At 43.7% G+C, this 72,089-nt stretch overlaps 4 protein-coding genes and 1 pseudogene across 5 annotated transcripts; 3 read left to right on the plus strand and 2 right to left on the minus strand.

Annotated features, from left to right (window-relative positions):
* Window positions 1-19,517: 19,517 nt before the first annotated feature.
* Window positions 19,518-20,768, minus strand: trim13 (tripartite motif containing 13; the record flags this gene model as incomplete). Its single annotated transcript, XM_080536879.1, has 1 exon — window positions 19,518-20,768. The coding sequence occupies exon 1, from the start codon at window positions 20,760-20,762 to the stop codon at window positions 19,518-19,520; it is 1,245 nt and encodes a 414-aa protein (XP_080393005.1). The 5' UTR covers window positions 20,763-20,768.
* Window positions 20,769-22,487: 1,719 nt separating this feature from the next.
* spryd7b (SPRY domain containing 7b) lies at window positions 22,488-24,706 on the plus strand. The gene is made up of 5 exons (XM_080536097.1): window positions 22,488-22,596; window positions 22,889-23,005; window positions 23,370-23,536; window positions 24,030-24,132; window positions 24,545-24,706. Exons 1-5 carry the CDS (start codon window positions 22,491-22,493, stop codon window positions 24,640-24,642), a joined length of 591 nt encoding a protein of 196 aa, XP_080392223.1. The 5' UTR covers window positions 22,488-22,490; the 3' UTR covers window positions 24,643-24,706.
* A 1,930-nt stretch (window positions 24,707-26,636) lies between these two features.
* Window positions 26,637-41,859, plus strand: LOC308161773 (importin subunit alpha-4-like; annotated as a pseudogene). Its single transcript, XR_013938039.1, has 16 exons — window positions 26,637-26,738; window positions 29,285-29,329; window positions 32,685-32,774; window positions 33,581-33,610; window positions 34,043-34,095; window positions 34,218-34,313; window positions 35,010-35,095; window positions 35,327-35,413; window positions 37,414-37,583; window positions 37,755-37,799; window positions 38,031-38,162; window positions 38,605-38,827; window positions 39,613-39,684; window positions 39,881-40,043; window positions 40,353-40,447; window positions 40,606-41,859. The product of XR_013938039.1 is annotated as an importin subunit alpha-4-like (transcript).
* A 2,671-nt stretch (window positions 41,860-44,530) lies between these two features.
* LOC308162738 (ADP-ribosylation factor-like protein 11) lies at window positions 44,531-45,055 on the minus strand (the record flags this gene model as incomplete). The annotated part of the gene is made up of 1 exon (XM_080536880.1): window positions 44,531-45,055. The coding sequence occupies one exon, from the start codon at window positions 45,053-45,055 to the stop codon at window positions 44,531-44,533; it is 525 nt and encodes a 174-aa protein (XP_080393006.1).
* Window positions 45,056-57,918: 12,863 nt separating this feature from the next.
* LOC308161776 (TRPM8 channel-associated factor homolog) lies at window positions 57,919-65,445 on the plus strand (the record flags this gene model as incomplete). The annotated part of the gene is made up of 7 exons (XM_080535847.1): window positions 57,919-58,523; window positions 58,987-59,981; window positions 61,008-61,102; window positions 61,507-61,720; window positions 62,246-62,482; window positions 64,457-64,794; window positions 65,203-65,445. The coding sequence occupies 7 exons, from the start codon at window positions 57,919-57,921 to the stop codon at window positions 65,443-65,445; spliced, it is 2,727 nt and encodes a 908-aa protein (XP_080391973.1).
* Between the last annotated feature and the right edge of the window lie 6,644 nt (window positions 65,446-72,089).

Below are 72,089 nucleotides of genomic sequence, written 5' to 3' on the forward strand. Positions count from 1 at the left end.
TGACACAATGCAGAACTAGTATTCACTAGTATTCAGAGGCTTGAGTTGAGCTCTGCTCGCTGTGCACATTTTTTCATAGAGTAACCCGTAACACCTTTTTTTATCTTGTAGATTTGTGTCTTGAAAATGGTGTCTTGCACTTCGTCAAAGGGAGTGAACAGCATTTTCTGGTTGAACTAGTTGCGTATGACCTTTGGCTAACAGTGGTTAGTGTGTGTATCTCTTTTTTTTCTTTTTCTTTCTTTTCTCTTGCTTTGTGAGGAATCCATCATTTAGCCCAAGTGTGATGATCCTGTAGATGTCTGATAAGTGTGTGTTTGTCTGCGTGTAAACCATGCATCAGGGTTTTCCCTTAAGGCTATGGTGGTGTTTTTGCTGGCTCATCCCTGGCTCTCCACACGCCTATTTAACAACAGTGAGCTCCTCCTAACAGGCTTCCTGTCCAAACCAGTTTATCTGTAAACAAGTGTGTTTTTTTCCCCTCAGCCCCATTGTCCACACTGTACCAGCAGGCATGTACACAATGCACGTCCTCTCTCATAGTCTGCCTCTGTGCTACGTGAGCCTTGACTGAAAACTCGCACTTGTTTGATTATACAGTTGGCCTGAACTACACAACACTATGGGCCGGTTTCACAGACAAGGCTTAAGCCTAATCCTAGACTAAAAAACATCTTCAATGGAGATTTTACATTGAAAGTGTGATTTAGTCCAGGACTAGGCTTAAGCCTTGTCTCTGAAACCGGCCCTATTATAAGTAAGAGTACAATCAAGTGTGCATTCAGAATTGCCAAGAAATCATGGAAAAATAAAGTGTTTTAAGAAATTGTTAAACAACGTCTTGACAGTGGTCATAAGATATTGTTACAAAAACAGTGTTTCGTACGGTACCGGTAGCTTTTTAACACTCCTATGCTCCTCTCTATGTATATTAGCACATGTTTCTCTCATTCAAATATCTGGCTGTATAGCAAAGGCCAAATGCCCCGGTGTAGCCTATTATTTGTGATATAACAGGTGTGTATTTTGTGATATAATATGTGTGGATTGGCACAAAATGACTGTCTATGTTTATCTTAACCCAGGCGCTCTACCAGAGGTGATAACAGGGAGCTCAGCACTATGCCCAGTTGTGTGCAGAAGTAGACTTATTCGACAGCAGGGTCTGTAATGCATGGAATGGAATGAGGAATGGTATCAAACATGTATGTCCTCCGATTTCTACCTCCCCTGACTTCTATAGTATATTGGGCCCTTTTCTAATATATAACTATGCACATAGTGGCACAGATTAAATAAAGAATTCCACTAGCCTACAGTACATTGATCAAGTTATGTCAGAACATAGATGTCTTCAAGAGAGAGGGGAGGGATGATGCATGTTTAAAGTATCCTGGGCTGTATCTGAATAGCTTAAAGTGGCCATCTCTCCATTCCCTCATCTGCACTAATGTTGAAACTGACAGATGAAAGCAAATAGGCTTCCACCATTGCTGATGAAGGAGATTGGATGAGGGAGCCTTTTTTTTTTACACAAATGAATTGTACCCATGCAGTCTAAGTATTGGTCTTTTCTAAAAAAAAAAAAAATAGGCATTTAGCAGACGCCTTTATCCAAAGCGACTTACAACAAGTGAAGTGAATCATCTATCCATCAGTCATCATAAGAAAAAGTTATCTATGCCAAAACTAGGGGCCATTGGCAGTTACAATGCTGGACGAAGGAATATGTCCCACACATACATCTTACAATACCTTTGATGTCCAATTAACTGTCAATTTATGTTTTTGCAAACCTCTTGACATGTATTTTACCATAATCCTATGTGGCCCACTGATAGGATCATGGCATTGTGTGGTATATATAAATATAAAACAACTGTTATCTCCATGGTTTGTAACCCATTAGTCCTCTTCCATTGTTGAAAGCCTCACACTACTTGCAGCACCAACATCTATAGTTTTTAACTGTATAGGTCAACTTGTGTGTGTGTGTGTGTGTGTGTGTGTGTGTGTGTGTGTGTGTGTGTGTGTGTGTGTGTGTGTGTGTGTGTGTGTGTGTGTGCGCGCGCGCGCGCACGAGGGAGAGAAGTACCCCATAACCCTCTATATTTAAGTCTCTAGCCAGAAAGCAAGCACTTGATATGATATATGCCTTCTCTTAATAAAGTTGCTATGGATGAGACTGCGGACAGAGAGAATAGTCTACCGCGCCATTCCTCTTTCAAATTGGACCCTGTCCCTCGCGCATCATTACCAGTGGGCGGACGAGCGAGCGCTCAGCGCTGCTGCTGCAACCATTGTTGGTCGTGCAGTGCAGTTTGTTCCTTGCGTGTACTTCACTGGGTCAGAAAGCTTTGACTTTCACTGCTGCGGATACTGTAAACCTGGCAATATAAGCGTATAAGCACCCGCCACGATGCTCTGTCGAAACATCACCAGTTACAGCATTAACTTTGGTCTGATATGTAATGCAGAACGCTATTTAAAATGTCACGTTAGAGACGGACTGATGCTTACTTGTTAGACACTTATTTTGTTTTGCTATGCTGCCATACATATATAAATCCTTCATGAAAAGCAGAAGAAGCGATTGAGGTTTGCTCTTGAATCCACACCCCCCGTGCTTGTGAAAATCGGGTTATCGCCCGTTTGACTTGTCAGGATACATTCATTTGGCTACCGTGATCTTTTGCTGTTGATGTTCAACCTGAAAAATCAAATGTATGGTTTTTATCAGAATAAATACTCATCTGTCGCCTAATGTTTTCACCGCATATATTTTATACAGCACATTATGTTTTTTGCTAAAAGTGAAAAATGTCTCGATATTATAGATTCTTCGTTTTCAAATGGACTCTTCCTTTTCGGGAGTTGAAGTGTTAATGTTCTCCCTCCGTTAGAAGCGAACGCTGCGTGGGCTGCAAGATCATTTGAGAGTGCATTTTTCTCCTCCAATCCGCGACACGGAGCACACTGCCGATGTGGCCAATGGGGAGAGGGGGAGGCTCTAACCCATTTGAATGAAGACTGCATGTTTCGGCGCCATTTTCGAGTGAGCAGCGATTGCTTCAACAGCTGCGAAGTGCGCCTGCTGCGAATAGGGAAGTCTAGTGCTGTAGATGTGAATAATGAGACGAATTAATTACAGGAGACTCTCCAAATATACCGAAGAAAATACACCAAACGAGGCATCCATAAGAACAGCGATGGACAGCGGACCTCGGAGCAGAGGAAAAGCAGCGCAGCAGAGATGACAGCAGACCCGGAGCGGGGGAGACGTTGGTTAGCCAGGGATGCTAACGTCGCTAGCGAGAAGAAAGGCTGTCTTGACTTGGCTTCGGTGTGGAATGCAACATTTAGAAATAAATTTACGACAAATAAGGGGACTCCTCTAAAAATAATCTAAAATATCTGAAAATTATTTCAGGATGGAGTGAGTAGGGAATGGCCGGTTGAATTGTGCGTTTTGACCATTTTGACCATTTTTTGCAACGTTCAGTTTGAGCGGGAGGTGCAGAAAGCGGGAGGCACCAGAGACACTCGGCTGTCAACATCTAATGTACAGCGAGCTGCTTGTAAACTGTAACCTTATAGAAAAACGTGGCAATAATGATGGACTGGACCGTTTTTCTTTTTTCCCCCTTTTAAACCAAACACTATTTTGCAGATGTTTGATGCCATTTTTTTGTATGGACTTTTTTTTAGCAAAACAATAGTTTCAGTAACGTTACGTTCTAAGCAAATGATATCGTTTGACCGACAACTTTTCACCTCGTGTAGCTATTGGTAAGTGTATTTACTGTGTGATTGCTGTACAGTAAGCTGCTAACAGTAGAGCCGTAGTTTAGTTTGCTCAATTGACCAGCTGTTTACCAGCTCGTGATACGATGCTGCCCAGGCTTTTAGTATGCATTATTTCTATAATTTGACATGAATAACCACGTCACAACGCAGTTTAATTTTGGCTGAACTGTACTTGGCATGAAATGTTATCTTTCGTATGTTTTGCCTTCGTCCTCAGCTACAGTATGTGTGGCGCTCGAGATGAAGCGATTGCAACATTCGGATCCAACTTTTGCCAAACTAGGTATGTAGGTACGAGCTGCCGTACAGTCACTAGGGCATCAGGATGACAGTCTGTCACTGCACGGACCGGGATGCAGAAGCTCGTGACACTGTGATGATAATGGTAACAACATGTACCAATGTTTGAGGTCTGACGTGTACGTAGTTTGCACGTGAATGTCAGGTCGAAATCATTAGAAATGAGACGGTCCTTCTTCCCAGCAGTTTAATTCACCAGAGCATGTATTCATGTATTCGGTAAATGAGACCGCAGTTTGTTGGTAATAGACTGGCGTAGTAGCTACCTCGTCTCTCACGAGTCAGAGCTTTCCTTCTGTCATCCGGAATATACTGAGTTCATGTCGCTGTGTAGAGCTTTTTTTTTTTCTCCCATCAAGACATGAACATGTCAAATGTTTGTTTAAAAAAGAGAGAGAAAAAAAGGTGTCGCGTTGGTACTCCACCAAGTTTTTTTTTACCCTTATTTCAATTGTCTTTAGCTACTCTTATGATGTAGAATTTTTCCATGTCCATCGTTTTCGCGTGTTTTTTCCGTATACTATCATTTTTTAAAAATTATACTCATGTATAAAAAAAATTAAAAAGCTCGGAACCTATCCCTCATATTCAACTCTAAAGAAGGCAAGTGATCGGGTGCTGCCCGCGAGGTCAAATGTCCCTGACTAGTCAATTACCTTAATTGATGTAAAGGTTTCTACTCATGTGATGTTAAAATGGGGTTAACTACAATGAAACTGTGGGCAATTTTCCACGTCTCTGTCCCAGGCGCTTTGAAAGGGGGGGGGGGTCTTGCTCTGCTGCTCAGATAGCCTAGGTATTTTTGTGTGTGGAGGTATTAGTCATAAGTACTAGGCCTAGTAGTTTGATAATAAATAGATTTATGGGCATTTATTTGTGTCAGACATAGTAGATTGATTCAATTGGTTTGAGATCTTTAGAATATTTTTTGATGGCAGCAATGAGAAGGTAGGTAGGCAATAGGATAACTTGACATGAAAGGTATATCATTGACTTAAGTGTAACCCATAGGGTATATCATTACCCAGGCATTTACCTGTATGCATCACAAGTCATTTCTTAACCTAAGATATGGTTAATATAGGCTATTGTATAGCATAACTAAAGCCAATGATACAGTATATATAGTGTCATGTATGGCATCTAATACTAATTAGACCACCCCATTGTAGAACATATGATTGATTTAAATCATAGGCTTAGGTAACAGTAATTCTGATATTTTGTTCCCGTGATCTGACAAACCTCGCGGAGGGAAAATCCCTCTGAAACCCACATTGAGGAGGTGGTGATGCATGATGTGTTGTTTTTTCTTTTCTTTGTGTGTGTGTGTGTGGGGGGGGGGGTACAAGCCAAGTCTTCATCATGAAATACTTAGCATTGTAATTTTATAAGAAAATGCACCAACATTTGAATTGAGCATTTTTTTTAAAGGTTTGCTAGATGTGTGTGTGTTATGGGGAGTGGGTTGTTTCAGAACGGTTTATAGCCTGCTCTGTTCACCATGTGAAACAACTGCTGTTGAAGTAATATTATGTGTTTTCCCTCCTAAAATAAAATTAGTAGCCTAATACTTTGGATTGATACTTCATGTATTAGATTTGTGGGCTAGTGGTGGACTGGTGTAGGCCTATTCATTTCCTTAGTGTAACTCTGCTTTCAAAAGAGGAAGGATCAGGAAATCATCCTATGCAACCTCGACTTTGTCTCTATCACATTATTATTATTATTTATTTTCATTTTTTTACATAGTAACATTTATTTGACTTTGTTGCTTTTGGTAATTACAGCTTTGCTGAATTAAGAGAGAGAGAGTGTGTGTGTGTGTGTGTGTGTGTGTGTGTGTGTGTGTGTGTGTGTCTGTGTGTGTGTGTGTGAGTGTGACAAGAAATGTAGGTGCATCAAACAGATGAAGAAAAGACCAGTATTACAGTATGTGAAATATGTTCTTTGTCATGGTAGTTGTGGTGACAAGTCATGTGAACTACTTGGCAAATGATTGTTTCCCACAAAGTTGATTGGTTGTAAGATCTCTGGTTTTTCAAGTTTGGTATACAGGGCTAAGCCAGTATAGTGGTATGCATTATGCAATAATACTCAACATCTATTTCAAGAAATTATTGCACTGTTGGCATGGCAGAATTTTCAGGAAGTAGTTTAAAAAGAGAAAAAAACCTATATTTTTTGACACATTGGTATCAGCTGAACGAGGTTATATCTGCCCTACTATACATGACTGTTCAACCTAGTGAAGCACAGTGTTCTAGAACGTTAGTATGACATTCTGTGACTCATCATTCTGTGTTCTCAAACCCCTCTGGCAAAATGGGCTCCCACCCCCATTTCCTGGTGGAGTTGTGCCTCTCCTCTCCTACGTGCTCACACGTGTGGTAGCCAGGCTATGGAGATCCCAACCCCCTCCTCCCTCTGTACCACCCAGCTTAATCTCTAGTATTCAAATTCATCGTGATTTGTGCAGGTTTTTACAGGTTTTGTTGGTTATTTTCCATGGCTTGGTTGTGGAGTGTGGTTCTGTGTCTCAGCAGTATCAAAGGGAGGCCATAAAAAGGCAATCAGGGTTCTCCCTCATAAAAAGGGATACTTCACAAATCCTGATAGTTTTTTCCCCCTCCATTATACTGGAGATACTACATGTTCTAGAAAAAAAACTGCATGGGAATGTGACATTGATTATCATGTTAAATGAAGTATTGTGTGGAAGTTGTGGAGAAATTTATTGCTGCGATGTCACAAAACATGTATCAGGATATCATGAGTATAAAGTTCTGTGTCTGTCATCCATAGATTCTTTTCTCAAGCTGAAATGTTGCATTGGCGTCTGTATTTGCATAGCTCAGTGTGTCCTGCTGTCACATTTGCACATGAAACTTTACACCTGTGCCTTTTAAGAGCTTCCTATAAAAACAATTTGATCAGCGAAATATTGAGTAGGCCTATTTGCGTTCCAGCAAAATGTCAATCATGTTTGTAAGGCTTGCAAGTTGTTGCACCAGTTTGTGCAATTACAAATATATATAATCTTGATTTTTTAACATAAAAAATAAAAACGTTGAGAATGTTGCATAATCCTAGCTGTAGCTACGTTTTGTATTCTGTATGGACAGCATAATGTGTTTTGGACACTTGCTGTAGCCATGTGCTATGGATTTTGTACTTCCACTGTATGGCGGTTGCATATGCATGGTAGACTGCTGGCAGCACGTCTAAATAAGGTGTTTTAAGGTATGAGGGTTGCCTGTGTGAAGGCTATGGTCACTCATTACATGATTAATCATACTTCCTGCTACACTGCTTCAAGTTGATCCATGACAGGAAAATGTATCATTTGTCCCATTTATTTTTAGGTAATTATGTCATCTTAAATTGGAAACTACATTTTTTGTTTCACTTACTATCTTCAGCTGAGCAATCTATTCAGTTCTTTCTCACTGTCTCTCTTTTTTTCTCTCACTGGGATCATAGCTTTGTTTCCAGTACTTCAGAGAGGTGTGTGTGATCTCAGCTAACTTTATCACTGATCCAGAACCTTCTTTCTAACCCTAACCCTTATACTCAGTTTGCATTTTGCATGGGCAAAATATACTGAAATTAGCAATGGATTTTTTTTCTTCTTCTGTGCTCCGAGGCTAATTTAGGAAAATAAAAGTGAACGATGTCATCGGTTTGTACTTGACCTGTGACCAAGCAGGACCAGTTGTATTCATTGGTAATGCAGAAAGAGCAATAGAAGAAGTGGACTGTGAGTTAGGCTAATTTAGGCTATAGTTTGTTTGTGTGTAGGGTGTCCTGAAAAGCTGACTTGCATAACAATAGAAACATTGAATCTGAATCACAAAAAAGCAATGGATGAAAGCTGTAATCCTGCTTCATATTCTTGTTCTTATTTGATATAGCCTACAACCTACCACAGAGTAAAGACAAGAGTGCCAGGTGATGAGAGGGTCATTACCATGGTGTGGCCCTGGGTTTGGGATGCCATGTCCACCACGGCCCTGGGTTTGGGATGCCATGTCACAGCTCCACGGGCCCCAAGCCTCTTTACATGTCACAAACAGGAACTCGGGGGGGTGCTGGGTCAAAATGATCAGATAGCATTTTTGCTTTGTCTCTGATGTCTGTTTGTTAACAGACCGCTGAGAGGGTTAAAGGTAGTGGTGATGGGAGTCTAATATTGTGGCTATATTTAGAGGCCCGAGTGCAAAACCCAGCTTGTGGGATGGGAATGGGTGGGGAGGGAGGGAGGGATGAAGAGGCATGGCAGAGCAGCCCAACTCTAGTTTGGGCTGGTGTATGTAAGTTTAGGTTTAGTGTGAGAGAGGGAAAGTTTAGGTGAGTACCAGTTTTTGCATGTGTGTGTATTGAGGTTAGACTTTGTGTGTGTGTGTGTGTGTGTGTGTGTGTTTTGGATACACTCTTATATAGAGGTGTGTCCTTTGTAAATACACACACACACACACACGTCTCTTCCTCTTTCACTCCCTCATGCACACAGAAACACTAGCTTGGATCCTAATCTTTCCTTCACTGCTGGTGCTGTTGGCTCTGTATGGTGACTGATTTTGATTACTACTGCGACAGGCCTTGGTGGTAGGTATCATCATTACGACGATGGTATATTATTCTGCAGTCTTTAATGTTACTGTGTCATTTGTTACCCTGGGTCCGGTGCTCAGACGTCAGGCCTCAGTATTGAAATGGCATCACAGTGCTTCTGCGTTGTCTGCTTCCTGTTTATGCCTTCGTGACTGCAGAAGGGAGATTGAGATTACAACTCCATTGAAGTGGTAAGTTAGTTGTGAAGGGGGAAAACACACCTACCTATTGCACATATCCTGGCATAGTGACCAGGATTCCCTCTCACTGCAGCGATGTCAGGTTTGATGTTTTGTAATCAACCAACTGCTCGGGGTTCATTGTGGGTTGGCCCTAAAGTGTGTGTGTGTGTGTGTGTGTGTGTGTGTTTTGTCCATATGCAGAAATGCTATGACTATAGGGACTAGGGATGGACGGTTTTTCGGTTAAACCGAAAACCGCGGTTTATAAAAATAGAAACGGTTTTTTATCAAAACCGTCTGAAACCGTTTTTTTTTTTTTTTTTTTTTTTTTTTTTTTTTAGAAGAACAAAATAGAATAAGAATAAAACTGGAACATGTCACATGTTTATCGTGTGTGAAAATAACAATGATACAGTCTGAATCTGCCGCGCAATGAGTGAGAGGTTTGGTCAGTTGTGAAGAATAACTGAGGATTAATATCTAATTGGGATTATATTTAAGGGTAACGAATCACTCTATGGGAAAGATAGTTGCCTTCAGTTATTGGTAGATAGGAAAGGTTTTTTACAATTACTCGCTTACATTTAATAAGATCATTTTCGCTGCTCTCTGTAAAGCGCATTGGGTCACTTTTGTGAGAAATGCGCTATAAAATGTGATTTGATTTGATATCAATCAATCAATCAAACTTTATTTATGTTCTATAGCACAAATCATGCATTGAATGTAACTCCAAGTGCAGTATTTACTAAACCACAATATAATAAAACAAGAGCTATACGGATCAAGAGTGTTTGTGCACAGCGCCACTGTGTGTGAAGGCGCTACTGAAAGTGATGACAGAACGCATGTCTCAGAAGATACGCGGTCACTTAGTGACGCAAAGGTAGTTCTGTATTTATCTCTATCTGTATTAGTACATTTATTTTGAAAGCTCTATTTTGACAGCTCTACCATGGGCACTTTTATTTTGATGGGGCATTCTTTGTTGATTGACTTACGACAGTTCAGGACGAGTCAGTCTCGCGGCATGTGGTTTTTATGAAAAGCTTTAAGTATGTTCACTGCATAATTCTAAGTCTAATATTTCAGTGATTATTGAGCAGTATTCAAATATTTAAATACATTGAGCAGCAGCTGAAACTTTGTCTAAGAACCAAGATATTGAGAAAGCAGTTCATTCAATGAAGACGCTGTTCCAAGAGATGATCTTCCGTGCAGGCGTGCACCCTGGATCAGCGGAGCTGGTGTGTTAAGTGTTCATGTGTTTTCATGTATGGTGTAGCTTACAAAAGTCTGCCTTTCCACTTATATTTGTGAAACTAAGTAGCCTAAAGGTGTTGCGACTGTGCTTACGGTGTTTTAATGGTGTTCGACATGAGTGTATTGTAGCAGTAGGGCTCAATTATTTGAAATTGGCGCTCTTTTTAAATGTTTTTTTTTTTTTTTTTTACTGTATTTTTCGGTTAACCGGAAAACCGCGGTTTTACTCTCTGACGGTTTTTCGGTTTCAATAATTGGAAACCGTCCATCCCTAATAGGGACTCTTTGCTCCTACATTCCTCTTAACCTAAGATGTTATTAAGTATATTCCTATTTGCAATTTCCTCAGATTCTCTTCCATTGGTGCTGGCCATAGGTATCGGTGTTGGTTGTTGTGTCCGCCGTATATGTTGTAGAAGTGTGAAGTTCCCTGCTGATACTCGCACCTTACAGTAGGCTAAACGGAGAGATTGCGCACTAAACTATAAGTGTGTGGTGTAAACCTGTCCAAAGTAGGATGACTCAGAGGTGACTCGCATGACTGCATCAGTGTACTGTAATGGCATGAAGTGTGGATACTGTCCTTGTTGGGAGTCCTGGTCTCTGTTTTGTTAGATTTAAGTGTGTGTGTGTGTGTGTGTGGGGGGGTAATATTTAGCTGGCGGGGGGGGGGGGGGCATTTTTGATAGTGTGTGTGACTATATTTGTCATTGGATCTCCTCTGACGTGGCTGTAGTGCAGTGTAAAAGGGAATCCCACTCTCTGCCTGTGCTATGCTAGACGTGTTGTGTTGAGGTTTTTTTTGCAGGATTAACACCCACCACTGCACCACTGGTGTTTCTATGACAGAGAATGGCTCCTATTTATAGATGACTGGCCTGGTGTAAATTACAATAAATGTAATGAACCTCAACATCCATTCTGCTTCTATGTACCCCTGTCCAAACCGTTACATCTAGCAAGTTACCCACCGCATTACATTAATCCGTTTTTTGGGTGGGTGGGGTGTGTGTACTCAATGTCTAGAAGTCATCATGGATAGGACCTAAAAGTGTTTATGACGGTTAGGCCTCAAAGAGAAACAGCAAAGCCCCTGACAACGCTAGATGACGATGCTAGATGCAACGTTTGTTTTGGTGACTAGTTTTTTTTAACCCTAACCCTATGTCTCTCATACATTTAGGCCTACTGATTACAAGCTGTGTGATTGTTCCCTTTACCCCTTTCTCCCAAGTGTTTATTGTTAAACATTTTCTAAAGCATTACTCTCACTTCACTCATTACACCGTGCCCCGCTGGTAAGCTGATGCACCAACCTCACACAGGATATGTTACAATTGTATATTCTACCTTAGCCATGAACATATTTGCACATAAGTCTTGTATTGCCAGTCACAAAAAATATAATTTGGGTGGTCTCTAAGGTGGTTGTCTCTGTGGTTTTGAATTTCATTGGAGGCTAATTCAAAAATGTTATAATAATTTCTTAAACTAGTAGTTTTCCTTTATATCCATGATCTAAGAGTGAACGAGTACACACTTCAGTTGACAAGGAGGGCAGATTGCTGGGGTGGAGGGAGTGTTGCTGGGGTGGGGTCATGCCCCAATGGGAGGGGTCATTTGACCTTCACCCTTAGGGTCAGGTGACTCTTTGAGCTGATTGTTCAGGGTGCAAGTGCCGTAGGAATGGGTTAAAAGATTGAAGTAGTTGGCGACATGTCTGGGCATGCCCCTGTCAGAGAGAGAGCAGGGAGGGGTTAACTGATGAAGTGGTGAAGCACACCTGAACTGCTGTAGAAACTCCAGTCTCTCCACCTGCACAGTGTAAGGCCTTATCTAGTCACCTGGATATAATGGGAGTTTAATTTTTTATGATTGCCATAACAGTGGAAAGGGATTCCCACAGAGGAATCGTAGGGAGTGGTAGTGCAGTCACGTGAGTTGTGTAAAATGTATTTTCTCTGTTGTGATTTTGACTGAGGGTCAATTCAGTGTAAGTTGATCTTTTAATTAGAATTGCAAAAAGATAATGTTCAGTTGTCTAAATACATCTGTGACTTGTAAATGAATAATTACAAATAACTTTCAGTGTTATATGACGTATGTTTGTGTGCTGTGAAAGGTTTGGGTGAGGGTGGCACATACTAAACTTGTCGTTTTAGGTCTTATCAGTGTGTGTGTGTGTGTGTGTGTGTGTGTGTGTGTGTGTGTGTGTGTGTGTGAGAGAGAGAGAGAAGGGGAGACCCGCAATCTGTAAATGTCTAGCTATTCATCCATATTAAGTTGCATCTCTGTACACTAAAGTTGAGTGGTTTTGGCAGAATACTCAAAGATTCTTTTTACAAGAACAACTTGATGTTCATATTATGGACTGAGATCTTTATGTATATATGGGGATTGTTTTTCCTTTGCATGCATCATGAAATATCAATCTCCTGCCATTTAGACCTCTGAAACCTCATGAATAATAGGGGACATATTTAAGCAACCATCTCATATCTGAAGTCATTTGTGGTTGGCTCTACTGCACGTTTAGTTGTCAGTGACTATTTGACTCATTCACGTTCAGTTTTTAGAGCAGTGACATTGCTTCTATTGCGTTGGAGTTGTTGTGGATATTTTTTCAGTCAAGGGAAGTAGTAGTTGCGTGCTTGCTGGTTAATAGTGCGTTTTTCCCCTTTTTCTTGGATTATATTGACCTTTTTTGGTCAGTGCCAGGGGTAGAATAAAGAATGTGTTGAATGAAGAAATCAGTTATTTTGTCACTGTAAACCTGCCTGTAGTGTCACAGTATCTCCCAATACTTTTGTGGTAACATTTAACATTTAGGTCTGTTTTACAGCGGTTTATAATTGATGAACAGTTAAATATTGTGCTAGTTTATTCAAATCATTTAGTTTAAATCAACAATTTGAACCCATTTATTTAAACATGTTTGACCATGATTTACCTTCGGTATGGGGGTACCAAAAGATGGCTGATTAATCCTTGGTTGGACTAAATCTATTTGAGTGTACACGACATGATTAGAACAAACCACCTTTTGGTACTCCCTGTCCTGAAGTAACATATGCATACTTTTAATAACTTGTTCAAAGACTAATAACTAACTGTCTAACTAATTATAAATACTTAACCAACCCCACTGTGTGTGTGTGTGTGTGTGTGTGTGTGTGTGTGTGTGTGTGTGTCACACACACACACACACACACACACACACACACACACATTCTCACACTCTGTCCTGGTTAAGTACACGGGGAGCCTCTCTGTTCTGTGAACACTTAGCTGAATACAATGGAGGAGGTATTATCTGTGTAACTCAAGAGTATTCAGCCACTGAATAGGATACAGCTCTCCCTATGATGAACACCATCTCTATAACACAGCAATACTCTGCACATACTTGTCCGTGAGTCCTGTACCAGACCCAAGAGTCATCTCTAAAGCCAAGATAAGAAATAGTAGAAAATAAGTCCATCACATTCTGGTCTTTAAAAGAAAATAATGGTGTGTGTGTGTCTAAATAAATATAAACTAGCCCTAAATATAATCAGTCAGTGCTGTTTTTACCTTAAATGTTTTTATTTAATTTTCAGGCATAGTAAGTATGCCTACTTTTGGGACCTTTGTATCCAAGCTTAATATCACATATTATTGTTATGAATGTAGCTTAGGTCATCAGCTGTCAGGCAGTAACTTATGGACATTACATTATAAGTATGATATGAGTAAATCAGATAAACTGTTTCATAACCAGGATTGTGTTTGTTCAGAAGTTGCTGGCTTTCATTATCAAGATGCCGTGAATGTTTAGCTAAATGCGTGGTTTTTTATTGTTTCTAAAATGCTAAATGTGTGTTAAGTGCAGTTCTCTGGTCACACCCTTGGGGCCATCTCTGTTCATAGCACTGTTCTTCCTCTGGGCTGTTTCCGCATATGCCGACTACCAGTGATGTCCAAGATGGCAGATGGTGTCATCGTTTGCTAATCAGTATAAACACCTGCTTGCGTAATACCAAAATCTGATTCTCTGCTATGCACTTTTCAATATTCTTTTTTATATTTCCAGTGTTATGTCTTTGGCCACTTCTTAATTTTCATATGGCCTTTTTTCATATCTTTAATTTTTTTGGCTGCCTCTTGAATTGTACAGATGTATGGCAATATTTTTCAGAATATGTGACCACCCTGATAAGTTAAACCAATAATGAATTATTAAGATGGCATTGGTGTCTGGCCAAAACTGTGGAAATGTTGCAAATGGTTTATGTAATACTGACCAGTATACCAGTTCACTCCTCACCATTCAATTTATTGCTATTCATACGTATTAATTAATACGTTGATTGCTGGCTGATGTAATCAATGGCATGTCACCACAGTGTTGGGACTAATTCAATTTCAGTTATAGAAATACCCCATCCGTGTGTTATGGTGCAGGCTGACTTGTATTTGGAGATCACGTATCCTTACATTAACTTGTTGGTGTAATTACAAACTAGCACCAGACTCCAGACATGATGCACTATTTGAGTCACTATTGTTGAGTCAATAAGATGATCTTGGTTTTTGAAAATGTGTAAATTATCTCAAGTCTTGGTGGACATATTTTAAAATGTCTGCTCCTTGGTGGAATCATCTAGTATTTGTCTGGCTACATCAATTGTTACATAACAAACATGTCGATCCCCAGACCTGCTTTTTTATTGAGCTGATTACACCAACACAACCACACAGGCACTTAAATGTGGGACTATCACAAAGCTGATGTAGCATGTTATACCTGTGTGTTTACACCATGCTCTGTTCTGTGTTTCAGATCGTTGGACAGTCCCGGAGTCCCCTTCAGCCGCAGTGTGTGGTGTGTGTGTGTGTGTGTGTGTGTGTGTGTGTGTGTGTGTGTGTGAGTGTGTGTGTGTGTGAGTGAGAGAGAGAGAGAGAGAGAGAGAGAGAGAGAGAGAGAGAGAATGGAAGTGTGTGGTGTGTGTGTGTGTGTGTGTGTGTGTGTGTGAGAGTGAGAGAGAGAGAGAGAGAGAATGGAAGTGTGTGTGTGTGTGTGTGTGAGAGAGAGAGAGAGAGTCAGGGGAAGACAGGATTTAAGAGAGTGGGAGAGATGAAGCTGGTTCTGGTGGTGCTGTAGCAGCACAGAATGGTTTGTGGGTTATACTGAGATGCAGGCCATACTGTGCTGCCGCAGTAATGCCTGGATGGACAGACAGACCCGCATGAGGCAGAGGGGGGAAGCAGGAAAAAGCACTGTCTTCGAGAGTGGAGTTGTGTGTGTGTGTGTGTGTGTGTATGAGAGAGAGAGAGATATCATCCACCTGCCTCCTTCACTGGCAGCTTTGCTGTAGCAGCACGTAAATATTGGAGTTAAAACTATTGCTGAAGCCTCCAATATTGATCGTGCTGCTGAAGCAAAGCTGACCATACCAACCACTGTGCAATACCGCCACCACACAAGAGAACAGGAGGATGGTGCACCTGAGTGGGTAAGCACCACGGTTTTGGAGGGAAACTGTCTTCGCCTTTATAACAGGTATAGTGTCTACAGACAGACTCAGGTCAGAGTGCATTTTACTATATTAAGTTATATTTGTTGTATTTCTTATTTCCATGTGTGTTCATAATGTATGTTCATTGTGTGTGTTCTTTAGATCATTTGTCATTTTGCATTTAGTTGACTCGTTTTAAGTTTGATTTATGTAAAGTATGCCTACCTGTCTCTTTATAATAAACGTTTTCAACTGCACATTTCCGGTTGTCACTGCATTATTTAATAGGCTTTGTCGTTGTCACTGAGCGCCATGTTGGCTAAATTGGCAACTGCATTTATTATGTTAATTGTGACTGAAATTCGAATTCTGTTTCCGTACCTACTATAATGGCGCAGTCTCCATGCTGAAATGGACTGTAGACAGAGCAAAGTCATTGAATGGAATTATATCAACGTTCCAACGACAGGTTTTTGTTGCTGAATGCACATGGCTGAATACTGGCCTAGCCTACATGATAGGCCACCGAAGGGTAACCATTATGTGACCAAATTGGACCGACTGGCACGAGCATTAATCATCAAAACCCACGTTTGTGTGAGACATCAGCACATTTTCAAACAGCATTTGCCATTTTGATGCCGAGAGATTGTGTAGGCCGACTTTACACTGGGGGGGTTGGAATAAATACATGCATATCCATACTTTTTGAGTAGCATGTATGAAAACGAATGATGCACATTACGCCGTCGTGTTTTTGCGTAATCTAAATCCGGGGGCAAACTATAACTGACCTATTATTCATTGCAAACACAGATTAACACAAATTGTGATGGAATCTACCAGAACCCCTGCGTTATCGACACCTTTTCCATTACCCAGCAGAAGTTACCGTACGGTAGCCTATTTCGTCTCTATCGGTAAGGTCAAGGTTGACTGTTGGTTTGATGAATTACAATGGATAGCCTATAATTTACCTCCTAATAACGAATTGCGCTTCATCACAAAACAGTTCACGTTCCTTTGGGCCGAGATTGTTTTAGCCTTTTCTATAAGATTAAAAAGCACATTACCAAAACGAGCATCTTTACTACAACAATGCAAGCATAGGCCTAAATGGAATCATAGGATTATATATTTTCAGGTTCAACTCGCAATTTTAGTTGTAAGTATTTCCATTCGCCGGAAAGCATGACGACGGGGGTCCAATCGCCACATTACATGACATGGTGGGACATCCGATGAGGGTTTCAAATGAATCAAGACTGAGTTTCTCGTGGTTTACGTTTATTTTGATGAAAGCGTAACCACGTAAATCTGAACTCGGCGCCTTACCCAGCATTGATTTGTTAAATGAAGAGGAGACTGCTTCTCAGTTGTCCAGATGACATATGCGTGAATTAGAAGGGTACATAGCTTTTATTCTAGCATTTCTGTTGAGGTAAGGGCAGCGGACATATGCAGCTCATATCTAGGCCTAAAGACCTATAGACGAATACACATTCTGAAATGATGTGCAGTCTATGAGCCTTTTAACATTGATATGCTTAAATTAGCCCTACTTGCTACAAGTTATTTTCTGTAGGCTATTAGTCGAGTTTACCTATAGGCCTAAAGTGGACAATTGTAAACAATTAGCCTGCAATATAGGCTATTTATTACTTCCGCAATTTTCCCCCTCATTTAATATGCATTTTAAAATCCTAATATTGAACATTTCCCCATGAAGTGTAATGTTATAATTGTACAATTAGTTTACTTTTAGGCACAAACAAGTTATTTTAGTATCTATATTCTATAATTATTGAAGTGCCACATTAGACTATCGGTTGTGTTTTATCGCCCATCGTGTAGTGGCAGAAACATAGTAAATATGAAGAGAAGGTGCCTTTTAAATAAAATACACATAGACAAATGTATTAATACTATTTGGCTATAACATTCATTACTACATCAAATAATTTCCTTATTTGATCAAATCAAGACACGAGCCGGAAAATAAGTTATATAATTTGTTTTCTGGTCGTTTTATAAGTATGTGTCATTGACACACCAGTTCTATAGGGTACTGAACATTCGTGTGTTGACATTTATTTCATGATCATATTGTCATATAAGTAACAGCCCCTCATGTTTATCATGATAGAAATATCCTACAGATCAGATGAGTTGTATGGCATACGTACATATTTGGGAAGTATGCAGGCTTTGGTTTGCGCAATAGACCACACCGGCAGTTGGTTCCTCATTATCACCCAATATTCAAAATGAATTTCAGCTGTTTAAATGTAGTTGTATTATGGATAATATGCATTCATATGGTATAAGAAGGAGCATAAGGCTATGCAAAACTGGTATGCATACTGGCACCTTTCCATGCATCACCCAATCCTTTCTTATTGCCTTTGACAAATTCATTAATGAATAATTTACATAAAATGTAAATGTTTGTGGTCATATAGGTAATGTATAATTGATTTAATTATTAATGGAAAATGGCAACTTCTTATTCTCATCCTTTATTTGCCCAGCAACAGTCGGCTATATATATATATATGGGCTGCGTGCCGTGACGTGGGTCTTGAATTGTGGTCAGTGCTGACATCATATGTTCAGATTGTGGCCTGATCCTGGGATTTCACACACGATTCGTTTCCAGGATAAAGTATACAGGACATGGATGGACGACCAATGCTTGAGTCATATTTCACATGGGCACAGGTAGCCGAAATGAGGAGTGAATTGCCGCATTTTTCGAACTTTATAATATGATGTGACCTCTTATCACGACAGGATTGTTCGTAGATTCACATATGACAGCACTTGAATTAGGCCTGCGTAATTCTATTTTAAGTGATAGGCTAATAAGGCCTATTTCGTCCTTGGTGGTTACACTGCACCACTATGACTTTGGCTTGTGACACATTTTACAATTGAAACTGTGAGGGCCTATAGTCAGGAACGGAATCTATACTATGATAACATTCTTTCCATTTTTAAGTCCGAAAAAGTCTACAACAGAAATCGAAAGTCCACTATAGAAATGTGCATTATGGAGCTTACATTTAGAAGTACTTTATTCTACCTGAATGCCATATTACAGCTATGCTAATAATCGGCCCCTTTTGTATTAGCCTATGCAAGATTTAACATTTGCCCCCCTGGAGGTTGAATTATAGTGATGAGAGATCCACAGTGAAGATGAGACTAAATATGAATTTCGAATGTTGTACACTGATGCTGGTGTTATGGGCACCAAGGCTGCTATACATCTTGCTGCTGATGTGCCGAAGTGTATGACGATCGGTCGGAACAAGTCTCGTTAAAATCCCTCACTCAAAAAAAAGCATGACGAAGAGAGACAAAAGAGAAGTTTTATTAGGCAGTAAATGAGGCTCGGGGTGACACGACAAGAGGTGTTACCCTAAGCCGTTATGGCAACTGAACAGACTGTCAATCAACTGGGGGAAATAAATCAGACCGAGACGTAGAACCAGGTGTCGAAGGACTATCCTCTTATAATAGGAATACAAAATCCTGCAGTGTTAAAACGATGACCTGCGTTTGTGTCTTAAGAGTGTGATATGGCTTTCAGTCTCAGATGGATGGATGTGACAGCTTAACATTCACCGAACAAACTTAACTGAAATCTGACTTTACACTTAAGGCATAGGCTTAGCAATATACTGTAGTGGTTTTGATTATCTATGAATTATTATTCATTCATTCATTCATTTTGTTGTTTAAATAGGACGAGTGGGGCCTATATAGAGAATATGTCTTTCGAACCTATAATAGATCGAACTGTTTGCTTCATGTAACATAGATAATGGCTGTGTTATTCTAAAGCAATTTACAGCTGGGCAATAAAATGGACAGTGGTGTTAATCAGGTTGAGGATAAAGGTCTGACACGCGTCCACCAGGCAAGCGCAGGCATCCCACACCTCTTTCCACACCTCTTTCAAGCACAGCACAGTTCCAGCACCGTTTACCAGCTCCAGAGGACCGGTGGGCAGGTAGGCATGACTGAGCGAGGAGACCTGGGCTGAGACCGCGGTCAGGTTGTCAGGCTGAAGGAAAACAAGGGCGAATAGTACAAGGAAAGTAAAAAGGATAACGCAATCGAGTCTCCCCAGCACTCTTCCTCCAAGACGCGGGGTCGTTGCGCGCCGGTAAACACCATTCTCGTGTGGCACCGAGAGCTTATCCACGTCTTTGAGTTTCACGGAGTCCCAGTTTTTGACGTCGAAGTTCCGGACCAGAGGACCGACCACGTCCATGTCTGTCCGCCGGGGCAGCGGCGTGTCCCGGACCAGGCGCAGCGTCTCCCTGAACTCCTGCATCTGCGTGAGGAAGCACAGGGGGTCGGACACGTGTCTTAAGGACTCGGCCATGCTGACCGCCCTCCGCTGCTCCTCCAGCACTGCGCTCAGCTTATTGATCTCTGGGTCGCACGCTTGCATCACCGCCAATTTCAGCGTCTCGAAATCAGACAGAATCTCATTCTTTTTGTGGTCCAGAGCGCTGGCCAGTTTGTCGAAATAGTCCGTGACTTTTACCGCGTCCATCGAGACCAGTTGGAGTGCCTTTTTTTTACTGGCTTCCAGTGTCTCCAGGCAGGACAGTATATCCACGCTGCGCCAGCTCTCTACCCCCTGGAACAGCTCCTCAAAGGCCACTTTCTCCTGCTCGTACGCCTCCTCCAAGCAGCAGAACGTATGCCCTTTATGGTCGCCAGTCGTGGCGCAAAAACCACAAATAAGTTTTAAGTCCGTGGCGCAAAATATATTAAGCGGCTGACCACTGTGGTGTCTGCAAAGCGACACCTTATTTTGCAAAGCGACCCTTATTTTGTTGTATTTCTCCACGATTCCACGTAACGAGTAGTTACTCTGGATGCTGTTGATGCCGTTGTGAGGGGTCTCCTTGCGGCAGGTGGGGCATTTGAACGGTGGTCTCCACGCTGGACTTCTATTCCCCTCCAAAATCCCCTCCAAGCACTTCTTGCAGAAACTGTGCGAGCACGGCAGAACTCGGGGGTCCTCGAAGAGACAGCAACAAATTGGGCATGTGAGGTCCTCTTCAAGAAGTTCCATGGTGTTCTGAAAAACATATTACATACAGGCTTGAGTGGGGGAAGTAATTGATAACACATTATCAGACACACCCCATGCATTATACATACCCAGTTGTTATAGCCAATAGCCTACTCTTGAGTTACAAACACGGAGGCAACAACGGTGGAAATGCATCTCTTTGCACACGATAGCACTTTTAAACCTGTGATTCAGCCATCCTCAAAAGGAAAGGGCGAAGCGTCCAAAAGATGAAAACGCAATAGATCATCATGCCTGTACGCATAAGAACTTCCGCCTGTAGCCAAACGCATCTTATTAATATGGTCAACGCACGACCTCCTTTTTAATGTTCACACTATGGTTAGTTTCTGACGCCACATCACGCAATAGTTGGAGACGCAGGACCAAACGGCGGTCTACTACGAGGCTATATTTAGCTTTCGATGATAATAGTTTTGATTTGATGTAGACTTCTGCAGTTCAGCCTGCGAGCGCATACTTGTGGCTAGCTACATTACATAGCTTACATAGAAATGTACGCCTACACTTAGTCTACAACGGATGATGTATCGAATTTAAAATGCGCAAGAGAGTTGGACCTATTGGCAAGGTTTAGAAAACGGTTGTGGCAGATTTGGAGGGCGTAAAGCAACATGCAACTGGACCCAAAAAATCACTCACCAGCTGCTGATATGCACAGTGCAACGCAATCATGGCGCTTGTTGCCGTGCAGACTTCACCCTTTCCGGCGAGAAAAAGGTTAACCGTGTCACTGCCGTCTGGGTGCACTGTTGGGGAAACCTCAATCTCCAAAATAACGCGCACGATAGAACGCAATCTGAAATGGCGTTTAGTAACAAAAACGATCTGAATTGTATTTTACAGCCATATCGTCTTTACATTTTACCTTTTTGAGCTGTTCAAAAATATTTTTGCGTTTTCATTCTGATAGAGACAAATGCAGAAGATCCCTACATGTTGGATCAGGAGTGGGGGGTGGGCTGTTGCCATGCAAAACATTACAGCGTGAAAGACTGTCAACCACTCGGTTCCCGTCGCCCGGCTTTTGATCACTGCCTCTATCGCCCCACTTTTTTTTTTATCGTATCATCACTTATGAATGCTAATCAATTCAAATGTGCAAAGTTTGAACATTGGCACACGCACACCGTGCGAGTAACTTGCTCGTTGCAACACACAACCCGTCTGATGGTCAGTAGAAATAAACCCTATCCTAGTATTACAATGCTCATATGACGAACTCGCGGTTTCATTCGACTGAATTGTATTTGAAGGATTAACTTTGATGTCACATACATTTGGATAAAGTCAGCAACAACATCGGTGATGATCATTAAGTCTGTTTAGCTCGTCTTTATTTATTTCAAGAATGTAGTAGTGCAACGCTAATTGGCCCACTAATGACCGTAGCCTACCATGTGTCCCAGGCTTGACACATTGATAACCAATAGCTACTAAGTCACGTGTAAAAAAATATTTTGACCTTGATTTTCTTCCCTTGTTTCCATGCCATCAGGAGCTGCGCTGCGTCTCTTAAGCAAGCGATGTGATTGGACAAGTTGGGCGAGGAGGACCGCATAAACTGTGCTGACACCACCACCACCACCACCAGATGTCGCTGTTTCATTCGAGGCAGCTTTTCCTTTGCGCGCCCCTCTGCTCTTTACGGTCTTTGACTCAGCTGTGTGTGACTGTCTTTCCGGAAGCCACTTTAACAGTTCGATAATGGCTTCAGTGTTTACGTGTTGCCTGGGATGCTGCGGAGATGGGGGATCGGGGCACATCCCCCTCAAAGAAATGCCCACTGTCCAGTTAGACACGCATCATATGGGTAAGTGTAGTTTATTCGCAGTAAAATGTTTTGCGAGGTTTGTGGACGGCTAAGGTCTAGTTTTAGCTCGCCAGCTAAACGAGCTAGTTTGCTCATATCTTATATTTAGATATCACTATAATACTTTAACACACACTGTCTGTATACATGTTTTTGAAGTAAGGGCATTCATTTTTAGCTGTCAGCTATATCGTTTGATTGTCCAGATTAATTCAATTCAAGGCTTTGGCAAAGTAGGCTATTATTTGCTCACTAGTAATGCTAACGGTGTCTGTCTTATTGTGATGTTCAGGCACAGATGTCGTCATCGTGAAGAGTGGGAGAAGGATATGTGGCACCGGGGGATGCCTCGCCAACGCTCCTCTGCACCAGAACAAGAGTTACTTCGAGTTCAAGATCCAGTCCACAGGTAAGATAAGGTTATAAACGTGTATGATCTCAACTGAATGTTACTGTATGTGTGTCGGGTCCAAGTTAGCCCTGAGATGCCATAGAGCAGTGTTTCTCAACCCTCTCCTCGGGGGACCCCCAGCCGCACCACATATTTGATCTGTTCCACCACCTAGGCCAGACTAGTCACATGCATCCAGTAATGTCTCTATATCGGTGTGTCATAGCAGAATGGAGGTTCCATGGATAGCGCTTTGCATGGCCCACAGTAGGCTATATGCAATTTTCTCTACAGTGTATCAGGGCTACATGTGTGTGGGACTCCCAAGTATGTGTTGACTCTGGTGAGGGCCCTCACTGATAAATGCCTGCTCTGTGTGCAGGTGTGTGGGGAATTGGCGTGGCCACTCAGAAAGTTAACCTTAACCAGGTGCCTATGGGACGGGACACAAACAGCCTGGTGTTGAGGCACGATGGATCAGTGTACCACAACAATGAGGAGAAAAACCGCCTACCCGCCAACAGCCTTCCTCAGGAGGGAGACATCGTCGTAAGTGCTGTGCATAGATGGAATGAGGGCCATTTAAATGAACTAGCTACTAGCTCAGCCTTCTGCTGCAGTGACACCCCCCGTTCAGGCCACTTGGTATCTAGCTAGCTAATCAAATCAAACCTGGTGTGGAGAATGGTCTGTGTGGTAACATAGACATCAGGTATGGAACAGAGAGGCTGGGATGAATGGAATGGTGTAGTTGGGCATTGGCAGAACATGTGATAAGACAGGCAAAGGCAGAGACAGGAAAAGGCAGAGTGACTTGAGTGAGAGTATTCCATGGGGTAGTAACTGAGTACAGAGAACGTTCTAATTTTTAACACCCTTGCCACATACACTCCAGTCTTTCTGGACCCCTCTTTATGTGCAATTTGTCCAATTAGCCCTAATCAAAAGCCAGTTATCGACAGATAAAGACATTTGCATATCTTTGGTTGTATGGTTTTTCATTTGATACATTCAGATTTGTTATTGTTCTTCTTTTTTCCAGGGCATCACATATGACCACGTGGAGCTGAATTTGTATTTAAATGGGAAGAACATGCACTGTCCAGCTTCAGGCATCCGAGGCACGGTGTTCCCTGTAGTTTATGGTGAGTGAAAAAAGCAGTGTTTCAATGTGTTGGCCCTTAATCAGTGATTGTTTTGTTCAATTAAGTTTGCTAGTACTGGGCTGGAGGGGGGAAAAAACCTGCACAGTGAGTGCACCATCATTTGTCAGCCAGACCAGTAATGACCAGTACACAGTACAGGTCCTTAATGGTTGTTTCATTTCTCTGCCACAAGAGGGCGATATGTGCTTAGCTTTAACCGACAGCCTTTTGGCCAGAAATATAACCATGGTGTTAATTCCACCTGCTGTTCTCCTCATACAGCAGATTTCCTATTTGGATGATGAAGCCTTTTTTTAACTGTAATGTATCATTACATTATTTGATGCTTGTAGAATTACCCCCAAGAAATGCTCAACTATTATTATTTTTGCTCTTTTCCTTGGTGTGCCAGTGGATGACAGTGCCATCTTAGACTGCCAGTTCAGCGACTTCTACCACACAGCTCCACAAGGCTTTGAGAAGATCCTGTTTGAGCAGCAGATCTTCTGAGTGACCCTTTTTTCTGTACTCCTGCACGCACACACACACACACACACACACACACAGACACACAGACACAGGGAGGCTGGTGGAGGTAGAAATCTGAGGACGTGCTCATTGTAATGCATGGAATAGAATGCATTACAATGAGCCCTTCATCTGATTTCTACCTCCACCGGCCTCCTGACACACACACACACACACACACACACACACACACACACACACACACACACACACACACACACAGAAACCTCAGCTCACAGCACCCTCTTTGGTCAGATCTGCAGTTCTCTGACTTTTGACCCCGTTATTCTGTCTGGTTGGAGTGTCCCTCTGTGTGTGTGTTGTATCCTCTGGTTGCTCTTACTCCTTCAACTGCTGCTCTGGGTCCAGTTTGGCAGTGAAGGCTACGGGGCAGTGGGAACACTGGTCCCATGTTAGCTCTGAAGGGCAGGGAGTAAAGTGTGGTGTGCAGCGGAATGACAGTAACGTCATGTGATATAGCTTTGCCTTTATTGTAAAAATCTTCATGCAGCATCACCATCATCTGTTATGGTTGCTGCTTCTTTGAAGCCATGAATATGTTTCAGACACTACATTGCTTGCAATGGCTACATGTTTTTTTTCTTCCATTTATCAGGACCAAAAGCCATGTTTTATAGATGTGCTTTAATGGGTTGATTATGGAAGGCAATCAATAAACTCTCAATTCCATATTGACATGAAGGCAGATGCCCAAAATATATCTGTATTTATTTGTTGTATAAAAAGTATAGCTGACACTGTTATACCATTTATTTGCCTGGATATTTTTATTCTAATTCTAGCTGAGATATCAGTATTTAATTTTTGGTGGTCAAATGTCAGCAAATTAGCAAAGCTCATTGGTTGTGTTTAGGGATGTGAGGTTTTCCACGCTACTGTACTTCAACAGCCAGAATGCATATCCTTCAATGAAGTGTGAATAACAGTCTTAAATATTATATTACAAATGCTTGTTTATGTTTGCACTAATGAGATGTGATTGTAAAACCAAATCCCAAAATGTATTGTTGAATACAATAAAGTGTTGTCTTTGGAAGCATCAATCTCTTTGGACCTCTTTGATTTACTGTAAACACATGTATTGTGCATTATTTCAAAGTGGCGATCGTGATTGTGATCAACCACCTAAGCTTGTCTTGGTGGATCTGGGAAAAGGGTACATCAGAGAATCATGAGACAAACATGTAAGTGTACAGAAATTCGGGCTGGGTTTCAATGTGGTAGTGGAAATTAAACAAATGATTGTGTGGAAATTACAACCATACATAAACAAAGTATCCTGTCTACCTAGACTAGAGCATGTACTAATTATTATCTATTTCTGGGAAATAGGAAAATTAAATGATGGTTGAAAGATGAAATAAAATAGCAAAATTCTCCATTGATGTTAGAGAAATATGTTCTACATAACATTTTATAGCCACATACATGCCATACATACATTTACAATGCCGACGGGTGCAGAGGTGCATCTTTATTATGTTCTAGGGCAAATCGTGAGTTTAGAATTAAGGTTCTATCTCCGTTTAGGGCAGTTCAGAGATATTGAGCGTCACAGTGTTGACATTCCATTATGTTTTGTGAGATGGAACCTTTGTATGTTATGAATTACTAACTCAAAAATGTCAACATTTTAAAAATAACACCACACAGGCATTAATAAACACCTAATGGGTCAGATTATGTAAAAAAAAAAACTCAGTTTTGACAAAAATGGAGATAGAACCTTATAATTCTAACGTCACGAAATACTGCAAGATACTGGTGGTGGTCGTCTGTGTGACCCAGAACAGAAAATAGGGCACCCTAAAGCTATGACTCCTCCTTCCCTGGACCCTGCCTCTCTACGTCTTGCCGCCCCCCCCCCTCTCTGAGCTCAGCACCGGAGACACCGGAGAGACACCGTAGACACCGTAGACCCCTGTGTGTCCCGTCTCTCACTGGAGATCCCGACCACCGCCGGAGTGACTCTCGCCCCGCACACAGCCATGGCAGACAACGCCGGCTCGGAGAACCATCGCATCAAGAGCTTCAAAAACAAGGGACGCGATGTGGAGGTAAGGAGGAGGACATCTTGGATATTGGTTCACTTTGTAACAGACTTATCTTATCCGGCCTGGTTAGCTAGCTAGGTTAGGTAGCTTAGCTGGGACCAGCTTATAAGTGTGCCTAGCCCGGCGTGCTAACCGTGTAGCTAGCTAACGTTAGATACTGTCTGTCTGACACCTGGTATCTAGCTAGCTAGCTAACATAGATACTGTCTGTCTGACACCTGGTACCTAGCTAGCTAGCTAACATAGATACTGGCTGTCTGACACCTGGTACCTAGCTAGCTAACATAGATACTGTCTGTCTGACACCTACCTAGCTAGCTAACATAGATACTGTCTGACACCTGGTACCTAGCTAGCTAACATAGATACTGTCTGTCTGATACCTACCTAGCTAACGTAGATACTGTCTGACACCTGGTACCTAGCTAGCTAACATAGATACTGTCTGTCTGACACCTGGTACCTAGCTAGCTAACGTTAGATACTGTCTGACACCTGGTACCTAGCTAGCTAACATAGATACTGTCTGTCTGACACCTACCTACCTAGCTAGCTAACGTAGATACTGTCTGACACCTGGTACCTAGCTAGCTAACATAGATACTGTCTGTCTGACACCTGGTACCTAGCTAGCTAACATAGATACTGTCTGACACCTGGTACCTAGCTAGCTAACATAGATACTGTCTGTCTGACACCTGGTACCTAGCTAGCATAGATACTGTCTGTCTGACACCTGGTACCTAGCTAGCTAACATAGTTACTGTCTGTCTGACACCTGGTACCTAGCTAGCTAGCATAGATACTGTCTGTCTGACACCTGGTACCTAGCTAGCTAACATATATACTGTCTGACACCTGGTACCTAGCTAGCTAACATAGATACTGTCTGTCTGACACCTGGTACCTAGCTAGCTAACATAGATACTGTCTGACACCTGGTACCTAGCTAGCTAACATAGATACTGTCTGTCTGACACCTGGTACCTAGCTAGCTAACATAGATACTGTCTGACACCTGGTACCTAGCTAACTAACATAGATACTGTCTGACACCTACCTACCTACCTACCTAGCTAGCTAACATAGATACTGTCTGACACCGGGTACCTAGCTAGCTAACATAGATACTGTCTGTCTGACACCTGGTACCTAGCTAGCTAACATAGATACTGTCTGACACCTTCCTAGCTAGCTAACATAGATACTGTCTGACACCTTCCTAGCTACTGCTCGCTCCAACCACCGTTCCCCAAAGCAGCCAGTGAACTGTTACCTGCTAATGAAACCAGTGCTCATCGTTAATAAAAAAAGTGCTATATAGATAGCTAGCTAGCTAAACATAGCCTTGAGAAAAATCTGCATGTTATCCTGGTGGTAGACTACATAGACTAGCACTGTTGCGGTATGTCATTGGGTATCGCGGATTTAAATGGATTCTTTCGTGTTATTATTTGCTGTGCTTCACAGATCTTTAATGTCGCCTTATGTGGCAGGCAGTTGTTGATCAGCCCCACTCAGGGTTTTCAAAGATACCAGCCCTGTATGCAGGCCGCTGGAAACTTGTTTTAATAGAGCTAAGTCATCAGCAACCATCGAAAGTAGATCTTTTTTCCTTTCACCAGTCCCATAGGCGGTTGTTTTGAAACTGAGACCCAGGGTGACAAGCACATGGCTACTATGACTGACAGACATGACCAAGTGCGCCGCTGCGCTGGTGGTATTTTTGGCATCTGTTCGGGGACTGACTTGGATTTTCTCTGGAGCATCAACAAGCTGGGGCCCAGTGGGGTGGTAGAGGGATAGGGCAAGGGAGAAGAGGTTGGCAGATGGTCACTGTTAGGTCTCTAAAGAGGCTTCTTCTTGTCCTTTTTTGTGAGAGAACTGGTATAGCTGAAATAAAGTCCCTGCAGTAGTTCCGATAGGTGTGTAGGAATATATCGAGCATATGTTGAGCATCAAATGATACAAATGGCTCATCATCACATCAACCAAGCTCATGGCAGGTCCTCTACATTGATCACTGTGATTGTGGAGTGGTTAGCAAGGGGTCATTTGCGTCAGTGTGGTTGTGGACTGGTTAGAGAGGGGGGGTCTCCCAGTGTGCTCTGCTTCTCAGCCTCCTCAGATAGGGCTGTGACTGGCCCAGATTACGTAAGAGGCTATTTAGGATGGCAATATGAACCGCAGCGAACAGTCACAAGATCTAACCATCTCACATAGTCATGGGAGGACGGGACAGAAGGACACTCACACAGACATGCATACATACATATTATGTACATACACACACTACATATACACACACTACATAAACGTGTGCACACACACACAAACAAATTACCCTTTTCGATTGTGGGTGTCAGTTGTTGTTGTAGTTGTTTACTATATTTCCTATTTCTGCCATTCATTGCATCCTAGCTTCTTTTTACGCTGTTTCAGAATCGAATGTCCAGTGACTTTTTCTGATGAATAAGCTTCTGACGTTTGTGTTTGAGTTATGATGATGTCTCCTCTTATGTGGCCTCTCTGTGTTTTGTGTGTTCCAGACTATGAGAAGACATCGAAATGAAGTGACAGTCGAGCTGAGAAAGGTAAGAGTGAAGGCCTTGTCTTGCGGTGACACATGACACATGACACATGACACATGACACATGAGACACAAACACAAACACACACACACACACACACACACACACACACACATTGTTTCTCCCTGCTGAAGACAGACGGTATTCCTCTCTGGCCATGCACAATGATCCCCATGGAGTACAGACCCTGAGGTTGAAGGACTGTGTCTGTATACACCTCTAACCAGGACCGTTGCCCTCTGCGGGGGTAGGTCACTAACCCCTCCTCAGCGTGACCACCTCACCTCTGACCACAGACTAGAGCTGTCCCAAACGACTATTTTTCTAACGATTAATCTAGCGATTATTTTATCGATTATTCGGTTAGTCTAACGACTAATTTATCGATAAGTCTAACGATAATTTTTGTACTGTAAAAAAAAACAAAAAAAAACGTATTTGTCTCCACCTCACTGCTATGTTTAGCCAACTTGAATGCCAACATGGCCATTTAGAAGTCTGTCCATCACCACAACACATAGCTAGCTAACGTTACTCTCGCTGCTATGTTATGATTAGATTAAATTGATGCTAACGTAGCATGCGAGCTACGAGCTAGATAACGTACAGTAGGTGCTCGCACCACAATGACAATAGGCTACCGTAGCTAGCCAGCTACATAGCTAACGTTACTAACACCAGAAGACAAGACATACGAACTGTGGTGAGCTACATTGCTTGTGTAACATTAGCTAGTAGCTATCCATTTTTCACTCATACACTTAATTGTCTCGCCTGGTAAAATAAAGGTTTAAAAAAAAAAAAAAAAAAACGCCATTTTGTTTATTTACGACTAACCGACGCATATTACGCTAACCGACGTATTGACGTAGTCGGTGACGTCGACGACGTCGAATAATCGTAACAGCCCTACCACAGACACATCTTGGCTTTAGCCTACTCGTCAGTGATGTCATAGTTGCCCTACTCTGGAGGGCGCTTGTGCCTCTCCCTCCTGCTCCTCCCATACCTCTACTATTGTTGCCCCTACTCTCTCTGTGTGCGTGCGTGCGTGCGCACACAGGCACACACAGTCACACCCGTTAGTCCTGGCCCCAGAGACCTCTTCTAAGACTCCCGGTGCGGAACGTCATGTTCAGACTCAGCCATGACCAACGCAGCCTTCTAGGATGCTGAAACCTAGATTAGATGAAAAACGTAATTCAATTGAATCTATCCTTAGATGCTGTGCTTTGCTGATCAGCATGGGTCCACAGTCTAAACCCTGAATGTCATACATCAGAAGACAGAAGATATTGGATAGGCGGGTCATTCCACTTTCGTACACGTTCTCTATGACGGGCGGACTGTCTGGTGGCCATACACGGGTGTGTCGGTCACGTTTGGAATGCTCACCCCCTTTGTGGGATCTGTCTGGCATAGATAGGTACAGCTATGGAATGGTCAGATGTAAATATATGATGTGGGACAGACAGGCCTCCTGAACGTGATTCATGTGCGCCTGGCTAAGAGTTAGGGGTACCCCTGTGTCGTGTGATGTGCCAACATGCTTGCATACATCTACTAGTCTTCATCCTCTCCCTTTTCAAGGCTTTTATCTCTCTCTCTCTCTCTCTCTCTCTCTCCTTCCTCTTCCACTCAGCCGTTTTCTTTTCCTCTGAAAATAAAGAACTCTCAGAGACTCCTGGTGACTTTCTGACAAATGAGAAATCCTTTCTCATGACACTGATTTGGGTTTTGCTGAGTCATTTGTTCCTCGCGGTGAGAAGTTCTTTACGGGGAGGGAGGGGAAGGAAAGAGGGAGAGAGAGAGGTGTGAGGGAGGCCCCCCTCCGCCTTGAGTATAGAGAAAAGGGGGGGGGGAATCAGTTATTTGGGGTGAATGGATACTGGACATGCTTTATGGGTTGATCTGTTGTTAAAGGATATACTGAATGGGCCAGTTCCTGCATAGAGTGGATGTAGCCCAGGGGGTCGGAGGGAGGGGGGGGGGGGGGGGGGGGAGCACGGGAGAGAGTGGGGTAGAAGGAGGGAGAGGGAACGGGGGAGAGAGACAGGGGGAGAGAGAGAGACACACAAAGAGAGAGACACAGAGAGAGAGGGAGAGAGAGGTTAGTGCTGACTTGGTCCCTAGTCTAGCACATTCCATTCTGCCAGTGCACAGAGCAGCACTGGGCTGGTTAGTCATCAGTGACGCACGTCACACACGCACACAGGAATGTAGGCCAAGGGAATCTCCTCCTACCACTGACTCACATGCCTGCGTGCTCCAGGCTCTACTCAACATCAGTAGGGGTGTGTCTTTATGCCGTCTCTCGCTCCTTCACTGCCCATTGAATGGTGGCTAATGTTGTGTGTGTGTTTGTCTCAATGTGTCAAACACCTCGCTGTGTGTCTCTTTGGCCCAATCCCATTTCAATGTTTTACCCTACCCCTCGTTTTGGAGTGCCACTTGCTTTTTTGTCTTGCTCCTGGGAACCTGGTTACTGTTGGTGTAGTGCTTGGAATCCAACCCTATGAAATGGGATAACCCTTCAAGACCCTGATACGTGATACGTCATCAGTAGTATCATAGAAAAGCATGGACGCTCATCGTTAGTTCACAACTTAAGTTTTAAGCTATCAGTCGTTCAAGTCATCAAATAAAAAAGAACAATGCTTCATTACCAGGCCAGTTCATGACAGAATAGCGGTGCTCTGAAGGCTAGCAATCCGTGCTCCTACCCTGCCAGTCTGCACTCATATTAGAGGAGCGGTAACAACAGTGCAATAACTCTGCGGCTAGACGTAAGTTACATTTTGCGTGTCATATGCCATCAAAGGGGGAAAATGCGACATGGAAATATGTCAGAATGCGAGACTGTCATGCACAAATCAGGCGTAAAACATTTGTAGCTAGCTAGCTTCTAACGATTTCTTTTTGCTTGTTATAAAGAAAAAGTCTGTAATAGATTGAAATGACATTAAACTAAGATAATACGATGGTTATCTGAATTGTAAAAAATCTGTGGCTTTCTTTTGTTTCTAGTGCGTTTGCCAGTATCTTGCAGATGATTCGCAAGGCATTCTGGGATTTCGCATAACACTCCGTTTGTAACTCCATTTGGAGTGTGCATCAGAAAAAAACTCAGTTTGGAGGGCCATGTAGCCCTCCCACTTGGCCCTACCCCTCCATGCCAACAAGAATCGGGACACCCCTACTCGTGAACGTGCAAAACGGAGGGCTAAGTGGTAGGGCCAAGGGTGAATTGGGCCAATGTTTTTTTACACAATCCAGTGTATATTTTGTAAAATGTGTGATGAGAAAAAACGTTTTTAATGTGTTGTGGGCTTATTCTTTTGTCTCTGTTTTCCGTTAGAACAAACGAGACGAGCATCTACTGAAGAAGAGGAATGTTCCGCAGGAGGAGAGTCAGGAGGACTCAGACGTCGACTCTGACTTCAAAGGGGTGAGTGTGTGTGTGTGTGTGTCTGTGTCTGTGTGTGTGTCTGTGTGTGTGTGTCAAACGCCCCCGATGCTGTAATTGTCAATGAAAATCACAGAGAGGTGCTTATTCTAGAAGTTGGCTGCACCTTTGACCATAGCCTAGAGGAAGCCTTTTCAACCAAGACATTGAAATACCAACAGCTGGAGCAGGCCATATCACAACTGGGTTACAGATGTAAACTTTTAGTTTTCATATTTGGCAGCCTGGGCCATGTTCATAAGTTTGTTGTCAGAGGCCTTCAAATGGCTGGTCTAACTAAGAGAAGGGCCAAACAGTTAGCAAAGTATTGCTCAGTATCTGCTATTATTGGTAGCCGCTCAATATGGAGAAGGCGGTGCTTCTTGTACCCATGAGCTGGATACTGTATGACCCTCCAGAGGGTGACGTGAGTAACGCGAAGAATAGCCGTTTCTAAAAGCCCCTTCATTCCGCAGACTAAAGGCCTTTCAGTGGCTGTAACGCAATAACCAGAGGAATGGCCTCTGCCATGGAGGCCTGTGTTATGATGTGTCTTAATGATGTCCTGGCGTGACATTCCCAGTCTGTGAGCTCATAGGGCAGCAGCCATACCAGGCCCGCCACAGCTAAAACACACAACTCTGAAAGCACTGGCATGTTGACGTATACAAAAAAAAAAGGAGTTTTTGAGACAAACCAGAGTGTGTTCGTGTGTGTGTGTGTGTTGTGGTTTTCCTGGAACACTTGTTTGTCACCCAGTCTGAAGTGCTGTAACAGTTACTGATGTTTTCACTCTCTTCTCTCTGCAGCAAAATGTAACCCTAGAAGCCATCTTACAGGTAAGGCTCAACTTTATGAAGGCTCGGGAAGCAGTCAGGTGACTCCCACACGCCCAGACTCAGCCTCCTCCTCCTCCTCGTGTCTGTCAGACTCATCCTCCTCCTCCTCCTCGTGTCTGTCAGACTCATCCTCCTCCTCCATGTGTCTGTCAGAGTCTCTTCCTCTGTTTCTGTTGACTTTCCCCGTTTCTCTCTATCCTTTCAGTTGTCTCTTCTCTCCTTTTTCTCTCTCCTCTTCTCCTTCTGCTCTACCTTTTTTTGTATTCTTCTTTTTATATCACGCCCCCCCCCCCCCCCTCTCTCTCTCTCTCTCTGAATTCGGTGCTGTAACGTGTTCCTCTGGTTCTCTCTCTCTCTCTCTCTCTCTCTCTCTCTCTCTGAATGCGGTGCTGTAACGTGTTCCTCTGGTTCTCTCTCTCTCTATCGCTGAAGAACGCCACCAGTGATAACGCTGTGGTCCAGCTCAGTGCCGTACAGGCCGCCAGGTTAGAGGACACACACACACACACACACACACACACACACACACACACATAATTATTTGATGGATTCAGCCTGCCCTTGTTTCCCTCTCATGTCTCCCTGTGTGTGTTTTGTTGTTCATCAGAAAGCTCCTCTCCAGTGACAGAAACCCTCCCATTGATGACCTGATAAAGTCGGGGATCCTGCCCATCCTAGTCAGATGCCTGGAGAGGGACGACAAGTGAGTGTGGCTCCGCTCCTCCGGTCTGTCTCTGGCCTGCTGTCACAGGTCCCAGCTCAGCTACCTGGACTGAAGCCTGCTGTATTCCCTGTCATGTAAAAACCCAGGGGCACATGTGTAATGTTATGTTTGGGAAAGAGTGTGTGTGTGTGTGTGTCCGTGTGTGTGCGCGCGTGTGTGTGTGTGTGTGTGTGTGCGCGCGTCGGCCCTCATGCCTCTGAGCCAACACAAATAAAACAGCATTCCTGTCCCCTGGAGTTCTCCTATTCCCAGGACCTTGTGTTGACGAGGGCGGGGGCCAGACAGTGTCATAGCAACCGTAGCTGTAGCCCACTAGACGCCGGAGTATCCGGAGCACGGAGGGCGTCTCACCCTCCCCTTAAAATACAACTCTTCTTTTCCTCAGTCACAAATCAGCTCCAAACTTAGAACCAGAGATTTCTATGGCTCAATCACTGGAGGTAAGGAAGAACAGAGATGGACATGGGGGGGGGAGGAGAGGAGAGGAGAGGAAAAAGAGAGGGCAGGAATAGGAGGAAATGAGCATGGTTTTAGTGGAAAGAGCCAGGATTCTCTCCATCACACACTCCATCCTCTGTCCCTCCCTCTACTGTCTCTTGCTCTTTCTATTTCCCCTCTTCCCTTGTTTTTTCTCTTATTGGTTCTCTCTCTCTCTCTCTCTCTCCCCCCCTCTAGTCCTTCTCTCCAGTTCGAGGCTGCCTGGGCTCTGACCAACATAGCGTCTGGGACGTCAGCACAGACTCAGGCTGTGGTCAAATCCAGTAAGTTCCCCCCTGCGGTCTGCCTGGTCAGCTGGTTGTGTGCGTGCGCCGTGTCATGTCCCATCTATAGGACTTAGATTTGTTCTACCAGTGTTTATCTACTGGTAGCGCTTTCTTGTCACATGTTCCTGTGCTAACTATCTACGTGTGTGTGTGTGTGTGTGTGTGTGTGTGTGTGTGTGTGTGTGTGTGTGCGCGTGCGTATGTATGTGCGTGTGTGTTCATCAGCAGACGCAGTGCCCCTGTTCCTGCGGCTCCTCCATTCTCCCCACCAGAATGTGTGTGAACAGGCCGTCTGGGCCCTGGGCAACATCATAGGTGAGGACAGCCGGCGCCTGACGCCTCTGTACTCAGAGGTTCACATCCACCACTCTTATTTCAGGAGTAGATATAACTGGATATATATAACATATAACAACTATATCAGAGTAGATTGTCCTACAAAGACACTTAGGGTGAATCCCAATTCACCCCTCCGGCTCCGTTTTCACCCCTTCGGAAAATCTGGACCCACGTTCCATTCGGAGCCATGAGACTCCCTTCCGGCATGCATTGCGAATCATCTACAGAAATTTTATTTTCGCTCTCGTAAACACGGAAGCTAGCCTGAAATGTCATTTACTTTTTCTGTAATTACTTGTAATTAAAGACTTGAACAATTATGATAACCATCGTATTATCTTAGTTTAATGTCATTTCAATGCATTATAGACCTTTTCTTTATAACAAGCTTAACAAAACAAAAATCGCTTTTATGTCGAGGTGCTGTGTCTAACGTTACAGGCTGATTTGACAAAAAAATCGCTGTTATGCCGAGGTGCTTAACATAGAAAGTTCCACAGTCCAGCGCGCTCGGGACAGCGGGCAGGACACCGGAGCCAGCAGGACACCGGAGCACTCATACCTGCGTTTTTGTCACAGGCTGACAGTCACCGTGTTCCGCTGCCCCGACGTCAGTCCCATGGAAGTGTCAAGCACAGCCTTCCCCATAGAAATACATCAGTGCACGATTTACATTTCAGAGATGTACAATCATGTTTATTTAGAAATAAATTATTACCTGTGTGGTGTTTGACAGCATGATAGGCGCGAATTCCCCCCCCTTGGTGGTATATGACGCTATAGTTGTTATTATACCAAAACAACCGGAAATCTAATCCGAGCAGTTGTTATTATGTAATATTATCGATGGATGTGCCATTTTTGATGGAGGGCAGTGAGCGGGAGACTCATCAAGGACAGTTAACTAATGCAGTGGACAGGGGCTGTTTCTCCAGCGTTCCTGTCACATCGGATTTCGGAACGTCATAAAAATACATGCATTTTTCCATGTTTCCCTTTGATGACATATGACGCCGTAAATTTAACTAAAGTTCAGCCGCGAAGTTGTTGCACTGTTGTCCTATATCAGTGAAGACCGGCAGCATAGGAGCACAGGTTTCATACAGGTTAGAGCGCCGTATTCTGTCATGGTCTGATAATGAAGCATTGTTCTTTTTTGTTTGATGACTTGTTTGATCGATTGATAGCGTTCAAGTTCATTCAAGTTGTGAATGAATCGCGAGCGTCAATGCTTTTCTACGATAAATGTGATCTACGGATGACGTAACAGTCGTGAAGGGTTGTCCCATTTCTTAGGGGAACCACTACGGTTTGTGGCTCTGTTCGGAGGCCTTGGCTCCAAAAGCGAGTGACTCCAAAACGAGCCGAAGTGGTAGAAAAGAGAATCGGGATTGGGCCTTAGACTTAGGTCATGTTCTCACATGAAAGTCCGAATCAGGACCCGGAGCAAGCGGATGAGTTTGCAACATTGTTGCATAAATTATTTCTCTGATTTGCGTTCTCACAGCCCTTTATGTAAATGAAGTAACATACGCAATTGAAGCAACAGACGTGGTAGTTGATCGGTCAGGAAAATTGCCCATTCGTCCCGCTCTTATCCAGATCAACGCGCATGCGCTGTTGTTTTCCTATGGACAGCCTCGATGCGTCGTTTCTAATCGGAGCGAAACTTCCCTTTTCAAGCGGAGCATCCGTCGGCTGTTTGCTCCGGGAGTGACCTCGAATGCGCGTTCTCACAGCTCCAAATGACGCAGAGCAAAGTTAATTTTATAGAGTGTCTAGAAAAGCGCTATATACAGTAAGTGTAATGTATTATTATTATTATTTGACTTCTGTTCACCTGGAAGTAGTAGTTTCCGATGCTCTGTCTCTGTATGTGGCTTCTCCTCCTATTGAAACTTAAGCTACGAGACATCCGCCGTGGGTTTCTGATGACCCCCCCCTAACCTTTTGACATCCCTTCCTTCATCCCCCAGGTGACGGGCCACAGTGTAGGGATTATGTCATCTCCCTGGGCGTGGTCAAGCCCCTCCTGTTGTTCATTAACCCCTCCATCCCCATCACCTTCCTCCGCAACGTCACCTGGGTCATCGTCAACCTCTGCCGCAACAAGGACCCACCACCGCCCATGGAGACAGTACAGGAGGTGTGTGTGTGTGTGTGTGTGTGTGTGTGTGTCTGTGTGTGTCTGTGTCTGTGGAATATTTGGCTATATAATTCTCATGGTGACATTTTATGTCTGGTTTTGACAGCTTTCTCTCTCTCCCTCCCTCTCTCTTTTTCTTCGTCTCTATCCTTCCCTTTCTCTCTTGTCCAGATTCTACCGGCTCTGTGTGTTCTAATATACCACACTGATATAAATGTAAGTATGAGCTCTTCAAATGGATACCAAAAATCACACTACAATTTTCTGTGTGATAACAATTGCTGGAGGTGGTTCAATCAACATATCCAGCCTCTTACACACACACACACACACTCACTCAATTTCAATCATCTTAGTTCAGCGGCTACAGCTAGAATGGACCGATGTGACGTGAGTGTGTGGTCTGTGTGTGTGTGTGTGTGTGTGTGTGTGTGTGTGTGTGTTCAGATCCTGGTGGACACGGTGTGGGCTCTGTCCTACCTGACAGACGGGGGTAACGAGCAGATCCAGATGGTGATTGATTCGGGCGTGGTCCCCTTCCTCGTCCCTCTTCTCAGCCACCAAGAGGTCAAAGTTCAGGTGAGGCTCCCCCCCCCCCTTCTAAATAGGCTAGTGCTAAATTCCAATCCTCCTACTTTTTTTTTTTTACACCAATCCAAATGCTTTAAAATCAATGAAGGGTGAACAGGGGCCACACTTCAGGGAGGGTTGGTAGAACGTTGGAGAGCGGTCGTCCTCTGACGGATGTTCTTGGTGTTGACTTCCTGTTCCTCTGACGGATGTTCTTGGTGTTGACTTCCTGTTCCTCTGACGGATGTTCTTGTTGTTGACTTCCTGTTCCTCTGACGGATGTTCTTGTTGTTGACTTCCTGTTCCTCTGACGGATGTTCTTGGTGTTGACTTCCTGTTCCTCTGACGGATGTTCTTGATGTTGACTTCCTGTTCCTCTGACGGATGTTCTTGTTGTTGACTTCCTGTTCCTCTGACAATGTTCTTGTTGTTGACTTCCTGTTCCTGTCAGACCGCGGCGCTCCGGGCCGTGGGGAACATCGTCACAGGGACAGACGAGCAGACGCAGGTGGTCCTCAACTGTGACGTCCTCTCACACTTCTCCAACCTGCTCACACACCCCAAGGAGAAAATCGCTGTGATTATCAGTACCATTGTATATAGAGACAGCCAGAGTTGAAGAAGCAGTAGTCATTCAGTTTCCTGTGTGGTGTTATGTCATAAATCTGGAATGGGTCACACACAAACACACACACACACACACACACACACACACACACACACACACGTGTTTCTGGGGGCTGACAGGGCATGATGGTTGACATGGACAGTTTTGCATCAGGCTAGGGAAAACCTCACACAAAAAGACGTACACACTCACTAGTGTGTTTGAGTCTAAAAGGCTGATCTTTTGTCTTTTGTTTGGCTGTCATGTCAAATTAACATCTAGTGTAGTGATGTGTGTGTGTGTGTGTGTGTGTGTGTGTGTGTGTGTGTGTGTGTGTGTGTGTGTGTGTGTGTGTGTGTGTGTGTGTGTGTGTGTGTGCGTTACAGGTGTGAACATGTAGAAAATTACACAGCAAGATTTTGCGTGGTGAAGGATTGTATAATCTACCCTGTTCTAAGCTAATCAGTGCGTTCTCCTCTCTCTCATGGCACTGGGCTCCCTGTGTTTTAGTTGAGTACTAGTGTGTTGTGTTTGGACCTCTTGGACTGCAGCTGCAGACTGTTGTTGAGAAGAGAGACAGAGAGGAGAATGAACCCCTGTTATGGTTGAAATAGTGTGTGTGTGTGTGTGTGTGTGTGTGTGTGTGTGTGTGTGTGTGTGTGTGTGTGTGTGGTGGTGTGTGTGTGTGTGTGTGTGTGTGTGTGTCTTTTAATAATGTAATAAGTTAATGTGGTTGGTGGCAGCGTTGGTGGCATGGTGCTTGTGTGTATATTAAACCGCTGAGTGCAGAGCAACGAAGGCAACACACTCACACACACACACACACAGTTCTGACAGCCTGTCTCTCTGCAGGGAGACTTTGGCACACAGAAGGAAGCGGCGTGGGCCATCAGCAACCTCACCATCAGCGGGAGGAAAGACCAGGTGAGCTGTGATTGGTGCAACTGGATTCTTGTGGTTATTTATCTCAAAAGCTTAATGTTGGTATAACTTGTTGTTATTAAGGACATTTATGATATTGTTTCTGTACTGATCGTGTGTATGTGTCTCTTTCTCTCTGTGTGTGTGTGTGTGTGTGTGTATGTGTGTGTGTGTGTGTGTGTGTGTGTGTGTGTTGTAGGTGGAGTATCTGGTGGAGCAGAGTGTGATCCCTCCGTTCTGCAGCCTGCTGTCTGTGAAGGACTCCCAGGTGGTGCAGGTGGTCCTGGACGGCCTCAAGAATGTCCTGATCATGGCTGGAGATGAGGCCAGCACCATCGCAGAGATCATAGAGGAGTGTGGAGGTGTGTGTGTGTGTGTGTGTGTGTGTGTGTGTGTGTGTGTGTGTGTGTGTGTTGGTTCAGTGGTCTAGCATCATGGCCTACACACATGCCCATGTCGGCAGGGGTACAGATATGCCCTGCTGACATAACCTCTCCTCCTTACTTTGCTGTCTTCTCCCACTATCTCTATCCAATAAAACAGAAACATACCACAAAGTACCACACTCCAAAAAAGAACCTTTACAAAGCTTAAAGGTGGGGGGGTCTCTGTTGTGGCCAGTGAATACTCCATCCTTGTCTGTCTCTCACTGTTGCCTTTGTGCTGCTCAGGTCTGGAGAAGATAGAGAATCTGCAGCAGCATGAGAATGAGGACATCTACAAACTAGCATTCGAGATCATCGACCAGTACTTTTCAGGGGACGATGTGAGTCACTCCTTTAGAGATATAAACATAGTTCAAACGAGACCCAATGTCCTTATGTAAACTTCACACCTATCTCTGTTAACCCTGATATAAATGTTCTTCTCTCTCTCTCACACACACACACACACACACACACACACACACACACACACATTCAGATTGACGAGGATCCAAGTTTAATCCCTGACCCCACTCAAGGAGGAGGGACCTTCAACTTTGACCCAGCCTCCAACATGCAAACGAAGGAGTTTAAGTTCTAGGAGCCGGCATCTAGGTTTAGTTCAAACCAGCCGCACGGGGTACTCTCCAACCACCCCAGACATTCATCCATCTCTCCTCCAACCTGGCAACCCAAGGATATACTTAACATCACTTCAACATGGAAACTAACATTTGTAGGATTCACCCACCACCAACCACCGCAGTATGCCAAGGCAGAAAGGTCCTGGTCAGTCATCAAGCACCGCTACACTCTGGCAACCCGCGAGCGGAGGATCTCAGGCGCTCTCTGCCAACCCGCGAGCGGAGGATCTCAGGCACTCTCTGCCAATGCTTCTAAATGTCACGTGAAAATCAAAAGGAAGGAAGAAAAAAACCTTTTGGGAAATATTTTTTAATTGCCAAATGTCACTACGCCCACACACACATACATATACGCATGCACACACACACAATTTAAGACACTTGGGAAGAGTTTGTGTGCTTACTTGTTTTTAGAGGCCATCATATCACCTATGGGGGAAAGAAATACTGCTGTTTGTTTGCGGTTTATTTTTGTGCTTTACCACCCCTTGAGGACACACACACACACACTTGGACAGTAGTGATGGTGAGGACCCCAATAACGCTCTCTCCTCCAAATGAAAGTGCTAAGCCATGAATTACCACAGACTCTGCTACCCTTCAAAGAGTCTGGAGACCGTGTGGGTCTTAGACACAAAGAGGATTCCGTGGCAGACTGACTGACATTTTATTACTCAGCATCACGCATCATGTTTTTTTTTGGGGGGGGGGGGGACTTCTTGAATTATCATGGTGATTGATTTTCTATGTTCAAATAAGAAAAGAAAATTGTCAAACAATGTAAAAAAAAGAAAAGGAAAAAAAAAGCCACATAACTGGTCCACAGATATCTGCAAATTTGCTCTAATTCAGGGGAGAGCAAAAACAAAAAGCTAAATAGTTTTACAGATCTGGCAACCTGAGGTGGGAGGAAAAACCACTTAGGGATGAGACTAAAGAGAAGCCTTTGACCCCAGAGGACATGAAATCCTGCTGCACAAGTGATGTCACATCCTGTAGAAGGGTAGTTGGTGATATCGCTGCTTGGATCTCCAAAGCACCTGAACAGTTCAACATCTGACGAGTCAGACCAAAACAAACCAGCCTGTATTGCTGATCTTGGGAGTGTTTTTGTGGGTTTTTTTGGTTTTCTTTTTTTAGGATTCCTTGATTATTATTTTTTTCCCTCTCCCTTTTAAAAGGTGTATTTTATATTAAAAACTAGCCTTCTGGTCGAGGCTTTGGAGCTTCCAGGTTGGCAGATTTGTTTTTATTTTGGTCTTTTAATTTTTTTTCTTCAGTCTTATGCACACATCTAAGAGGTCTCTTGGTGATTTCTGCCTGCAGAAAGGGACAAACTGAAGATAAGGACTGTGGGGCACATGTCCTTTCACCCCTACAGTGCTCTCTCTTCTTTGTTTTTGTGTCATCACCAACCTGAATAACTGTACAAAATGCAATGTGTATCTCTTAACTGTCTCATGAAAATATATGAATATATATTTACATAAAGCCTGTATAAAGCTGCTGCAGCTGACAGTCATTGGATGGATTCTGCAAAACGATAACCTATTTTCTGTCAGATGGGGATGTTTTTTTTTCTTCTTCTTCCATTGTTTAAAAAAATAACTTGTTTTTTTGTTTTTTTATTTTTATTTTTTAAACATGCACATTTGCTGAAGAATTTGAGAACAGGCTTTTCTAGCTGTGGTGATTGACTGTTTCATTGTACCGTCCCAGGTCCCAGTTGGTCTCCAGGTTTTAGGGGGAAAAACCCCCAAACCCCCTGGGTTTGACTAATGATCCACTGTTTGGCTGCTAACTACTGAGAGATGGTCAAGGATTGAAGTGGGTTTGAAATGGTGGGGTGGGGTGGGGGGGTATGGGCAGCACAGACTTGTTTTTGGGACTAGCTGTTTATTACTGATGAACAAAACCTTTAGAGGGGGTGGACAGTCATGACCTAGCCACCTAGACCGAGCCACTTTAAAGATTTTCAATTTATTTGTCTTGTATCAGAAACCGATACAAGCTTATGTTTGTTGCAAGATTTTTACTTGCTGGAGAAAAGTTGTTTTAATTAACAGAATAGAGGAGGAAAAAAGCAACAGACAGCGTTTTGGCCTCTGATTGTTTATCTTTTTATAAATTTTAGATTGAATTCTTCTCTTTAAGGTGGCTCACTGATGCTTTAAACTCTTGTGCATATTAAAGACGAGAATTAGTTGAAATTCATTGTGCCTTTTGTTTTTGATTTCTATGAAACTTAAATGTTTTCTCTTGAAAAAGACAAACAAACTAATGAAAGCACCAGAATGCTTTGAACAGTTTTAGTATATTAAAAATGGGGGATTTGTGTGGTCTCCCTATTGCTGGAGTTTGTCACAGGATTGGCCAATGCTGCTCTCTGCTGTAGAGTATTGTTCAACACCTCTCTTACTGGCTGAGCATTGTAATCCATTATGACATCACCACTTCTCCTACCCATCATCTACATCCACTATGCCACAGATCCATCATCGCCATATTCTGCCAATCAGGGGATTTTGATGATCACTTTTCCCATCTCGCCCTCAGGACATGGTCTCTGTATTAATGATCCTAACCAAAATAAACTTGCTGTTAGCCGTTGGATCCTCTCTGCTGCAAGTCTTGTGATTGACACACTAACATGAAGTTGTATCTGTGTGAGTGTCTGAGAGGTGGGAGAGGACAACTGAGAGTACATGTGTGGTCAGAGTGTGTCGAGCGTGAGTGGAAGTGTCAGCAACTTCTGATGCTGCATGTCCTTACTGGTCCTAACTTCCTTTGGTCCTGTGAGTTGTTTTTTTGTCCTCTGGGCCCAGTTCACTGAATACCCTTATCACACACACAATGGTCCACGTCATAGTTAATATATACCTTACAAGTGAGGAACTACGGTTGAATCTGGTTCTGGTGAGATGCTGCCATCAAGTGCTGTGTTAGAACCATATTTCCTTCTCAACCAAACGTGCATTTACCTTTTGGCAAAGTTCAAAAGACAAATTTGGCCCCATGCCAGAGGTAGGGAACCAACAGAGTGAGGGTAATCGGGGGTATGTTGCTGTCCAGGGTCCTGATCAAACTATATGTCCGCACCGGAAATGTCTTGTGAAATTTAAACCTGTTTAAGTATGCTATCATCTTTTTGACCTTGACAAATGACTAATCGGTAGCTTTACTGAATGTGTGACTCCTGTTTGAGTTGTTTCAATGTCATTCTTTATCTCTGGTCCCCACTGTTTGGCAGTGTCAGCAGTTTGGCCCACTGAACAGAATGTACAGTCAGACAATGTGGTGTAGAGTCAACATTAGACTAAGCTTGGGATAACTGCATTGCTGAGTAGTCTGGAATATGTTGTGTTGTTAACATAATTTAATTTAAACAGAGGAATGGTGCATTTTACTCTGGTAAAAACTGTAAATATAGTTTAATACATAATAGATTGACGAACAAACAACCACAATGAGCTATTTGAAAGATCAGGCAAAAACAATTGAGTTATGTATGATGTGGTCCTAAAATTCGATAGATTTTAATTACAATTTCAACAGGTAAATATTTGTAACGGAATATTTAATTTCATTAAGCAAATGTCATGAGGGCTCTTTATTCAAACAGTAATACAGTGTCACCAGAACCAATAACAAGTGTTACATACCTGTGTGTACATGCACACTTTAACTTTTTTCATAATGTCTAGGGCTCACGTCTCTAATGTTCCTCATCTTTAGTGTGAGCATGCCTTCATGTATGTGCGTTATGCTTCTTCCTACTCCTCAGCTTTCTATAATGAGTCTGGCCACAGAGCAGAGGGCCTGTTGGAGCCCCATCCCAGTGCGAGAGCTGCACCCCTGGATCTGCCAGTCCCTGTCCCAACACTGTTCTAGCCCCAGTCTGTCTAACACCTCTGGGATCTCCATCACCTTTGGAAGATCCATCTTATTGACCAGCACCATCAGGGGGACACCTCTCACCTTCTCATCCCGCAGCACCCTGCGCAATGCCCCCCTTGCCTCCCCGATTCGGCCCCAGTCACCACCATCCACCACAAATACCAGGGCATCACAGCCCTCAAGGTGGCCTCCCCAATGGACTCGCATGGCTCTCTGGCCCCCAACATCCCAGACGGTGAGCTTCGGGCCATCCTCCGGCTCCACCGAGCCCACATTGAAGCCAATGGTGGGGGTAGTGTTTGCCAGCTCACCCCTCTGGAGGCGATGGAACAGGGTGGACTTCCCTGCCCAATCCAGCCCCATCAGAACTACTTTAGCTGATCCGTCTCTGCACAGGTTCAGACCCATGACCCAACCTCTGCGTTGAAGTCTTGTTAGTGGCCTTGCCTGTGCCTGTTCTGGCAACAGAAGTTCTGGCAGTAAAATAACTTAAGAGCAAATATGGCTTGTGGTTAGCTTCGTCATCTTTGGTCTCCAGTATGAGGGTAGGGGATTCCGCAGCTCAGTTATGATTGGTAATCCGCGTGATACGGTCTCCATATATTAATAGTCCATCGAGTAAAGCAAATAAAACCCCTTCAGTTTGATCATCAAAACGTTGTTGTCGGGTCAGGACATGATTCCCTCTGGTTTGTGAGCTGGTTGTCAGTGAGGTGGAATCCAGCTGCTTGCCTTCTTGTCTCTGAAATGAAAAGAGTGATCTGAGGCTTTTGTAGTGGGAAAACATTTAGACATACTACTATCAGTCAGACTGTCTGGGAAGAATTAACATGAATTGAATTCAATGAGTTAACACAACCTCAACCTCTTCTACAATGAAAACCAGTTTCTCTACTTGAAGCTTGACAATGGCTAGACAACAGAGACATTTAAATGATCACAAAGACCTAATTGCTCTCTTTTCTCTTAACCTGCACCTAAAGAGACTGAGCAAACCTTTGTGTTTCCCCAGGCCCAGTAGTTTAAAACCAGACCAGACCATTGTGGCCTTTGTGGCCCTTTTCCACCTTTGTGTCTTTAGGCTGCATTTGCACCGCAGGTCGAAGTGACACAATTCAGATGTTTTGCTCACGTTGTGATGTATTGTGAAATATGTTCATACGCCTAACCAGTAGGTGGCGCTCCCTACCTAATTGGATGCAGTCATAGAACCTGTAAAATACCTGAATAAGAGTTAAGTACAGTAAAGTGTATGGGGAGGATCGTGCCACATTCAAATGCAATACACTCATCGGAATGCAATACACGTGTAACGTGTAAAATAAATACAATGCAAAAATACGGAATATTTGTGCCAAAATTAAATCAATACAGCCGTATTGTATTTGGAGATGTGTACTGTAAGGCGATCAACTTCTCCAGTATCGATTTAATTGAGTCGTCACTTTACAAGCGAGTTCGTTTAATCTCAACGAGACGTCCTTGATATCACTTCTTAAGATGATATGATCCAATCAAATATTAGGCACCACTACTGAACTGTTCATTAAGATAATATTTATTCAAGCACATCAGCAAGCAATAATTAGTTCATTTCCATGGAAAAGTGGTCTCATCTAGTTTCACCTCTGCAGGCCCGTCTCAGCTAGCCGTCAACAAGTTAACTGCAAGAGCTCCACCAGACCAGACTCCCGTTTAGCCCTGGTACATAGTCTTTATACATTAACATTTGGGGCTGGGTGGTGTCTCCCCCCCCCCCCTATCTAGTAGTTTTCCACTTGTCCGTACAAAATCCGTTGCAGCTGCGAGCGTTGTGTTTTAATTAGGTATGTGGCCTTCACTCCTCTCTGTGTGTGTGTGGTGTACTGTATGTTATCAGCTTGAGTGTCCTGCTAGCGTCTCGTTCCCATGGTGATATCATACTTTTGTGAGCAGAGCAGTGAGTTGAGTTCTTATCAGTAGCTTGTGAAAACATTTGAAGTTGCACAGTAATATGAGTTAGGATTCGATTTACAAGTTAAAGTATAGTATAGAAGAATAGACTTATCATTAATCATTAGTTATGAAAGTATAAAATCAGTACAGAAAAATAGAATATCATAACAGCAGGTATACAATGGTTGTTAGCACATAGGTAAAAATAAGTAATTTATAGGCAGTTTGAATCATAAAACGTTCTTTTAGTCAGGAGCTTGTCTTCTTCTTGTCGCTCAAAAACAGAACCTCTCTTTTGGCTTTGCGTGACCTTCCTATTGTTCTCAACTGACCGCATTCACATATTATTTAAATGAGCACATAGTACATGATTTATCACTTCTAGTGATTTTAATACAAATTCCCAACAAATCCCCCCTTTGGTCATTAAAACAAAATTATGACCATTACAGAGAATTTGTAGCCAGAAAGGTGAGATGGGTCGTAGACCGCAAATGCCTTTATTTACACCATTCCTTCACAAAACTCCATAATTACAACATATCTTCAACTCCTGTATCATGATCCATCTCCTCACCCTCCAACAGTGACTGCTGCTGCTCAGCAATAAGCATTTGTAAGTGCACCTGTGTTCCAGCATCAACCTTGGTTAGGGCCGTAGTAATCAGTCGCTGTGCCAGGCCTCTAATGCAAGGGACAATGCAGCAGCCAAACAGGATCAGCACTGTGGCAGAGATGAGGAGGGCAGAGAGCATAGACATAGCCAGATTTTTCCATTTACCAAAAACAGATTCGAACCACTCTCCAATAACATTGTTAACTCCAGCGTTTGCATACACCTTTTGTAAACATCCTCATCACCATCTTCCAAATTTCTCATTATCAGCGCCCAAGTGCCTCAGCACCAATAACATTCATTAGACCTGCACGGGCCACTATTCTTCCGTCATGCGCTCTCCACAACCAGCTTTGCGTCACCCCCCTTGTTACCCACACTGACCTTTCTTGGGGGGAGGCAGCCCCCTGTATGTCATCTATAGTCTGCACAGAGCATTTAGGTTTGTCTAGCTGGATTGAGACCAGCTGATGTTCTCTGGGGACATATCAATGGACTGCGCTTACATACCGCCTTTATCCAAAAGCGCTTCAATGGCTTCTCATTCACCAACACACACATTCACACACCAATGGTGGCAAGCTGCCATACAAGGCGCCGGCCCTGGGAGCAATTCGGGTTTCAGTGTCTTGCCCAAGGACACTCTGACATGTGGCCTGCCGGGGCTCGAACCGCCGATCTGCCAACCTTGCGATCATTAGATGGCGGCTCTACTACCTCCTGCATCACAGCCACCCCCTCCTGATTTAGCGGCTGCATCTGCAGCATAATTTCCTTTTTCTTCGTCTGTGTCGGCTTTCGAGCGTCCCTTCAGCGGTGCCTCTAATCTAAAAGCAGATATCTATGGGGTGAGCCCCCACCTTTCCAAACATGTCTGCTACAGGTTTACTGAAATTGCCTGGCAGTCACGCATTCTAAGGAAGCAAAACAAATTGCAAGGCATTTAGACAAGAAACTGTAAAGTGATGATTAGGCCCAATGGATCTCCTGAAACCTCCAAAGGGATTATGGTGAGAGAACAAATAATGACTGTGAAATACCTGAACAGACAATTGACTCAAATCTGAGTGGAAATACTTGAACAGACAATGACTGACAAAATGGGAATGGACAAGGATTATTCATTTCCACTAAACGATATAAATGATGATGAGTTTCGAGAAATGGGATCACTGGACTGTGTGGATTATAATCCAGCTGCACCTAAAAACTATGAAGAGTTGAACTTTGAAAACTTTTGACTTTACAGAGGACAAAATGTATGACATTGAGAACAACATCGACCACTTCTACAACAATAATAACATCGAACCACTTCTACAACAATAATAACCGTCTGCAACTGTGACTATTACACAGAGGAACAATTCAAAAGTAATATAATATTGGATGGTATTTTATCAACAATACACTTCAACAGTAGAAGTCTTTATAGAAACTTTAAGAAAACTAAGGACTATTTGAGACAGTTCACCAAGTTCAGCATCATTGCTGTATCGAAGACATGGCTCAGTAAAGAAAAAGAAGCCGATGTGGAACATGAGGACTATGAACTATTTACCTCCAACAGAACAAGCAAGAAAGGAGTAGGAGTTGCCTTGTATGTAAATAATGACTGTGACTGTAAAATAGTAAAACATATGTCAATAACAATAGAAAACATTATGGATTGTGTCACTGTAGAAATAAAATAAGGAGAACTCTAAGACCATAATAATACACTTTGTATATAGAACTCCAGGATCCTGTCTTGACACATTCAAAGATATGATGGTTGATATGTATGATAAACTAAATGACAGAAAGACGGTCTTTGTATGAGGGGACTTAAATATAGATTTGTTGAACCCAAATGAACACAAAAAATGTTACAGACATCATGGACACAATGTACAGTATATGTGTATTTCCTACAATCTTAAAACCGACTAGAATAACAATTAACAGTGCTCCTTTAATAGATAACATTTTTACCAATGAAATTGGGAGTAAAATAGTAAGTAGAATGCTATTACCGTAAATAAACAGAGCTGCCTATCAAGACCCAACTAACAAATTATTCATAAACCCCTATGATCTCAAATTTAAAGAATTGGTGGACTTCAAAATGGCACACGTAATTCTACAAAGTAAAAAATATATATATAAGATGCTTCCAGACTTTATCCAGAGGCTGTTCCAAGTTAGACAGACTAATTACGAACTCAGAGGAATATGTATATTTATGAAAACAAAGATCAAAACAAATGCAAAACATAGATGTATAACATTTAAAGGAGCCTACCCATGGAACACCGCCGAAAAGGAAATGAAAATGTGCAGCACACCAAAAGGACTAAAAAAATCACAAAAAATAAGATGATTAACAAGTATAAAAACAGAGGCCTAAACACAGCCCTTGTTTGGTATCCTTGAACCCCCCCGCCAACATGCGCAAGTAAAGTCCTGTTCACAAATGTTTCCCTGTCTTGACCATGCACTCATGAACATATTGCAGAAGTGCGTAGCATTAAGGCGTCCCACGTCGCCCCCCTTTCCCGTCCTGTTAAGGCAGTCGTAGGCTTTTTCTAAGTGTAAAGGGTGATGTCCCTCATATATCATGGGGCCTTTAGTTCTATTCATACCGGGGCAGCATGTTCTCCCCCTCGTCCCATCCCTACTGAAGAATTTGAACAATTATCAGGCTTGTAGGGGGAGAAACAGTGTACCGTACTCTCTTTGTTGTTTCAAGCAGACTAAACATGTTACCTTATAAATGGTGGATATTGTGTAGTTAACCCAGTTAATTTAATAATTAATTAATAAATTGTTTAAATAATTGTGGCTATAACCCAGTTGTACCAAACATTTTAATTTGATTTGATTTGCTTCTCCATTTATCTCGAACATTTCAACCACAAAAACACACACATCTGCAACAACAAAAAACAACAAAAGCAAACCCCAAAAAATAAATAGAAATACAAATAAAATACAAATAAAATAAGCTATAAATTGAAATAAAATATATCTTCCTTGACATGGAAGCAACAGTCGGCAATGGCCCTGTTCGAGAAAAGACAGAAAGAAACAAAACCCATGGTCCTGCCCCTTCCCCACAATATCATATCATTACGCAATAGATTATCTATCAATATCTATAATAATATGGCTATCCACTATAGCGAACCAGGAACCAAATGTCCACAAAAATACCAGTTCACGTCATTCTCAAGCTCCTCCAACCTATATCCCTCCAAACCACTCAATAGTATTACTTGTTTTCATTGTTACATCAAGGCCATTCAAAATGGACACCCCACAAACTGAGATGCACCTGCCCCTGAGCGCTGCACAGACAACAGGCTGTTCTTCATTCAATTTCCCTCCTAGACTACAACCCCTATCTCTGCTCATGAACAAAACAATTTTAGTAAGTTGCCAGCGACCTTATTTTGTGTTACTTTAAACATGAATCGTGCAGCTCTGAATTTAACCAATTCTCAACATTTCAGAGTTTGACTTTTATTTTATTTTATTAATAATTGGTATGACCTCTATACCCAGCATGAAGTACAATTCTTATAGCTCTTTTTTGCAATGTGCATATCTTTTCTAGGTTGGTTTGTATTTCCCCAAACTTCAACACAATATGACAGATAGGGTACAATGAGTATGCAATATAGAGTGTATAGTGATTTCTGATTTAAGATGTATTTAATTTTACCCAGAAGTCCCAAGCTTCTCGCAATCTTTGTGCACAGATATTTTCACTTTGTTTCCAGCAGAGTTTGTGGTCTATTTAAGACACCCAAAAACTTGATTTCATATACTCTATTGATTTAGACATTTTCAATTTCCAGATGGAGGTCTGTATTTATATTGCAATTTCCAAATAGCATGAATTTGGTTTTATTCAGATTTAATGATAGCTTGTTTGTCTCAACCCAGCATTTTAATTTGTACAATTCCTTCTTTGCCACCTTTAAAAGCTGCTGCAGATCTTCCCCATAACATAACATATTTCTGTCATCTGCCAAGACAACCAATTCGACCCCTGTGGGCACCACAGGTCATATTTAAGCACCTTGATTTGTTCTGGCCTATTTGAACAAATTGCTGTCTATTACTAATATAGCTTTTAAGCCATTCAAGTGCGACCCCTCTGACACCATACCTGTCCTTTTTTTTTTTTTTTTTTTAAAGTAGAATCTCATGATCTATTGTGTCGAATGCTTTTTTAAGGTCAATGAATATGCCCAATGCATATTTCTTTCTCTCTGTACAAGTTGTTATTTGCTTCTACTAGCTCCATTAATGCCATGGCAGTAGATCTAGCTGTTCTAAAACCATACTGACTATCCATTAGTAGTTGATGTTTTTCAATGAAATTGGCCAGTCTTTCATCATATAGTTTCTCTAACCCTAACCCTAACTCTAACTGTTATAATAAGGATACCGGTCTGTAATTGGTGAAGAGGTGTTTATCTGTTGAAGTTTTGTTCATACATTTGTTTACCCATATCAGTATATCAGTAAAATATTTTTATTTTTTCCTATAGTTCCCATCGATATTGAGTCAGTGATTCTCTCTCCACAGTCCTCCTCAGCAAATCTCTTTCCAGTGCCGTTTATTTCTTTAACTAGTTTTGGCCCCATATCAACAACATATATATACTTATATATACTGTATATATATATATATATATATATATATATATATTTTTTTTTTCTTAAATCCATCCACCACCTAATTTATAAGGCTAATTTTCCCGTTATTGTCTGTAAAATGTTCTACTTTGTTTCTTTAACATTATTTTTTCTTCTCATCTAATAATCTGGTATAATAATCTTTCTTACATATTCTCATAATACTAATTAGTTTGTTTTTTGTATTTATTATATGTAACCCCTGCCTCCTTTGTTTCATGCTTTATACATACACTTTATAGAGTATACTTTTTCTTGTATGCATTTTGAATGTCCCTGGACATCCACAGATTTTCAGAATATTTATTCTTATTGCTACATTGTTTTAGTGGGCAGTTTTTTTTTTTTCATATAGAACTTTAAATGTTTCTAGGAATAACCCATACGCTTTGTCCACATCTGATTCTTCATATATACTCTTCTAATTCCATTTTAATAACTCATTTCTAAAAGCAGATATGGATTCCTCAGTTCTACTGTCTTGTATGTCATTTCCTTTAACTCCCTCTTCTTTCTATAATTACATTCATAAAATGAAAAGACAGGCAGGTGATCGCTAATATCATGGATTAATAGTCCACTTGTTGTGTTACTTTCCACATTATTTGAGGCTTAGTGCATGCTGACAGAGTCGCCAGGAATTTGAAAATGTTATACATGTGGTGGGTCTGCTTTGGTACAGTGTGACAAGAGAGACCACCCTGTACCCGGTTTACCTTCGACTCTGACAGCGTGTGAGGTGGTCAATATACCTCCCACGGTCTTGTCCACCACGTCGCCTGGGTCTAAAATAGGAGTCTGTTTTGCCGTTGTCTGCTTTCTCCGCAGCATTCAGTTCCTGTGAAGAGAAAACTCGATTGAGATTAGTTAAAGTTTTGACATATTCATTTTCATGGAGAGGAGGTCGAAGCCATCTCCCTCTGTCTCTGTATCATGCCTGTCGGCACCAACATCGGTCTACCAGTTATGATCTCATGGGGTGTCAAATGAGTCACTGAATTGGTCTTATTTCTCATTGCCATCAACACCATGGGCAATGCCCCCACCCACGATAGTCCTGTCGAGGCACAGGTTTTAGCAAGCTTTCTTTTAATAGATTGGTTAGCCCTTTCAACCAGCCCCTGTGATTGGGGGTGATAGACTGAACCAAATCGATGCTTAATCCCCATTGCTGTCTCAATTGCAGCCATATGGACATTTTTAAAATGTGACCCATTATCAGAGTGTATCATTGTAGGGAAGCCAAACCGTGGTATGAAATCCTGTAAGAGGCACTTTATTACAGACGCAGCATCCTCCCGTTTACACGGATATGCTTCAGGCCACCTTGAAAATCTATCAATCACCACCAACAAGTATCTTTTGCCTTGTACTCTATTGTCTAATCCCATGTCCGTGAAGTCAATACATATCTCTCGAAATGGGCAGGGAGGCACTGGATATGTGCCCATTGGGCATTTAAGTACTGTTTTCGGGTTGTGCTTGTTGCACACATCACAGTCTGAGATGAAATTCTTAACCATCTCCAAACCATAAGGGGTCCACCAATCTTATTATTGCCCCCAAAATACTACTATTACATACGGCGATCACCGTGCGTCAATAGAGACACTCCTTCTAGCGGAGCCACTTCTCCTTCTCTTGTCCGCGCTCAAATGGTGTGACACACTCGCTCCACAACACTTTTTTTTTTTTTCTTTTTCTCCTCAATCGAGGCATAACATTATTTTACAACGTTTGCAAGTGATATTTGAGCGATATCAAGCCAGGGAGCACTCAGCACCAGGGGAGCACCCCATCAACGCCGCCAAAGGAAAAAACCCGGCCCACCTCCGACAACTCCCGCGAGACCCAGAATATGCCTGGATATTTTTAGGAACTCTCGCGAGACCCGTCAGACCAAACCCGGACTCTCCCCCAGCAACGCCGATGAAACACCCCCCAGTCGCTCCAGGGCGCCTCACTCAACTATCCCTTTTAACAGTAATAATTACAATAATAATAACAATTCCAACTATGATTTACATACAATATTACGTAACACCTTTGCATGAGGTTAGAATGATAAGGTTCTATCTCCGTTTAGGGTAGTTCAGAGACACTGAGCGTCAACGTTTTTACATTCCATTATGTTTTGTGAGATGGAACCTTTGTATTTTATGAATTACCCACTCAAAATGTCAACATTTTAAAAATACCACCACACATTAATAAACCACTTAATGGATCAGATTATGCAAAAAACTCAATTTTGACTAAAATGATGATAGAACCTTATAATCCTAACGTCACAATTATTTTAGCGCCCGCTGTGAGGGGAGGCACGCTAAATAGGACCTTCACCGGACTGCAGTCCTGCCGTGAACGCTACCCTATCCGCAATGTCCTACACTCCTCACTTGGTTTGCAAGGTATTTCAACCTTCGGGGGCCTGGGCCTGATTACCCCTGGTTACCCCTGGGGCCTGGGCCTGCATGATTACCCCTGGATACCCCTGGGGCCTGGGCCTGATTACCCCTGGTTACCCCTGGGGCCTGGGCCTGCATGGTTACCCCTGGCTACCCCTTAATAGGACTATAGTGTCCTTTCCTGGGGCCTGGGCCTGTCTACCCCTGGTTACCCCTTAATTAATATGGACTTAGCTACTGTCCCTTCTTTAGACCTCGGCGGGTCTTATTACACGTTAATACAAGATGTGCTTAAATATCAGACAGTGGTGTTCAATAATGTATAGAATGTCAATTTAATTAATGATTATCCTTACTTTTGACGGATCTTCAAAAACACAGATCAGAATGGGTTTGACGATTCCAGGACCCAGCACTTCCACCTAGAATACTATTGTCTACCTAAGCAGATTTCATTAAATGGCTCTGCTCACCTCTTTTGTCTTGGTACCGTGGAAGTGCTCAGTCCGAATCCAGCCTCGCCCACTCCTCCTTGCATCCCGTTGAAGATCACGTCGGGGTCACCAATTTTGTAAGGCGATCAACTTCTCCAGTATCGATTTAATTGAGTCGTCACTTTACAAGCGAGTTCGTTTAATCTCAACGAGACGTCCTTGATATCACTTCTTAAGATGATATGATCCAATCAAATATTAGGCACCACTACTGAACTGTTCATTAAGATAATATTTATTCAAGCACATCAGCAAGCAATAATTAGTTCATTTCCATGGAAAAGTGGTCTCATCTAGTTTCACCTCTGCAGGCCCGTCTCAGCTAGCCGTCAACAAGTTAACTGCAAGAGCTCCACCAGACCAGACTCCCGTTTAGCCCTGGTACATAGTCTTTATACATTAACATTTGGGGCTGGGTGGTGTCTCCCCCCCCCCCCTATCTAGTAGTTTTCCACTTGTCCGTACAAAATCCGTTGCAGCTGCGAGCGTTGTGTTTTAATTAGGTATGTGGCCTTCACTCCTCTCTGTGTGTGTGTGGTGTACTGTATGTTATCAGCTTGAGTGTCCTGCTAGCGTCTCGTTCCCATGGTGATATCATACTTTTGTGAGCAGAGCAGTGAGTTGAGTTCTTATCAGTAGCTTGTGAAAACATTTGAAGTTGCACAGTAATATGAGTTAGGATTCGATTTACAAGTTAAAGTATAGTATAGAAGAATAGACTTATCATTAATCATTAGTTATGAAAGTATAAAATCAGTACAGAAAAATAGAATATCATAACAGCAGGTATACAATGGTTGTTAGCACATAGGTAAAAATAAGTAATTTATAGGCAGTTTGAATCATAAAACGTTCTTTTAGTCAGGAGCTTGTCTTCTTCTTGTCGCTCAAAAACAGAACCTCTCTTTTGGCTTTGCGTGACCTTCCTATTGTTCTCAACTGACCGCATTCACATATTATTTAAATGAGCACATAGTACATGATTTATCACTTCTAGTGATTTTAATACAAATTCCCAACAGTACATTACATTTCGAGATGTGTGCATTGTATTTGGAGATGTGTGTATTACATTTCGACATGAGTGCATTGCATTCGAGTTTGGCCACGGTGCTAATTTGCATCGACATCACAGTGCTAATTTGCATCGACATCACAGTGCTAATTTGCATTGTATTCCGACATTAGTTTTTGCCATGGTGGGTGAGTAGCTGGAAGAGACTATAACAACTGTAAAGTCTGTACAGTTTGCCCTTTTCGTTGTAAGAATGTGTAATTGTTGATTGTTGAAGATATTTTAAAAATGTCCCCATTCCACATTCTTTTGGTAAACAGCTGATGGGTGGGGCTGGATGGATGTAACCATTCTCAAATTCATAGACAGAGCTATGGAAGAACCAAAAACATCTTTATAAATGATGGTTAGCCATGTTTTGAAGCCATGCAGTGTCTAAGACAGTTTACCTAAGCTTATGAGGCATTTATAAACCCACTGCAGTGGGTTTCTGTTACCAAAGATCATATAATGTCTAACATGTGAGTACTATCACAAAGGCTTGCTATGGACCAAGAACATCTTTGGGAAAGCAATTCAGATAATTTGCAAGTTTGTTTATTTGTTTGTGTGGGAGTGTTTTGGTAACACTTTACATTAAGGTCACATTTGTAAAGAAAGTTTATAAATGGTTTATAATTAGTGAAGAAATAACAAGTATATTATTAAATTATAAACCAGTTATAACTCAGTTATTGGTTTCACAGTGGTTGCACAGTTGTTATTTCCTTCATTATGGGGATGATTCGGATGATTAATCTTTGGCTGGCACCAAACCAATTCAACACATCTTTGGCTGGCACCAAACCAATTCAACACATATTTTCAGTAGCAACGGTTATGATTGAACACTAACACGTCTATCTACGTCTTTCTATCCATGATCTATTATCTTATTAAATGTTTTATCTATTTACTTCCTATATCTGTATCTGTATCTGTACTTTTTATTATGTATGTAAAGCACTTTGAATGGCCCCTGTTGTAGGAAATGTGCTATGCAAATACACTTTTGGCCTTGCCTTGCATAGATAGATTACATTAATTAAGAGTAATTACACCCAAGATTACACAAACCCACTATAAAAACGATCAAATACAATTTCTGCAATCAATATGCAACATTTGCAAATAATCTTGAATTATTTCACAACAGGGTTAGTTTTTGAAGCAAGTGCTAGGCTTTAATAAGCATTCATAACTGGCTCCTGCTTGCAAGCTCCCTATCTAGCAAGCACCAAGTAAATATTGACTGATATAACTGTTTACAAATGGTTTATATTTTAAGCTTATGAGGCATTTATAAATTATATTCTTCAAGAATTGTATTTATTATGTTCAATATTTATTTACTGGGGGATGGGCTGGTCAGATGTTGCCTTTGTCAAACAGGTTTTTCTTACATAACTGCAAGGTGTTCCCATACTGGATTCACATCCCTCTATATCCCATTGATGAAACTGTAGCTCCACCCCCTCTCTTTTTCCACATAAAAACCTTGGACAGTCATTGGATCCTCACACAAACCCCTCCCCTTTGACTCGGTAATGTGCTTCCTGATTCATTTTCTTTCTCGATACTCTCCCCTCAGAGCTTTTCTTACTCAATTGTCAGCATATCCTCTTATTATATTAGACTAGAGGCTGGTGGTTTTACATTGAATCTAGGTAGGTTCTCAGATATATGTGTTTGTACTCAAGCTGTATTTTGTTTTCATTCTAATAATGATTTTGCATTAGTTGAAAAAGGTAGGATTATGCTTGTAGATGAAAAAAGATTATATTCAATGTTCTTCTTTAGCAGCATATCATTACTTATACTTTATTGATGGAGTCTGATTCTCATGTTTCTAATGCTTACATATTTCTGTCTCTTTTAAGAAAGAATTGCAACCACTGTAACATGTACTGTACTGTATAGCATTTTCACTTAATTCTGATCCATTCCAAGTGTTTTACATAGTTTTTTCCCCTTTCCACAGAATAAGGAGACGCCCCAAACCACGTAGTAGCATCAACTGTTTATACAGTGACTGAGACAGCATTATGTCACAGAAGGAGGCATATGCTGCCATTATGCGAGGCGTCGAGGTGTTGGACCTACACGGGCCACACGTCCCCAGCAACTTGGTGCTGATCGGCGACCACGCCTTCCCCCTGGCCATGAACACCCGAGGCCAGGTCCTGATGGCGGCCTCGTTCTATGGCCAGGGGCGGGTGGTAGTCCTGGGCCATGAGGGCTACCTCGCTGCCTTCCCCGCTCTGGTGCAGAATGCCCTGACCTGGCTGATGGGCTCCACCTCTGAGAGCACCACCGCCACAGTGGGCGTCCACCAGAGTTGTAGTTGTATAGTCGATAACCTGAGCTACACCAGCATCCAAGCCAAGGTGGGGGGCATCTGTGAATGTGATGATGGCCTGGGGGTGTATGTCACCGACGCCTACTGCTGTGTAGGGCCGGATGTGAAGCAGCTGGTGGGGTTCCTCAAGGCAGGGGGAGGGCTGCTCGTGGCGGGCCAGGCGTGGAGCTGGGCTGAGGCTCACCCCAAAGAGAACACCCTCCTGGGTTTCCCTGGAAACAAGGTCTCTAGCGTGGCAGGGATCTATTTCTCAGAGCATTGTGGTGAGCCGGGTATTCTCCCCGTGCCCCCCCAGATCCCCTCCAGCTGGCTGGCAGTGGCGTAAGTACAGAGGTGGATTCTGGGTAGTCGTGGGAAAGTTATTAACACTAGAACAGCGGTGCCTTTTTTACCTACTAAAAGAGCCGCCTCTTTACAATTCTCAAGCTGCTATTTACACACAACGACCACTAGTTGGCCGCTTGTAAATTGGCCTGCTTCCTACACAGAAAAACGGCAAAATAGCTTTATATTAGCTTATCCTGATGTGATTTTGAAAATGTAAGGATACTGGGTGGTAGAACGCACATATCTAGGAAAAGTCATGAAAGGAGGGTCCTGAAATTTGATATCAAAGATATAAAAAAATTATTTACTCACAGGTGACTAATAACCCCACCCACGGCTGTTCTAGAGTTAACAGCTTAAATGTCTTTATTTGCCACACAAAGGCGTCGGTGTGGTGTGGTGTAATTTGTCACTGTTAGGGAGAAGGTTATGTCTTGATCTCCTCTCTCTCTTATAGGATAGGTAAGGACTTCAAGGATGACCTGGCATTCCTGCTTAAGGGCGTGTCTGAGTTTGACATCCAGGGTGGGGCTGTGCCCTCAGAGGTGCTGGTGCACGGCCCGTTGGCGTTCCCCATCGGCACCACCCAGGATGGCAGGGCATTCTTGGCTGGGGGGTATTACGGGCAGGGCCGCGTCATCGTGACTACACACGAGGGTTACCTGGGTCGAAAGGAGCTCGCCCCCTTCTGGCTCAACGCAGTGCGCTGGTTGGACGAAGGCCGTAACGGCCTGGTGGGGGTCCTCCCCCAGCTCGGTAATGCGTACACCCTGCTCAGCCAGTCTGGTCTGTCGTGCGAGAAAACGGGCTTCCGGAAGGAAATGAGCGTCTATGTCTGCACTTCCTACAGCGACGAGCGCAAAGAGGAGATCCAGGATTTTGTGGCTGAAGGTGGGGGTCTGCTCATCGGGGGCCACGCCTGGTACTGGGCCCAGACCCACCCAGGGAAGAACCCCCTGACTGAGTATCCTGGCAACCATATCCTCAATAAGATGGGCGTGAGTGTTTTGGGGAAGACGCTGGCGGCGGGTTGCTACAAGGCCCCTGCTCCAGATCAGACCTTCTCCACCGAGGGGTATCACTTTCGCCAGCTGCTGAAGGACTTTGCCGCTCACGTGACCCTGGGGGAGGAGCTGCCAAAGCACGAGGAGGCGTGTTTGAGGAAGTTTGGGGGTGACTGTGCCGAATATCTGCACATGCAGGCGTACGACAGTGCCTCCTACACCGCAGTGGTGGACATGCTCACTGACATGGTAAAAAAGACGGGCATCCCCCAGATGGGCCATCATTGCACCGTGAAGAGTGCTAAGGACCACCTGTTGCTCAGTGTGGGGTCAGAGGTATACAAGGTGTGCCCTGACCCAGACACCCTTCTGCCTTACCTTATCAAAGACCAACCGGTGCTGCCCACTGTTTCTAATGCCAGCATCAGGATCAGTACCAAGACGGCAGGTTAGCACTCATTCAACGTTACAATTATACACAACTGCAGTGGGTTTCTGTTACCAAAGATCATATAACGTCTAACATGTGAGTACTTGAGAACTAAGTATTGGGCTCTATCACAAAGGCTTGCTATGGACCAAGAACATCTTTGGGAAAGCAATTCAGATAATTTGCAAGTTTGTTTATTTGTTTGTGTGGGAGTGTTTTGGTAACACTTTACATTAAGGTCACATTTGTAAAGAAAGTTTATAAATGGTTTATAATTAGTGAAGAAATAACCAGTTTATTATTCAATGATAAACCAGTTATAACTCAGTTATTGGTTTCACAGTGGTTGCACAGTTGGTTAAGTTATTTCCTTTATTATGGGGATGATTCGGATGATTCATCTCTGGCTGGCACCAAACCAATTCAACACATCTTTGGCTGGCACCAAACCAATTCAACACATCTTTTCAGTAGCAACGGTTATGATTGAACACGAACACGTCTATCTACGTCTTTCTATCCATGATCTATTATCTTATTAAATGTTTTATCTATTTACTTCCTTATTTTTTTAAATTATGTATGTAAAGCACTTTGAATTGCCCCTGTTGTAGGAAATGTGCTATGCAAATACACTTTTGGCCTTGCCTTGCATAGATAGATTACATTAATTAAGAGTAATTACACCCAAGATTACACAAACCCACCATAAAAACTATCAAATACAATTTCTGTGCAACCTTTGCAATCAATATGCAACATTTGCAAATAATCTTGCATTATTTCACAACAGGGTTCGTTTTTGAAGCAAGTGCTAGGCTATATAATAAGCATTCATAACTGGCTCCTGCATGCAAGCTCCCTATCTGGAGCATAAGTAAATATTGACTGATATAACTGTTTACAAATGGTTTATATTTCAACAGTAAACTGGTTAAGTGATTTACTAACTAATTATAGGCTAAACCATTATAAACATTTTACAAATGTGACCTGAATGTAAAGTCTTACACTGTTAACTAACTATGGTACTGTGTGTGTCAGGAGGGGAGGAGTGGGTCAGCACCGGTCTGTACCTCTGCCCTGGAATGAAGACATACATGAAGATACCTCCAGAGCTCCTTAACAAGGGCTGGAAGGTAATCACCAACCATAACCATTACTGCTTTTTATTTTGTCTTATAATTCAAACATAATATTTTGGGATCAAACCATTCATGTGCTGATGTCAGAGGTGCATCAAATACTGTACATGTGACACGTTCTAGTCTTTTGGTCCTCATATGGGCAACCAATCAAAATGTTTGTGAATGACTTTCCTTTTGAAACACGGGACTACGTTTCAACGTTGTTGAGAATCACAACACAAACTCGCTAGTCAAGCCAAAATACTGCAACAACGCAATGAGTAATCCCCACTACTACCTAGTTAACTAGAACTATACATGTTCTATGTTATATGTTAGTTATATGTTTACTATATATGTTCTATGTTATATGTTAGTTATATGTTAACTATATGTGTTCATATTCTGTCCCTCAGGTACAGATTGGCTGTCAGACTGACAACATTGGCAACGCTTCAGAGTTAAAGCGAGCACCTGTGGTCCATGAGCGGTTCCCAGTCGACTCAGAGATGGTGCAGGTGTGGAACCTGTGGGGCGGTCTCCTGTACTTGGTGGCTCCACCCAAAACCCAGGTGGAGGGGGTAGAGGTCATAGTGCAGACGGCAGTCCAGGCCCCCTACTACAAGTCTGGTAAGTGTGTGGTAGAGAGGGAATCAGGCCCCTAGCCCTACTCCTGAGGACCCGCAATTACAATAAGTCGGTTGATTGGATTGTGTTTATCCGTGACGAATTCTAATGTGACTCTTTAGTGGCATATGCTGGTTTAGTGCTTTTTTCTTACTGTGTTCAATACTTTTTTCCTGTGTCGTTCCACTTTATTGCCCTATAGCTTTTTTTATGGATTGGAATATTACAATTTCTTTAGCTGTGTAGTTTTATTGAGTCAATACCAATGTCTGGTCTAAATTGTATGTGAATAGCTGCAATGGAATAGCAGAATACTATAGAATACTGTCCCCCACTCTATCCTCTCAGATCTACAGGAGTGCCTAGGGAGTAGGGACTAGGGGTTGATTTGGAAATAAGAAATGGATTTCAAAAGCATCGACTGCATGGAGAAATAAAAACAGTACAAACAAATCAGTACAGTTGAATGATCTGGAATGTTCTGTTGAAATGAAGGTGGCTTTTCCCTGCTCCCCCCTGACCCCCCAGGTGAGACCACGCCTGCCGCCTGGGCGCTTCTACGTCAGGCGCCGGCCCCCTGGGCGGAGCTGGAGTTTGAGAACATCATCCTGACAGTGGAGTCCGAAGTGGTCCGGGGGCTGGACCGGCCTGACGAGGTGGCTGCTCTCTGGGACGCCATCATGAGAGGCATCGCTGACCTGGCCGCCATCCCCGCCAGGCTCCCCCGCAAGGAACGCTTCGTGGCAGATGTTCAAATTTCCCACGGTTTGTCTCTAATGCCCAATTAGATTGATGTTTATTACATTTATTATATGTACTTATTTATTTATTATATTTATTTTGTATTATTATTATTATTATTATTATTATTATTATTATTATATTTAGTATTCATTAATGTATTATTTATGAATGTATTTATTTATTAGCCCAATCAGATTAGAATTTATAACAATTAGATAATAGGCTAGGTGCACGATCTCTACTACTTCCTGGAAGGCACCTTGCATGAACATATCCTGTCTCACTCTATTGGTTTAATTGATTAATCAGCTGTGCGGTAAACTGTTGGAACACACAGTGCACAGCTGATTAATCAATTAAACCAATAGAGTGAGACAGGATATGTTCATGCAAGGTGCCTTTCAGGAAGTAGTGGAGATCGTGCACCTAGCCTATTCCAGCCAAGCTTGCGATCATTAGACGCCGGCTCTACCTCCTGCGCCACAGCCTCTACCTCCCCCAGCCTCTACCTCCTGTGCCATAGCCTCTACCTCCCCCAGCCTCTACCTCCTGTGCCACAGCCTCTACCTCCCCCAGCCTCTACCTCCTGCGTCACAGCCTCTACCTCCCCCAGCCTCTACCTCCTGTGCCACAGCCTCTACCTCCTGCGCCACAGCCTCTACCTAACCCAGCCTCTACCTCCTGCGCCACAGCCTCTACCTCCCCCAGCCTTTACCCCCTACACCACAGCCTCTACCTCCTCCAGCCTCTACCTCCTGCGCCACAGCCTCTACCTCCTCCAGCCTCTACCTCCTGCGCCACAGCCTCTACCTCCCCCAGCCTCTACCTCCTGCGCCACAGCCTCTACCTCCCCCAGCCTCTACCCCCTACACCACAGCCTCTACCTCCTCCAGCCTCTACCCCCTACACCACAGCCTCTACCTCCTCCAGCCTCTACCTCCCCCAGCCTCTACCTCCTGCACCACAGCCTCTACCTCCCCCAGCCTCTACCCCCTACACCACAGCCTCTACCTCCCCCAGCCTCTACCCCCTACACCACAGCCTCTACCTCCTCCAGCCTCTACCTCCTGCGCCACAGCCTCTACCTCCCCCAGCCTCTACCTCCTGCGCCACAGCCTCTACCTCCCCCAGCCTCTACCCCCTACACCACAGCCTCTACCTCCTCCAGCCTCTACCTCCTGTGCCACAGCCTCTACCTCCCCTAGCCTCTACCTCCTGCGCCACAGCCTCTACCTAACCCAGCCTCTACCTCCTGCGCCACAGCCTCTACCTCCCCCAGCCTTTACCTCCTGCGCCACAGCCTCTACCTCCCCCAGCCTCTACCCCCTACACCACAGCCTCTACCTCCCCTAGCCTCTACCTCCTGCGCCACAGCCTCTACCTCCCCCAGCCTCTACCTTCTGCGCCACAGCCTCTACCTCCCCCAGCCTCTACCCCCTACACCACAGCCTCTACCTCCTCCAGCCTCTACCCCCTACACCACAGCCTCTACCTCCCCCAGCCTCTACCCCCTACACCACAGCCTCTACCTCCCCCAGCCTCTACCCCCTACACCACAGCCTCTACCTCCCCCAGCCTCTACCCCCTGCGCCACAGCCTCTACCTCCCCCAGCCTCTACCTCCTGCGCCACAGCCTCTACCTCCCCCAGCCTCTACCTCCTGTGCCACAGCCTCTACCTCCCCCAGCCTCTACCCCCTACACCACAGCCTCTACCTCCCCCAGCCTCTACCTCCTGTGCCACAGCCTCTACCTCCCCCAGCCTCTACCTCCTCCAGCCTCTACCTCCCCCAGCCTCTACCCCCTACACCACAGCCTCTACCTCCTGCGCCACAGCTGCCCCCTGTAGAAAATGTGGTGGTTGTAAAAGAAACACAGTGGCTCCAGAGAGATAACCAACCATTCTTCTGAGCCTTTCTACCCCCTCCTCTCATTTCTCTGTTTCCTCCTTATTCTGCTCTTACTCACTTTACTTCCCCCCCCCCCCTCCCACCTAGGCTTCATGCACGCAGGCTACCCCATCATGATGCAGTCCTGTTCAGCCCCTGGGCTGGTCGACCCCGAGGCGGCCCGCCGCTCCGGCCTGTGGGGCGCTATACACGAACTGGGCCACAACCAGCAGAGAGGAGCCTGGGAGTTCCCCTCGCACACCACAGAGTGCACGTGTAACCTCTGGTCTGTCTACGTGCACGAGGAGGTGCTCGGCCTGGGGCGGGCACAGGCACACCCCAACATGACCGTCGCCAACCGACAATGCCGTGCCAAGGGGTACGCCAAGGGGGGCAGGGATCTGGGAAAGTGGAACGTGTGGACAGCACTGGAGACCTACATGCAGGTGAGGGTCTAGATCAGTCATGATGAGACTACATGCAGGTGAGGGTCTAGATCAGTCATGGGACCTACATGCAGACAGACAGACAGACAGACAGACAGACAGACAGACAGACAGACAGACAGACAGACAGATGCCTCTGTGGCTCAGTTGGTAGAGCTTGGTGCTAACAACACTTAGGTTGTGGGTTCGATTCCCGTTGGGTATGTATGCACTCACTGCAACGCAAGTCGCTTTAGATAAAAGTGTCAGCTAAGAAAGTGAGAGAGTCTCGTTGTGGTAGCTTGTTATTTAGTTGTTTGTTGAAACAAGCCCACTGATAATAAGAAGTATGATCAAGAACTATAGTTGAATTTTGCCTATTACTAAGGTGATTTTAGTCTAATAGGTGCCCATATTCACCCCTTCCAGCTCCAGGACCAGTTTGGATGGGATGCCTTCAAAAAGGTGTTTGCTGCCTACCACACCAAGCAGAACGTGCCCGGAGACAACAAGGGCAAGATGAACCTGTACGCTGAGACCTTCTCCTGGGCTGTCGAAAGGAACCTGGCTCCCTTCTTTAAAGCCTGGGGATGGCCTATTGAGCCTGCCGTAGAGGAGAAGCTCTCTAAGCTGTCTGCGTGGAGCGACCACCCTATGGCCCAGTTTGACTGACCGTTACAGTGTCTTCTATAAAGAGATTAGAACAGTATAGAATATTATTTTACGGGGGTCAAAGGTCTGGGGTAGTTGGTGAAGTCCAGTGATGGTATAGTATATTATTTTCATCATATTATATGGATGTTATAAAAAAAACGTGATGGTCTTATAAGTTCACATATAGGAGTTAGTGGTGTGGTTTTCGGAACAAAGAGCTGCTGTTTGGCCTGTGGGATTCTACACACTCAGTTGCATCGGCCTACTGTGTGGGCGTACAGACGGACACTGAAACAACCTTAGGTCGTCACTCTCCTTAAGTTCAGGGTCTCTCTCTATTAGTGCTCTTACTAGCAACTGATGACAGAGAGTCCCTGGGGGTAGATGAAACAACTTGTGAATTGACACAAACAACACGTTCGCTAGAGATGATGAAACCACTTGGGGATTTCAGAGAGAGGATTACATTGTAATCATGTATTGTAATGCCGTATATACATATATTGCAATGACGTATAGAATCGATGTACTCTAAAGTGTATATTCTACAGAAACGGTGGCATTCCTGTCTCTCACCTTTGCAGCAATCAAAATACTTTAAATAAATGTAATGATCACATGTAATATATATTTTTGATAAATATACACTGTTCTTATCATAATAAAATATATTTGATTCATGTAATGAGCAATTCTTGTTTTTTTATCATTTATATAAAATACCAAGTGCAAGCAATTTACTTGGTCGGAACTAACTGTTGTATAATATAACATTATACAACAGGACCAAGTAATTTGATTGGACAAGAGGCATTCCATGAGTGCTGATATACAGTATAACAGCACTGGGACCTTTAACTATGTATCACTCCGCCGCACAGATGACCGTTAATTATGGCGCTTTTCCATTGACCGGCACGGCACGGCTCGCCTCGGCACGCTTTTGAACAGTTCTGGGTACGAGACGTTTTCCACTATACAGGAACGACCCGGGACTGTAGGAGGAGTTACGTGTCATAAGATTCCCCCCGCTATATAGATCAGCGGGGGGAAATGCGATAAGAATTATGTCAAAATGCAGCACTATCGTGCACAGATCAGCCTTACAACATGTAACGTTAAGTGCCTGTTACTTGCCGCTTTCAGTTCTAGTAGACTAGTTTAGATCTCGCAACCAGGGAAATGCCGACATGTGTTAAAGCCCCGATTCAATTTTTATTTCTCCTGACACGTTGAGCACTGTGCTTTTTTTTGTTGGTGAACTACCGTAATAAGCCTAAAAAAGTTCAACTGTTCAAAAAGTGCATCTTCTCTGCTTTCAGAAACTGTTTGAATTTTTTAGATTGGGCATATACAGTAGTTCATGAATTACGATAGTTTGAAGGAACGCTGTAAAATCCTGTCTGCGCCGGCAGCTCCGGTTTCGGATGTGTTAAAGGGAGCAAGACGCAAATCAACCGGCATTTGACTGCCGCTGGACTGAGGAACAGCATAGGCACAGCCATAATAGCGATTTTTTTGTTATGCTTGTTGTAAATAAAAGTTCTATGATGCATTGAAATGACATTAAACTAAGATAATACGATGGTTAGCATAATTTTTCTAATCTTTATTAATAAGTTATTACAGAAACAGTAAGTGACATTTTCCTAGAGCGAAATCTGTTGTGGTATTTAAAGATGGCGGTTAGCGAAGAAATCTATGAACATGGGATGACGATTTCCATTGACCAATCAACGGTGTGCAGCGTCACACGTCACACGCAGCCTGGCAAAAAAGTACCTTTCGCTACCCATCCCGAACAAGAACTATTTTAGTTCTTGTTCGGCACGGGTACCAGAAATGGCACGGGTACTTTTGGCAGTGGAAAAAGGATAATAAACCGGGCCAGCCCGAGCCAAGACTACATGCTTGTGTTCAGGTTACTAGGCAACAGTCCATTTGAAGTTCAGTTGTGGAACTATATATATTTATTTTTTTAATGATTAAATAAACAAACAAATCATAATCTGTTGTCGCTTATTACTGTTAACTAATAAATCGCTCTGTAGAACTGTTGTATAAAAGCAATATCACACTCGAGGTCGTGTGGTTATACTGAATATCAGCATGGCTGTGATTGTCTTCGGTACTCGGACCTGCGGCCTCGTACCTACGACCGAATCACAGCCCTCTCCTCCCCTGGCCGTAGCCATAAACAGTGTTCACTAGTGATGTGTCCTTCCGTGCCGACGCTTCGTAGCGTGTGTCGAGTAACCGAGGCAGATTTTTGTGGTGCGCGTATCGAGGCATGTGTTGATGACGTATGGTAAGAGCGAAGCTTCGCCTGCCGGCCGTACCACGTGACCGATTCGGGAAATTTGTATAAACTTGCCGTTGTTTTTCTATGTACCCCAGCTTCATCTGTGCCCTGTGAAAGGATCTTTTCAAAAGCAGGTGAAATCGTCCAAAAAAAAAAGAAACCGCCTGAAGCCCAGCACTGTGGAGAAGTTATTATTTTTAAATAAAAATGAATAAATGAATAAAATGTTGTTGTTCCTAGTAGTAACACAAGCACATTTATTCAATTCAAAGCTTCACACACCAAAGCCACAGTGTCATTATCACTCTGCCTGCTATACATTTATTGTCCACTTGATGGCGCAGTAGAGCAAATAAAGCAACACGAAGCTTCGGCCTATGTGTGACGCAATTGGATGGAAAGCTTCAACAGTTGATGAAGCTTCATCTCGCCATCACTACACCTACCGTGTTTTCGTTTTCTCCTAAAATTCTTGGCAGCTTCAGACAAAAGTTTACAAATGAGGCAACCAGCATTGTCGTTGTCAGGGCTGGACTGGGACAAAAATTAGGCCCTGCTATGTGGCTCAGACCGGCCCAACACAATCGGTCCGACACCGCCGATCAACATGCTGGCAGTCTGTTGAATATACCATTTGTAAAAAAAAACTATAGAGCGGAGTAAGTGACATGGACAGCAAGTATACCAATGCAAGTGTGAACCAGTGTACTCACTCACTGTTGACATACTCCACGGTGATGAGACATGGCTGCTGTATCTGTAGTAGGCCTAGCCCCCACAGTCGATCCAGAGAACATATCTGTCTGTTTCTGACATTTTGAGGCATCCTCTGCTAGCTTCTTACTTTTTTTCTCCCTAATTTTCTGGGCACCCCCTTTCACTATCTTATCTACGAACATGACACTGCACTTGGGTTGTCGGCCGAGGGATCAGAGTGGGGGAGGGGGCCGATGGACAGCAGGGCCTAAGCATGTGATTGGGCCAGCCCATGTGTTAGTATAAACGGGGGCCGCCGCTTGATTCAGCGCTAGTTGATGTCGCGCGATTTTGGGCCGCGCTAGTTTTGGGCCCGACCGGCCCAAAACTAGCGCGGCCCACCTGCCAGCGGGCAGGTAGATTGTATGGCCAGTCCAGCGGTGGTCGTTGTTCTTTTTCTCCTCTCCCGGCTCAGAATCATTGACGTGACCTGATTGGATAATGTTCTGGAGGGGTGGGGCGGGAACACGCTTCAGAGGAAATGTGGTGCACGCGATTTAACTGTCCTTGCTCACCCGCTCCGGCAGGCCCGTCACTATGGGCGGGCCTCAGGGGGCCAGGCCCCCCCACAGACGTGCTGGTGCCCCCCCAACTGGCAGCCAGATATTTAAAAAAAAAAAAAAAAAAAAAAAAAAAAAATGTTAAATGAAGACATTAAAATTGAGAAACAATAGTGTGTTTTTCATTTTGTTGGACGGGATTCTAGTGACAACCAATCATTTGAAAGTTGAAAGTTGAAATTTGCACGTTACGCACGCTGCTGCTCCCGCCATTTCAGTTGTGTGAGGCAGGCGAGCACTGAGCAGTTGAGTGAAATCTGCGCTTTTTGATGGATAAAGCTTTTTGAATAAAGATGGATATAAGAAAGTGGATTACCGGTAAATCCTCGAAAGGTGCAGCTGCACCCAACCCCGATGGACATACGTAGCACCAGCATTAGCAACTGTGGGCAGCCTGACACTAGCACCCCGACGGCTACCACTAGTGAGGTAAGTCCTACTAGCCCAACTGTTAGGGCTAGGGCTACTACTAGCCTTGCTAGCCCCCCGATGAAAGTTTTGTTACTTTTCGAGCCACCAAACAGACTGCTACAAAGCGAGAACATGGACCTGTTCACTGCGGTTACTCTTGTGAACAGTGCATCTGAATGCATAAAATCACTGCGCACAGAGGATGAGTTTACTGTGCTCTGGGACCTCTGCTCTCCTCCAGCCTCAGCCACTTACGAGGCTGGTCCCAGCTGTCCAACTAAGAGAAGACGCACAATTAACAAGAGCTTTGGTGCATTTGTAGTTGAAGGAACGGTTGGACAGTCACAGAGGGACACTGGCGAAAAGACAGAGTTCCTGAGTGTTTTACAGTGTTATTGATGCTGTGCAAGGAGAGATGGATGCGCGTTTTGGAGAGCGCAGCTGCAAGCTCATTGGTGCGCTGGCTGCTTTAAACCCAGAGGCCGAGGATTTCATGGATCCATCGAAGGTCACTCCTCTCCTAAGATTAGCTCGAACTGAAGTGGTTGAATCTGAATATGCTGTGGCTCGTGGTGGGTTCCTGGTAAAGAAGATGGAGGACACCTCGTTTTCCCCCAAAGATGGACAATGGACAATAGCCAATATTCTCAGTATACATTCCACTCAGCACTCCAGGCCATGCCAACTGTCATCCAAGCTTATACACTCGCCCTAACTTTGGGAGCGTCTACCGCGACTTGTGAAAACTATTTTTCAACACTTAAAAATGTTTTCTCTGAGCATCGGCGCAGCATGTTGCACAAGCGCAAGGCTCAACTGATTCAGCTTGCCTTCGAAAAGGACCTCACCCACAAGTTCAAGGATGAGTGGAAGGACTTACTGATGAGGAGATTCAGCACTGAAAAACGCCGCCTCCTTCTTTTCTGAGCCGGGTGTGTGTGTGTGTGTGTGTGTCCGTGTGAGCACACGCCGTGGTGATGTTTTGCTAGTTGTATTCTCGACAGCTTTTTCAACTGGAGAGATGAGCTGTTTGCACGGTTATGCTATATTTAATGTGCTTTGTGTATAACGTGTTCAATGATGAGGATCTGGCTGATCCTATTTGCTGTAGATGGGTGGTTTTAATGTGATGATCACACGATCGGTCGGTCATACTGTATCCCTTTTGGAAGTGCACTGATTGCGTGCCAGTCTCCTAATTTTAGTTACGTAGGCTATCCCTGGCATTTATTTAATTCTTGTTCTTGTAAGTGTGCCGGGTTGGTGCCAATTGTTGACCTGTGCGCATTGTAATGCACAACTTGGCCTCTCCACGCTATAAAGTAACTTGCATTCAAATAATTTTAGCTTAGGCCTACTCGGGTCGACAAGGCCTTGTAATAAACCAGCTTCGCCTGTGTTTATTGTTATGTTATTTGCTGCATTCTGATAATTTTAGGTCTAGTCTTCATCGGTAGGCTACGTGTCCAATTTAGCCTCTGCAACCTACTATGCATGTCAGTGTTGCATGACGAATACCATAGCATATCGGATTATATAAAATAGTTAATACTAATTGTGCCCCCCCATGCAGTTCATTGGCCCACCCTAAGACTGGGCCCTGGTGACGGGTCTGCTGTACGCCACCTCGTCCCCCCCCCCCCCCGAGATGCAGCCCACCACGGTGGTGTCGTCTGCAAACTTTACGATGGAGTTGCTGGGGTGGACAGGGGTGAAGTCGTAGGTGTAGAGGTTGTAGAGGATGGGGCTTAGCACGCAGCCCTGGGGGGACCCAGTGCTGAGTCTGAGGGCTGTGGAGGTGTGGGAGCCCACCCGCACCCTCTGGGGGCGGTCAGACAGGAAGTCCTTGATCCATGCACATATAGAGTGTGATAGTCCCAGGTCTAGTAGTTTGGTCACTAGCCTGTCTGGAAGGATGGTGTTGAAGGCAGAGCTGAAGTCCACAAAGAGCAGTCTCGCGTAGCTGTTTCCCCTCTCCAGGTGGGATAGAGTGGAGTGGAGAGTCGTCGCGATGGCGTCCTCTGTGGACCTGTGGGCTCTGTAGGCGAACTGGTATGGATCCAGGTTGGGCGGGAGGCGTGTGACTATGTGGGCCCGGACTAGTTTCTCGAAGCACTTCATGATGATTGGTGTGAGTGCCACCGGGCGGTAGTCGTTTAGGCAGCTCACCGTGCTTTTCTTCGGGACTGGGATGATAGTTGAGGTTTTCAGGCAGGGTGGGATGGTGGCCTGGGACAGGGACTGGTTGAAGATGTTGGTGAAAACCCCGGCCAGCTGGTCGGCGCAGTCCCTCAGCACCCGTCCCAGGACGCCATCTGGCCCTGAGGCTTTCCTGGGGTCCACCGCCTTCAGCACGCGTCTCACTTCATGCTCTGTGAGAGTGAGGCTGCTGAGAGCTGGAGAGAGTGGTGTTTGTGTTGTGGTTACCTCCGTTCGCCCCTCGTCGAACCGGGCGTAGAAGGAGTTCAGCTTTTCCGCCAGCAGGGGGTCGTCCTCCGCGGCTGTGAGCCTGTTGGCTTTGAAGTTTGTCATGTGCTGAACCCCCTGCCACACCCGCCTGGAGTCGTTGCTCAGGAAGCATTCCTCATTTTAGGAATGAGTTAACATCACTAATGTATTCATTGCAGGGGGCA

This window comes from Nansenia antarctica (genome assembly GCF_963989245.1).
Source record: "Nansenia antarctica genome assembly, chromosome: 7".
Classification (NCBI taxonomy): Eukaryota; Metazoa; Chordata; class Actinopteri; order Argentiniformes; family Microstomatidae; genus Nansenia; species Nansenia antarctica.

Bases quoted from the DNA above. Each gene is read 5' to 3' on its own strand.
- spryd7b (XM_080536097.1), top strand. From the start codon at position 22,491: ATGGCTTCAGTGTTTACGTGTTGCCTGGGATGCTGCGGAGATGGGGGA. The intron at 23,006-23,369 runs GTAAGATAAGGT...CTCTGTGTGCAG, and splicing joins GTTCAAGATCCAGTCCACAG to GTGTGTGGGGAATTGGCGTG. The intron at 24,133-24,544 runs GTGAGTGAAAAA...TTGGTGTGCCAG, and splicing joins GGTGTTCCCTGTAGTTTATG to TGGATGACAGTGCCATCTTA.